The following is a 72,089-nucleotide window of genomic DNA, read 5'->3' as shown; positions in this document are numbered from 1 at the left end:
GAGGGGGAGGAGTAATATGGCTCCTGGCCAAGATTCCTCTGCAACTCGTGGTGAAGACCATGGTGGAGCAGGTTGTCCCCCTGCAGCCCATGGAGGTCCACGGAGGGGCAGAGATCCACCTGCAGCCCGTGGAGGACCCCACGCCGGAGCAGGTGGAGGCCTGAAGGCAGCTGTGGCCCATGGAGGCCCCGCTGGGACAGCTGTTCTAGAGGGACTGCACCCCGTGGAAGAGATGACCCACGCCGGAGCAGTTTCACGAAGGACTGTGGCCCGTGGGAGGGACCCCACGCTGGAGCAGAGGAGGAATGCGAGGAGTTCTTCCCCTGACGATGATACAGCGGCGTAAAACAACGCGTGATGAACTGACTGCGACCCCCATTCCCTTTTCCCCCCCTGTGCCGCTCGGGAGGGGAAGGTAGTAGAGATAATGTTAAGTTTGGGAAGAGGGAGGGGTGGGGGGAGGTTATCTTGTTCCCTGTCTCATTCTCCTGCTAATTTTAGAAATAAATGAATAGTTTTCCCCAAGTCGAGTCTGTTTTGCCCATGACGGTAACTTTAAGGATTTCTCCCCGTCCTTATCTCAAACCTTGAGCCGTTTTTCTTATATCATCTCCCCCTATTCTCTCGGAGGGTGGGGGGAGCGAGAGAGAGACTGCATAGTCTGGTCCCGATCGGGGATGAACTACGACAATGAGCAGGTTTGATTTACTGATGACAACAAATTCACATCTGATAACATATCCTACTTTCTGAAATACTTTGAAGAATTGATTTAAAATGTACCCTTTTTCCATCAACTTTCTTGTTTGTAATTCTTGAATGTAACGGGTTAGAATACCAAGAATGAGATTCGAGACACATAAATTTTGCAGAACTTATGGAAAATGCAAATATTTAAAAAATAATTTTAAAATGTTTTCTTCAAAGCGTCACATGGTGTTTCTTTTTATTTTCAGATATTTTCATTGAAAAAAAAAACACTGAAGCCATGAGGAAACTTTCAAAGTATCTTTGGGGAAATTAATATCTTGCTTTCAATTAACAAGAACCAATTTTGTAAATTTTTACAAAATATTTTGCTTTATTTTTTATTGATTTACCTATATAGAAAAATCCAGAAACATACAACATAAAATGAAAAACAAAACAAAACAAAACAAACCTAGATTTTTTTCCTTTTTATTTGTAAAGGAGAAAAGGTTTGCATATTGGAAAAAGTAAATAAAACTGATAAATAAATAAAGTTGTAAAACACCTCACCCTTTGAAACATTCCCTGAATTTTTTGTAGAATAAGAGAAAGCTGAAAAAAAAAAAAAGAAAAAGGAATAAAATCTAGCTCTCCTTGAGTTATTTCAATCACAACATAAAAGTTCACAACAGTTTCTTGTAGCACGTGCCCAGCTAAACCTGCCTATGGTCTGCAGGTACGGTGTCAATACTGTAATTCATCGTCCCCTCCAGCCTTTCATTTCTAGTTAGAATGTCTCCCAGAACATTTTAACTCCTTTCCTAGATCCTGCATCAACCCTGTGATTGGTTGCAGCTGACAAAATCTGAAGACAAGACATAGAATATCATCAGAGGAAAATGAACTTGAAGAACAAAACTTCTAACGCTGTAATGTGTTAAGATTGCCCTCAGGGTCTAGCGGGTTTTCCATGCCTTACTTGAAGGAGCAGGAGGCTGAACTCTGTAGACTAGGTACAGCCACCAATGAATAATCTTCACAAAGTCCACGGGCCTGTGATCTGGGTGACATTCAACAGCTCTTGTACAAGCTAAGTAAGCAGTGTCCACAACAGAAATAGAAATGGACAAGTCCCTTTTACCTTCCTCTCCCTCTAGGATTTTGTAAAGCCAGCTGAGCTACCTGAGACAGACAAATGCCTGTATCTGGGGTGACCTCTATTCCCATGCATAATCCCCAAACACAACAGACCCTGTCCATATTCCACCCAATTTGCTGGTGGCTTAAGAGCAGCCATTTTGAAGAATCCAAATTTATTTTGGGAAAGAGTCTGACAGTGGGTCTGTGCCTACAGTGAACTCCAGAACTGCCCCCTCCAGAATTCACACTTTAAAGCACTCAAACATGCACTGAAAGGTCTAAGGTCTTCATACTTATTCTCACACCTCCTCTTTAACCTGTCGTGTGTGTCTATACTTCTGGACTTAACAACAGAGATCTGAATAGTGTTAGAAAAACAAATCAGATATTCAATGTTACTATTTTGGACCAAGTTTTTTATTATTAATATTTTAAATCAATGTTCTCAGAGAACAAACCCTGTTTCATTCTGACATAATTCTGGAAACCTGGGTCTGTCCTCAACGGGTATTTTTGAAAGAGCTATGTGATATTTGAGTAATGGGAAGGCTCTAGCAGCAAGAAGTAAGGTGCAAATAACAAAAAAAGGAGAAGATGATCTCACATACTGTGAGCATATCACCGTCCCTGTCTCACTCCCCTGTGTGTTACACTCCTTTTGCAGGTCACCCTGCTAGCAAAATAGTTCAGGAGGTGAAGACCACTCAACCCAGCTGGGGCGGTAGCATCCCTGCCTCCGGAATTATTTGCAGAGGAACACACAGGTGAACGTATGGAAAGAGTGGACCTTCATGCGATGGGAAACAGTTGCATTGACTAAATAAAACAATTCCCATCCTGTGACAGAGTGATTAATAGGTGTTAAGGAACTTCAAGAAAGTGGAAAATTCGCTCAATAACACGTATGCATACAATGGTGAAAGAGGAAACAGGGAACTCCCTGAAAGCAGACACATCATATCGCTGCAGACTTGGACAGGGGAGATGCTGACTTAGCAAATAAGCAAGAGAGCTTGGAAAAGATGGAAAACAAACAGTGAAATATGGCTATGTCCATTCAGTAGGCAGAATGAACCTAGACCCAGAGAAAGGATGACATGCCTCTCTCAGCAGGCTGAGAGAATTAGGGCTGTTCAGCCTGGAGAAGAGGAGGCTCTGGGGAGACCTTAGAGCAGCCTTCCAGTACCTCAAGGGGGCTACAGGAAAGACGGGGAGAAACTCTTCAGCAGGACCTGTTGTAATAAAACGCAGGGTAATGGTTTTAAAATTGAAGGAGGTAGATTTAGATTAGACATAAGGAAGACATTTTTTACACTGAGGGTAACAGAGCACTGGCCCAGGTTACCCAGAGAGGTGGTGGATGCCCCATTCCTGGAAACATTCAAGGCTAGGTTGGCCGGGGCTCTAAGCAAACTGATCTGGTTGGAGACGTCTCTGCACCTTTCAGGGGGGTTGGACTGGGTGGGCTTTGAAGGTCCCTTCCAGCTCTAACTATTCTATGACTCTGTATTTCCAATAACGCCCTTAATATTGCACTCTCTAGTAAAGGAAGGAAACACTCTGTTCCTTTGTTCCTTTATTCTTAATTCATGTTCTTATTCCTTTATTCATATTCTGTTCCATCAATGAACTTGGGCACTACCATTTCCAGCCTTTGTCTGAGGCACTTTTGCTGCAATCTTCAGTTGACATTCGGTCTACCTGCCTTTCAAAATGTGGGTCTATGTGACTGTCTGACAGCATACAAGAAGCTTGTTCAAAAACAACCATGGCTAGACCATCCTCCTTTCTTTCTAAAGCTACTTGCTTTGTTTCCATCTATCTTACTATGGTGAGAATGATACAGTAGTTTGCCTGGTTTATCTTTGTGACATCATATACAGATGAAACAATCCTGGCTTTTCCGTGAAACCTGTAAACTGCCCTCAGACTGGTTAAGAAATATTGTCTGAGGCTCTTGTTGGGAGAATTTTCAAAGCTCAAATTCTGTTTCTATAGATAGCACAAACCAGAAAACAAAATAGTGTTAGCAAATCCACTTTTGGATTTACCCTTTAAAACCAGAAATGTTGTGAGTCATTAAGCTAAGTGATGTCTTGGCAAGCAATTTCTTTTATGATCTTGATAAACTAACATACAATGCAGCAAAAGTAACAAGCTAGAACAACGGAAATTAAACAAGGCAAGCTGGAAGGGTTGTCAACTCTGCTGCTTGCAGAGAAGAGGGAGATCACTGAAAGGAAGATCTGGAGTGTGGCCAAATATTTTAATGTTAGCAATGACAAACTTATGTAGAATGATGAGAAAAAGAATTTGTTTGTCCTTTCAGACTGCCATTAAAAAAAAAAAAATTACTTGTATGTCAGAATACGTGATGGAGAGATAGAGTAGTTCGATACCATTCTGGGAGAGAAAGGTTTGGAAGTGGTCAGTGTCCATCTGTCAGAGTCTGCATCAGAGAAACTGATTATGTTTTGTGGGAATGATCAAAAGGAGAGTGAAGATAGCAGATAGTGATAACGTTCCCTCCAGTGCAAAGAATTTACTACAGTTCCTCATCATGGGTCAGTGTTGTCCAACATAGCCTAAAGAATTTGAAGATAAAGAAAACCTGCAAGGAAATAAGGTGGAAGAGAAGACACGCCTTTTGTCCTTTTTTTCAGTTGTCTGCTGAGACTTCCATGGAAGCTCAAACACTGAGCTGGCAATCAAGAGCCAGGGAAAGCCTCAAGACCTGCTCTGAAGACAATTTTCCAGTACAGAGTGAAAGATGGGGCTTTGCAGTGGATCTTCAGTAGCATTAGCTCAGCAGAGAGTGATTCTAACATCTTCCCATCATCAAGTCTCCAAGAACAAGGACTGAATGGATACCTTGTGAAGTTAACGTCTTGTCTGCTTTTGTCGGGGGTAAACTCAAAGTTGTTAGTATCACGAAATTTACATTTCTCACACTAATACTGTGTTAAACCCTTTGAATGCCTCTACAAGGTCTGAAATCGTAAATCTTCCCCACATAAGTGAGCTAGGATATGAGCAACCTCTGTCTTCAGTTCATGGGAAGAAAAGTATTTTTCTTACTTCACTGTCCCTGCTAACATTAACAAACTGTTTGTATCTCTTAGTAAAAGTTTTATATAATATTTTAAAGGTCAGAGTCTGTGGGTAGAAGTCTTTTGTATAAAATATTACTTTCTGTTGGCAGTACTATCGTGAAATACGTTGTTTTTTTGTAACTTCACTAAGTAGCAGGAAGGATATTAGGGCTGGATTCTGCTTCAGATTAAAAAAATAATAAACCCCATGACACTTTATGTAAAAGCTTGTGACTCTCATTTAACTCGGGTCAGCTTAATGACAAATTCACCTTTTTAACTGCTCTACAAATGTTTTTTATTCCAGGACACAAACACTTATGATTTATTTTAGGCTCGGAAACTTGTAAGACAAGATTTTCCCACAGTAAGTAGAATTTTGCTGTTCGTACATACCTCTGAAGAATACTAGATTATTCAAGAGCTAAATAATTGTTTTTATTCTCCTTGTTCCTACCTATTGGTTCATTCAGGTCTGACGATGAGTTTAGAAGCATTGCATATGGAGTTTATAGTGAAGAGTTGTGCCTGCCTTTGAGTTTAAAAAGTGTGGATAATAAAGGATCATTGTTTATGAAAATAGGAAGTGATGAGCCAGAGTGAAATCCCAACAAGAACAATCCTCTGATGTCTTGAAACAAAGGCAGTGTCAGATGAGTACCTAAGAGAGCTAAGATTAGAAAGGTTATGCTAAAGGGATAAAGTCAAAGATGAGCTATCCTGCCTATGAAGCAGGAAATATCAGTTGCATTTAAATAATTTTTGTTAACATTTTAAAATGTCCATTTCCTAGCCTTAAAATTGATTCTTTTAACAGGAACTGGAACCTGAAAAATATAGTGCTCTTGTAAGGGTATCCAACTTTAGCAAAATGAGTACTGGACACACATAAACATGAATTAACAAACAACACAGCTCTTTTAGGAGATGGAGTACTTACCTCGATTTTCCTCTAATTTAAAAGCCTAAGTCACCATTCTTCACCAAACAATCATAGTATTACGGAATTGTTCAGGTTGGCAGGGACCTCTGGGACTCTGGGATCATTTTTGTGACCCTTCGCTGGACTTGCTCCAATATGTCCATGTCTTTCCTTTACTGGGAAGCCTAGAACTGACCCCAGTGCTCCAGCTGTGTCCTCACCAATGCTCTTATTATCAATTCTAGGGATCTAAGTTCGCGTTAATGGATAAACTATTAGACCAAAGCCCATCAGTTTTCAAAGAGAGTTGGCAGACCTAGTCACATAAGCACAGGCACGAGAATAATGGGCAGAAGAAGACAAAATAAGGTTATCAACTCCAGTCTCCTGCTGTGGGGAAGAAACCACTCTGCTTACACAATTCCTGACATAAGACTGTCTAGGAGTTTTCCAAAACTTTCCAATGAAGGAATTTCCATGGCCTTTCCGGGCAACTGATTACAGCACTCTACTGTCCCTACTGTTTCTTATGATGTTTTATTTGAATCTTCCTTCCTGGAAGCTGGGAGAACACAAGCACTGTCTGCCAGTCCTATTTCAACTTCATAAAAAGTGTTCTGTGATATTAATGAGATTTGCAGGAACAATTCAGTCCCCAAAGCAAGTAATTTGCTGTGTATTGCGTGCTACATCACACTGCAAGAACATTTCTGTGGGTGTATCAATGTATTTGGAAATATCTAAATGGAACAAGCATCTGTATGTCTCACTGTATACCTACATTCTTAATAGTCTTCCTGCACACTGTCGTAGTTCAGCCCCGATCGGACCAGACTACGCAGTCTCTCTCTCACTCCCCCCACACTCCGAGAGAATAGGGAGAGAAAAGCCGATCATTAACCGGCAAAACTGATACAGAGTTTTTAAGACCGTATTGTTAGGTAATTCGTCTTGATTTCCTGTGGACAATAAAGAAAATTGTTTCAGCCAGTAAGTCTTCCTCTAAACTTCCCAAAGCTATATTTGACTAGGTTCTCTTTGGGAAAATGTTTATGTAGACGTTAAAAGATGATTAATCCTCATTTGCTGTTGATGAGTCAATGGAGAACATGTCAATATTATATGATGGAGAACTGCAAATGCACTGACTTGTTTTGTCATGTCCCTGCTTGTTTAATGTCTTGGGGGACACTGAGTACGGAGGACCTGTAATTTCAGGGACTTGCTAGTGCTGGTGTCTTTTGGACTAAAAATCAGAATTCCAGGAGTAGATCATATAAAACAGGCAGAAAACACTTCTGAGAGTCTTTACATTGCCCAATAGCAATATCAATCTCTCCTCAACTGTCCTTCGACATGGAAAAGTTGTGTTTAATTGGATTCAGGAGGACTGGCTGGAGGAAGTTCAGATGGGATTCATCCCAACTAATTATACTCTCTCTGTCTTTTTGGTAAGCTTAAAAGGTCAGTTAAATCTCATAAGCAGATTATTCTCAGGGCTGTTCCCTCCATCATTTCCAGTTTTAATTCCTCCATTTGAACATGATTAAGCCTATCTGTAGTGAGACAGTAATAGAATTTCTCTGTCCACCAAAATTTATACACTATGTAGATAAAATCAGTGGTATTTAGAAAGAGAAGATTGTTAATCTTCTTCTTCTGTAGGTGAGAGATAGAGATAAGAGGTCGATGGTGTGATTTTTCAGAGTTACAGGACAGTCTGTATTAGAGTGAGAAGATCCATCAAGGTCTCTTGAGGCTCTGGAAGACATGGCAACTACATGTCCCTCCTTCACATGGTCAAGTTCCACTCCTTTACTGAAGGCAGTATAGGTTTCCAACACACAGCTAACTTCAAGTACCCTGAGGGTTTAAGTCTGACCGGATCATGTTGCAAAAAAAAGGCTTCACAGAGGGTAGCTGCTTCAATCATCGTTATGTCCCGTGCCTCTCTCATCTTTCTGCACCAACACTAATCTGTGCTGCTGCATCTGCAGATAAGAGTCAGCAGAACTTCTGGTTTTGAAGGATCATTTGAGAGATGAATTCTTTACTTTGAAGGTCTGGAAAGTAGTCCCTTGTGTGTGTCATTCAGCTGTAGGCAAAAGCACATGCAACAGTTAGATTATCTGTCAGTGACAGCCTAAACAAAATGCAGACAACACGACTGCTGTGCAATTGATTCTGAATGAGGAACGACTGTGGCAGAACAGAGATTCTCCTGCAAAAGTCTTGGAGTTTCGCTTCTCTGCATAGGAAATGAGCACATCAACGATATCTTCCAACCCTCCTGCAAACGAGGATGATGACAGCAGAAAGAAAAACTGTCTATATTGTGTTCATACTCTTTCCAATTAGTATCCTCACTGCTTGATTGGTACTTTACTTTATTTCTTGGAACATAGGAAGAAGTGTTGTTTCTCAGGTTTCTTCAGAAGTTCACATAAATTGATATTACTCTGAAATCTCCCATCCAGTCCCTGACCAGTTTAGACCTACTTATCCCATAAGGGATGCCCCATCCCTGGAAACGTTCAAGGCCAGGTTGGATGAGGCTTTGAGCAACCTGATCTGGTTGGAGATGTCCCTGCTCCTTGCAGGGGGATTGGACTAGATGGGCTTTAATGGTCCCTCCCAACCCAAACCATTCTATGATTCTATAATTTTTTTAAAAATTAGAGGAAGCCTAACTCCTGTCAATGTGTCTCAGTAGTCAGTCACTGGGACAAATGCTGAAGAGTAAAACCAATCAAGAAAATGAGCAAATTTACTGAAGATATTAGTCACCCACTGATTTCAACCTGAGGAAACATCCCTTCTGATTACTGACCTGGGTATATCCTTGACCTTTGCGTTGGTGCTACATGATAACCAAGGCAGCTTGTAGTTGCTGGTTCATTTCGTTGGTAATTATGTAGTATGTATGATTTCTAGGAATAGGCATTGTGGATAAGTCTTGTTTGTTTTGGCTCTGTTTCTATGGGGATAAACAGAAGTAGTGTGATTAATTTCCATTCTGTTGCCATGGTTATTAATAATAATGAGGTGATTATTACTGCACTGTAAACCTTACAGCAATTCCAATGCTGCTATAAAAATGAGAGAGGGAGAAAGAGAGAGCGGGGAAAAAAAACAACAATGAAAGAGCTGGATCAGATCCTCAGCCTGGGCAAATCAGCACTCACACGTTGCCTTTGACGAGAGGCAATGAAGTAGAAGATGTGTTCTTGGAGAGTCTGGACCTGTAGACAGAGCAATATTAACTAAACAAGTGATAGATGAGACCCCCTCACTGACTTCAGCAGAGCTGTGCTGATTTGCACCCACTGAGATTTGATCAGAACGGAGCACTAAGGTCCCATCTAGTTCACAACGCCAATGGGAAAACACCGCAATGTGCTCAGTATTTTCTGGATCAGAGGCTATCTTATCAGTTTTATCACAAAAAGTACTGGTGCTGTGTGTGGGGGGTGATGAGTACAGGCGAATAAAAATAAAATAAATTTAAAAAATGCAATAGCTCTTCCTCCTGGGTGACTAATAAGCAACTCCCACATTCTTAGTACCTGCTCAGCTGGCTCTATCTCATTGCACTAAGTGATTTGTATTCCTCCTGGAGACATTGCCATGGTGTTGGAACAATAAGTAACACTCATTTAATCAGATTGTCCCCGTGGGTGAGATTACATTTTTCAAGGATTCTGCACTCCTAGCTGGGATGTTTTGCAGACTTCCGTCTTTCTGAGTCCTGGTGTAGGTGCAGAAAGCTCACAATTGGCAAATCGCAGCCACTGGGCTGACTTGTTGTTGTTATTTTACGGCTAACTGGGATTCAACATCAGCCTTTTCACACAAGTCTTGGAATGACAGAAACAGGATGAGAAAGTGACTGTTCACATTCTTTCTCCCAAAAGCCACAACCTGTGCTTTGAGGCTGTTAGTTTTCCACGTTTCCTTTTCCAAACCAGGGGAAATTATTTTGCATATTTGTTTCTTCCTTCCCATGTGTCTCATTTCTGTTTGCAAGCGCAGAGACCACCCTTCCCATCCTATCGTTTGCTTTTTATGTGTTCCGGATGCCAGCCTTGGGCCAAACGAAAATTAGAGCCTAGCTGCTTCCCAGTTTTGCTTGTCTGCTGAGGTTCCTTCAAAGGCAAGAGAATAGCAGGTCAGATGTTAGCACTGTCTGTCAAATGCTCACATAGAGCTAAGGTAAGAAAAAAAAACAAAACAAAACATGGCAATGCAGAGGTTTAAAGGAGAGATGAGGCTGTCAAGTGTTTTCCCTTTCAAGTAGACCTCTCTATTTATCTCCAGACCACGCGATGGCCCGGTACCAACAGGGAAGAGCCTCATCACCTCCTGAGAACTTGTGGCAGCCTGGCTACAAGTCACTTTTCCTCTGTAGACGGACTTCATTGCGGGCATCCACAGCCCTTTACTATGGGACTGCTCACGCTTTAACAGAGGATCCTACAAGCCAAGTGTGCAAGAGCAACCAGGGAGACCAGAAGGTGAATTGTTGGTCTCCGCTGCCCTGAACACAAGGGTGGTTCTTTAATCACCAGACCAAAGTTAACAGCTCAGTGATGTGCTTCAGTGTGGGTGGCTGCAAGAGGGAGATGTGTGCCTCTCATCGATACGTGTGGCTTGTGTGGTGGGAAAGGCAGAGACTGAATCCAGGGATTCTTGTAGGTTCAGAAACCCATTGAAAAACTGATATTAGAATCCTCTTTACTTCCACCTCCCCACCTCTGGGCACCCTTGACTGCATTCAGGGGATGAGGATGGGGTATGGATAGCTGCAGAGTGAGGGGGTATCTGTGTCTAAGGTTAGAACGAGAGCATCACCTCTAGTGGTACAGTCCACCAGTGCTGCTGGTGATGACACAAGAGCCTGAATATCTGGGGTTTTTTTTGAGGAGTGCAATAGCCACAGCTTCCTCACACTCCAGTTAAACCTCTCACTTTCCCTCTGTTTCACTGGGAAACTGCTGTGGCTCATGCCCACGTACAACTCTGGTCTACAGCATCATATGAAGGCTTGGGATCCTCTTCAGAGGTACAGCTACAATTGTGCCATCATCTTTCTTGGTGAACAAAATACAAAGTCGGAAGCTCCCCAACAGGTGTAAGGCAGATTAAAGATTCACCTGCTTTTGTTACAGGAGTGTGGTAAAGTGTGCAATGCAAACGTGAGATCTATCCACATGCAGAGAAATGAGGGGGAGACTTGTGCCCAAGTCCTCCTCTCCATTCCTCAGACCCAAAATGTGTGTTTGATGATCCCTGTGGGGACTCAACACTTGTCAGAGTGGGTTTGTACATTAAAAAGCCTAGAAAATAAATAGAACAGGAGAATGATAGTAAGAGAGATTAATTTTTAGAACATAAAGGACCACCTTGCAGTGAAATCTTCAGGAACAGCAAATAAAACTCACAGATACTTGGAAGTGGTGGTGTAGTTCCTGGCTACTCACAAGTACACGCCACTACTTACTACACGCCCACACACAAGCACATGTGAGCAGGCAAACACGCATTGCAGGCACGCACACATACACGCTCTGCCTTTTGTAATAACAAGCCTGTTTCGTTGTGAGTGCATGGAAACGAGAGAGACTCAGCCTATTTCATTTGAAAGGGAAGGAAAAAAAAATTTTTCCAAACAAAACTTTCAGAGCAATTCTTTCTAAGCGATGCAGCGTGATCCTTCCTCTGGTTGGGATGGGGGAGGGAAGGGGATGGGGAGAAAAAAAGAAAAGGAGGGGGAAGGACAAGTTCGTGGTTAGATGGGAGCTCCCACCCATTTCCTTTCCTTGCCCTTCCCAGGCATGTCAGAGCTGGGAGCCAAGACAAATCAAACTCTCAGGAGCTTGCAGACAGACAGCACCACTTACCGAGAGCGTAATTGCAGCCCTTAGAGGAGCATGAAGGAGATGAGCGTGGAAAAAAAAAATTAAGAAGGGGGCAGTGCCCTCTGCTGCCAAAGTAAAGCTGTCAATGTGGAGGATTTTGAGGAGAGAAGCAAGCGTGATGCAGTGAGACGAGGCCTCGGGGAGTTTGCAAATAAATAGGTAGAGCATATGGCAAGGGAAGGAGAGTTGACCAAGGTTCATCTAAGGTCAGCAGGGTTCATCTGAGGCCTCTCCCCATTGCTCAGCTTACCACAAAGTGAAATGGATGAGATTATGCCTACTCCCCTCACGTAGACATCAAGCCTTGTTTTTTTGGCTTGGGCAAGCTGAGGTCCTTGGAGGAGAAGTGGAAAAAGCTGCTGTTACAAAGGAAAACTGACAGCAGAGCAGCAAAACTCCTGTGGTAGGTACTTCTGGGGCTTGCAGTTGCTGCTGTGCTGGAGCCTGGTAAGGTCCAAACAGCACAACCAGAGAAGGGCAAGTTCCCATCCTCACTTGGCAGGATGGAGACTGTGGGGCCATGAGACTAAGGTCAGGGCTCATGCTGCTTAACTTTAGCCCTTTGAGTGCTCATCATCCCTTGTTTCTTGAAAAGAGAGAGCCTGGATCTACCAGTCGCCCCAGATCAGGACGAACTGATGTCCAGAGGAGACTAGCGGTGTCCAATGTCCCACTTCTCCTATTCCAAGTGTCCCTTACAGGGCTCTCTATCCAAGAAAAGCCATGGTTTATGAAACCAGGGGAAATTCTATCATAATAAAGAAGTGTATCGGTCCTGGCACTGACTATCCCAAATGTCACAGCATTTTGGTAACATATATCCATGACATAAAATAACAAGTAAGTATAATAGTATAAATAATTTGCATATCAAATGTCTTCTATGTAACTAGACTAATATTTTTGAGACTTTTTTCTTGATACCTGGGGAGTCCAAACTTTTCTTCAGCAGATATTGGGGGCAGACATGACTTCCCTTGAGCTTTTGGAAAATCGTAAATTACCAGGCAGGTAATATAATTACCAATTGCAGGCTACTAGACCAATCTACTTGTACAGACCCTGAAAGAGATCCACTCAACCCCAATTTTCTGTTAGACTGAGTCATCACTCAGGACATCTATGAATTTTCCTCTTCTTTCTTTCTCTCCCAGTAAGTATCCCACTCTGTTGTGACATATGACTTAATTGGTGTAACTCTATGCAGTATCAATCAAAAGAGGTTGTGCACCCAATAAAGAGGCACTGAAGAGGCTGAAGGGGTATGCAAGAGGGAGGCTGGGGTTACTTGTACTGTAGGCCCAAAATAGAAGACAAGGCATGAATGGGTGCTGTTGAAATGGAAGGTTGCAGAACAAGGTAGGAACCAGGATTCCTGTTTCAAGGCCAACTCTGAAATTTCAGGTAACACTTGCTTTGTTCTGAAATGGAGTGTGAGCAAAGCCGTGAAATTTCAGAGCATTGCTTGTTCGTTATGAAAACTGAATAATCAACTTTGGGTGTTAAAGTAACTGTAGCCAAAACTTCTTTTCACACCTGCACCCTAGAACTTCATGTGCTCTCTGTGATGGGTTTCATGCAGATGGAAAGATCTGGAAGAGTATAAAGCCCTATCCAGTAGTTCACACTTCTTTCTCACTCATAATATCTTCAGAACCATACTAAGTGACAGACCAGAGATGAAGATTCTCAAATTTGAGTATCCCTTGCATGGCATTTCCATGTAAGGACTTCAAGATTAAGTTGAAGTATGGGAACATGCCTTCTCAGCGAGTTCTGTTAAGCGTAGGACCTACTAGATGCTATGAAAGGCCAAGGATAATCTGATATTCTGTGACTCCTTTAGCAGTCGTGATCGTCCTCAGTACACAGAGTCATGAATTGGGTGAAAAATCACAATGCTGCACTACCAACATATTGTTCCTTGAAGTAATAAAGGCTCTTACTGACTCTGGAGGTAACGAGCAGCTGGCTCCTACTTACTATGCATACAGCAAATGTGGTTTTCAGTTCATTAGTTGGGTGGAAGGTGGGCGTTTGGGGTGGGGAGGACGATTCAAGAAATAGCATGGGTTGATGGTTGATTTCCCACAGCCTCACTGCTTTGACCAGTCAGCTTACTTGAGAACCATGGGTTCAGGTTGTGTTATCTTCAAGTGTGAAGTAGACTGCAACCTGGCAGGATCAGGATCTGGAGAGGGGAGTGAAAGGAGGCAGAAGAATCAGCAGAAGTGTCAGGCTGAAGACAATCCAATGACTGCAGCTGAGGTAGGAAGCATCTCTTGCAGTATAGGATTTGATGGCGTGACATCCCTTATTCTTACCTCCCTTCTGTATACAAACCCACCTGGGGAATAGATAAGCGTACGAAACCATGTTAAAATTCTGTTCACTGGCTTGAGTGAACAGAATGAGCCTCTTCTCTTTTTTTCCAGGCTCTGACATTAAAGTCATAGACCACAGTCTGAATCACCTGCTAGCAAGTACTGTCACAGACATATTTTCTTTTCCACAGAGTGCAAATGTTGGCCAAACCTTGTTTAGCAGCAGTCATAGCTGGTAAACTAGGGCTTATTGCTTGGCTTTTCCCAAGCTCTCTTCTTCAAATCTGCTGTCTTCACTGCAGGATGCCCTGAGCAACTCGTACACATAGCTGGAGTGGTGCTTCTATGTCTTACTGCACAGAGCCTTCTCCAGGGCAGACAAGGGTGATGCAAAGCTGTTTGATGGCCTTTTTCTTACCACCTAAAAAGCAGCAAGTACCCTCAGTTAGGTCATACCTGAATACCCTAAAGGGGCTGTTCTACAGTGCTGCTGGATCTTTCTCTCTGGCCATTAAATCATTACCATACAAGAGCACTGGGCAGCACATTTCAGAATCCCTCTCCTAGTGATTAAAAAATCTGTATAGTATCTAATTCATCAAGTTTTACAGCACGGATGTCATACTCATTAATGTCAGATTTTGGTTTTCCCCCTATTCTTTCCTTACCATGCACAAAGGAGAAAGAGTGGACACTACTTGTTTGTGATTTTTGCTCAGAGGAAAAAAATCCTAGTGTAAGAGCAATCCTGAATGGCTCACAGAGCAACGACCATTGGATAACTTGTTTGGAAACTCCAGCAAATGGTCCTGGCAAAACAGTTTTGGAAAATAACAAGGAAGGGCACAGGACGCAACGTCATGATATATCCCTCTATAAAATGGCCTTGAAAGGCTGGAAAAGCATTGGCATGTCCCTCCTGTTGAAAAGACAATAGCAGTGAGGGCTTGGCATGATCTTTCCTGAAAAAACATGGAAACCAGACATAAGAGCAAAAGTTCTGGCAGCACCATGTTTTTCCTCAGCCGCCAAGAGCTAGCGGTATTTGGAACACACCACAGCAAAATATAAAAGATATATATATATTCGAAGAAGGAGAAAGTGGTATGATTTTTTCCCTTGTTTCAAAAAGGAGCAAAGAACAGCTTGTTACAGCTTCTGCTGGAGCTGAGTCAAGGGAAGGCAGTTAATGGTCTGTTACTATCACTGTACAAATACTCATCGATCGCCTTTGTAGGTGGCAGACTCCCGTTATGTTAGATGCTGTACAAACACCGAACTAAAAAAAGAGAGTGTCTGCACTGAAAGCGCAAAGGCCAAGCTCATTAAGCCGGAATCTTTGATGTGGGAAAGCTGCATCATGCAGGATCATACAAATACATCTGGAGCTTTGAGATGTGCGCTATACAGAAGGGCAGAGGGCTCAGCTTGGAGTAGAGGGAGCCAGGAGAGGAGAGCTTTGGGTGGGAAGGTAGCACAGCTCCCCTCTGCAGCACAGGAAAAGATTTCCTATGACGGATGCTGTCAGTGCTTAGATTTTGCATCAGAATGACTAGTTGGGGCTGATACATGGAGTTCTGTAACAGCAGCAACATCACAGCCCTGTGTACAAGATACAGAGCACAGGCCTAAAGCAGGGGACCGGGAGAAAAAGGGTCAAGGATACATCTTACACTATTTGTGGGAGACTGAGTTGGACTACTAAAGAAGACGTGGGTTTGCTATCATTTAATAATGTTTAGAGGCTGTGTTTTATTAGTATTGCAAGAGAAAAACTCAATTTAATTTATCCTTTTCCCTCTGGACTACCACTTAGGATTTGTGCTGTTCCCATAGGACGTCAACAGATAAAACAGGCGAGACGCTGGAACAGGTTAATGTCAGGAAAACATGAGTTTCTCTGCTATTACCCTTTTAGTCTCAACACTACAGGATTGCCAGCATTTCAAAGCCCTATATTGTGTCAGTCCTGGATGCCAGTTTTATGCAACACTGTTTGCTGCTGAGTTCAGTGAAAATCACCTTCAGGACTTTTTATTGTGCAGCTGAGCCTTCAAAGGTCTCATGTGGTACCTGCTCTTCAAAGGGAGTAAGGTAATTTCTTACCTTTGAGAACCTGGTAAAAAGGGGAACATTTCAAGCCCCAGATGACCCATGATAAATGCATGGACATCACCCTCACCTTTCTTCTTTGCTTGACCACTCCAGTTACAGCTGACCACAGTCCATTCCCCAGGAGACTCGGGACAGGACTGGAAACCCAAGTCGTGGTTTCTCCACCCATCTGGGATAGGAAGGAGTCACACCAGTTGTTTTTGGCTGCTTAGTGTCCAACTTGGCTGCGGCCACGTTTCCGTGGCTTGTTCTCACCCGCCTGTCTTTGTCTGACACCTTTTTTTTTTTGCCGCTTACCAGCCCACCTGACTTTGTTTTTGCCTTGTGGGATCTTTGCCTTGTTTGTACACGCAGTGTAGGCACTGTGGCTTCCCACTCTCTTGTCTTGCACTTGGGACTGAATCATTCCTTGTCTTCTCCAGTTTTTCATCTTGGCTTTTCTCAACCATACTTGGCCACTGTGTCCCGAAAATCAGGTCCAACAGCCTGAGTGCCTCACTTGACCTTAGCATTGGTCAGACAGGACAAACCCTAAAACAGAAGTTTTGTTTATTTTATCTAGATGAAGATGAGATGAATTTGATAAGGAATTTTAGATGAATTGCCCTGACATAGGTGATCACAGGATGACATGAAGTCATTGCATGGCTGTGGTCCTGTGCAGCCAAACCCCAAGAAATGCAAGCCTTATCCAAACAATGACACATAGAAGAGAAGACTGAAAGAGACAAATATTTTTGTTGCACTGACCTCAAGCTCAGGTCAGCCCCTCCTCAAAATCAGTGGAAAATTATTTTGTAAACTTAAAGATCACTGGGTTTCTTCTAAGTGCTGATGTTGAAATAGCATGGTGAAAAGGATTCTTTACCTTCTTAAGCAATAAGTCTGAGACTTATAGAGGAGTTCCCATGTCTTAATCTCTCATTATTTGGGCTACATGTGGCCCCAATGCAATTTAGACACATGGTTGCTCTCACGTTCCTTCATCTATAATCTTCCAACAAGCTGTGTCTGGTGTCTGGATTCCAGAGCAGGCTGTTCAAGTTTCTGAAGCTGGGGACACATCATGCAATGGGATCAAGGCTTAAGAGGTCATCTCTGTGCTGTACAGAGGAGATCCGTGACCTGAGTAGATAAAGGCTAGGTAAGAGTCAGGCTTCATGCCCTGCTTAAGATGTAGTCTGATAATTCCAATTCCACAACAAAAAACTGATAGCTTTATTATCCTCTCAGTTTAGTCTGTCCTGATAATAATTCCTTAGATTTATTATGACAATCAGTATTAAAACCCTTACGGAAGTCACAGGTACATAATCTACTACTTCTTTAATCTGTCACAGAGGGTAATGAGTTGGCTTGTTATCTTGTTGGGGCAATTTAGCATTCTTGATATATCCATTAACCACTCATTATAATCCTGATATATGTTTATGTATACATAACTTATGTAGATATTTATATATAGACGTATATATCAGAATCTAATGACAGAGTCTATTTAATCAGACTCATCACTAAATGTTTTTTTAAAAAAATAGATTTTAGAATCTTAAGCCTTTTCTATCTTCACTGCAATTCAAGGCTAAAACCAAGATGGAAATCTCTGTGGAATATAGTTCGAACTTTAGACTTTGATTTTCAAGAGTGACTCCTTCATATGCAGCATTGTCTTCTCCAGCATCCTGCATGCCACCAAAATGTGTTTATTTTGGTTTAATTTAGCAACGAGAAATTCCACATCCCTGTAAATAATTTAAAAGTAAATTTTTCTGCAGCAATATTAATATACAAACATAAATTCTGTGAGTCTTAAACAAGATGTTCAAGCCTAAAATGGGAGAAGCTAAGAAAAAATATTTGGTAGTGAATATAGACAGAAATACAACCTCATCTCTGTCCACACAGTGTGCAAAATAAGTCTGTTATTTTATGAAAGACCTACACATAGGGTTCAATTTTGAAATATTCAGTGCCATATTATGTCTTACCTTAATCTGGTAGCTGCTTGTCTCAAACATTAGCTAACTAAAGCCCTAGTACCTGAACTGATGATTTTCCTTTTCTTTTTGGGAAAAACATCCATTAAAAAGAACCATCTCTCCCATGTCCTCAAAATTAAGAAAAAAAAAATGTTTCCCCTCCCTCAAAAATATTAAGTGCATGATCCACAAGAAACATAAAATAAACTAAGCCCAACAACAAATTAATAAAACTTCTTGTACAGATTTGATCATCAAAAAACTAGTGAAATATAAGACATCTATCCTTATTTATGGAGAAAAAGATGATGTAATAGGTTGATAAAGTAGTTTTCCCAGTCTTCAAAATATTTGATATTTTTCTTGCAGTTCCAGCTTCAATAAGTTAGTCATTATATGGGAAAATTACTTCTTTTTAAAGCAAAACAAAACAAAAACCCAAACCCAGTTTAAACTTTAAAAAAATCTTTTAGAACATTAAAACAAAGCCTGAGGAATTCAAATCTAAATGAAAGGTAACTCTTTCCTAGTTGTAAATATTTGCAAGTTAGCTTAGTTCTATGAGTCCCTAGCACATTCAATGAGAGGAGAAAGATGTATGTGTGTGAGAAAACTGGGCCTCCTTACATTAGATGGGACAAATCACCTTCCTTATTCTTCATTTTCTCCCCTTTGACTCTAAGAGAAGAATATGTTTTCAGACAAGATATCTGAGGTGCATTTATGGAGATAAGAACCATCTCAGTAGAAGTAAAATGAAGTGGTAGTGTCTACGTTGGAGGTGATCAGCCCTGGGATAAGAGTTTGGATCATACATTTAGAAAGGACATTTCCTCCCTCCTGCCCTGCCACCACAGTGCACTATATTATTTTATCTCCGTTACATTACAAATGTTTGAGAATGGAACATTAGGAGGCAAAATGTTAGTCTCCTTCATCATCCCCGCTCTCACCACAGGAAAGTAAAAGAAAAGACAAAGCCAGTGTCATCACTTACTAGATGAATGTTCCACTTGACTGGAATCCAAAATGATGTTTATAGAAGAATAGAATAATTTAGATTGGAAAGGACCTTTAAGATCATCACATCCAACCATGAACCTAACACTGTCAAGTGCACCACTAAACCATGTCCCTAAGCACCTTCCTCCCTTCCCATAAAACAGCAAGCCAGTTAGTAGAAGAAATGACAAGGATTGTCCTCTTTCCTGTCTCATTAGATATGAATAATACTCTTCGATGTTAGCTTGAATTATCTACCTACTGGAAAGGAAACTCTGAAAGACCTCTTCTGAACAAAGAGACAGATATTTGGTGTTACCTGGTGGATCTCGCCTTGCCAAGCACCACTGGTCCTGCTTTTCTCAGCCCCTCATACTTTTAACAGTGTAGCGGTTTCAGTAATATGTACCATTTGAGCCAGCAGATTTCATCAGAACTATCATGCTGGAAATGATCTAGCAGTGAGGTAGGGTCTATTCTCTTAGGGATATTATCTAAGCTATCTATCCTAACTATTATCTATTATTTTACCACTATGTGGCTATAAGGGTATATACCAATATTTTCACACATTGTGCCTGTAAGCTAGTTCAGTACCGCTTTCCACTACATGATATAATCATGTTCAATGTTAACCAAAACTCGGTGTCTTCCTCCTGCTTTTATATCTTCCCACACTGCCCAGCTCCCTCAGAGGATTAACTGTTTTAAGTGCTATTATTTGTGCACACCTGTTTAAACACAGAGTGATTCTACCTTTATACAGTTTAACATATATTAATGAAGGTGAGAGTGAAAATAAGTTCACTTACAATGTCATAATTAAAACAGTATCTCAGGCATTTACAACAAAGATATTAAAAAAAAAATCAAGGATTAATTTTGTCTCAGTTCCTTACCTATCTGAAGCAAAAATATAGACTGTCTAGACCCTGGAATACATTATAGTCTTTGGAGAGACAGACGATGTGGAAAATGGAATTGAGGATGCCGCTCACTTTGCTCTAAGATAACTGAATGAAAGAGGTAGGATAGTTTGCTCTTACAAAAATGTACTGATGGTAAATGGGACCTGAAGTGATTGGCTTAGATGCAGTTATCAACACTGCGGACTGCTGCAGTGACATTCATACCATCAGAGGAGAGAAATTCCCACCCCTAAGCTTCAGTGAGATAGATCCCCTTTCAAATGCGCAATCTAAGGCAGTTGTGTAGGCTTCCTTCTAGATGGTGGGCTGTCTTCTTCTTGAGTGTCTACAGATATGGTTGCATCTCCTCTGGAAGTCCATCTCTCCACTCGTTGTGGTGGGAGCTGGCCACGACTAACCACCTTAGCTGATGTCTGAAGCCGGTTGAATAGAGCCTAGGGTAGAGGTTACAAAGGTTAATTAGTGGAAGAACCAAAGGTAGATTCCATCTGAAGTCTAACCTGTTATCAGGCATCTAACTTGTCTCTCACCACATACGTAGTCTTCTCACTTGTGTCAGTCTCTCACCAATGTAGTACTCCTTATGAGAAATCTCTTCCCACTTTGAGGGAGGGATACTGTGAATGTGCAGAGTGTTTGTATAATTCTTGACTCTGTATTGTCTGCAAACAGTAGGAGAATGGGACAGCTGAGGAATGCAGCCTGGAGACACAGTAGTCATAGACACCTTATGTTGGATGTAGGACAGAAATCAAGCACGCTCATTAGTACTTAAATTGGCAAAGTGCTACCAAGGTAACGGCTCTCTCCACAATATTGTTGTCTTGGCTAAACAGCTTACCCTAAGCTCAGTTGAAATAATATGTTTTTTCACCTGCAGGAGTGAAACATTCAAGACGACATTCCAAGACGGATCTGGTTAAGGCCATAAAAATTTTGTGGTAACCTATATATTATTTTTATGCATATGCTTAACACTATGTATTTTATGAATGTGCTAAAGTGCAATAAATCACCTAAAACATAGTGTAAAACACTTCAGACTCTTACCAGAGTATCAGATGCTCACACATATTCCATACATCTATAGACTCATACAGAGACACAAGCATAGAGACCTGCCACCTCCTGAGTACAGTTGACAGATGGGAGTACTGCTTGCTTGTCTTCTGTGTGGGAGGTCATGAGAGTAGTCACCGAGTCTGTGATGGATTAGCAGTCAAAACGAAGACAGATAGCGTGGAGGAACGGCATGGCTCCAGCATTTACTGTGTGTCTTAACAACTGGAGTAAAGGACAGAGTTTCACAGGAATTATATTGCAGGGGAGAGGCAGTCTGTCTCTTCCAGTGTGTAAAGACAAATACAGTGATATTCATGCTTCCGCTGAAGACCAACATGAGAAGTCTTAAGGAAAATTGAAACCTTCAGTTGACTCTGCTTAGAATCAGGATACAAAGTGGATGACCCCCTGATTAACTTTCTATCCCCAGTTACTTTAATTTTATAGTTCAAAGACTTGAGCAACATTATATACAACAGATGAGGCTGGTTTCATCTGTTCAGGTATGCTTTTCAACTATAGTAAGTGTTGCATAAGTTTAGAGGTTTAAGTCAAGCCGGAAAAGCATCCAAAAAGCCGTGCAAGCTTATGAGACTGGCAATATCTGGAGATGGAGGTGCTCCAGAAGTTTTCATAACCTGGACACTGTTCATCCTCTGCAAGCCATTGGATATGTTGGAAAAAATGGCATGAGAGAAATTCCCCTCTTTCATTCAGGATATCAAATTAAGTGGGGCCATAATGATTCTTTCTGATCTTAGCTTTCACAAAATGTTAGAAATAAGTTAGAAAGAGGGATTTGTTATAGGAGGCTGGGCAAATGTTCTGCAGATTTGATATCATGCTCTAGTGATCTTCAGTGAAAGACAGTTATGGGTGAAATAAACATTAATGTAGAACACCTGGCCAAATTATATTAAAACAGAAAATTCCTTTCTCGTTGGTATATCTTTTTAAATTCATCTAGTGCAGACTGAAATAACAGTCTTTTTTTTTATATACTACTGAAGCATATCCATGGAAGTTTCTTGTTGAATCTCAGAAATTTGGGTCAACAGCACGAAGAGTGTCTAGCCTCTTTGCATTTCTACATCTGAATTAAAGCATGACCCCCTTGTGTTCAGCATAGCCTTCTCCAAAAATCATTCATCGTTTCCTAGCACGTGAGGACAGTCTGCAAATATCGTATCTTAAAGCCCTAAATATGTAAGAACCAAGTAGATTTAAAAAAAAATAAAACCGGTGCTTTTAGGAGAGAAGGAAAAAGGAAGTGAGCATTTCTTTTAACATTTCTACAGCACTAGCTTTTGATGTACTCTGGGCTTGGCTGCAAGAACAGCATCAACATGACAGCAACTGGCATCAGGGAGCTCTTCCTGAGAGAGCTGCTGGTGATTACAGTTGTCCAGGAACTCACAGTCTCTATACCACTGAATTTAGGATATCTATGAGAGGAAGACAAGGGGAGCATGCAAGAGGAAGAAGAAGACACCACCTCTTACTACCAGAGTCCAAAATGAAACGTTACCCATACTTGGTTCTTCCAGAGTGAGAACTGCTCCCCTAGAGCTACTGAGTTGAGATCTCAGTGGTGTACCTGGATGCCATTAAAGAACGGCAAAGGTAGCAGTTCAAAGAGCTTCCCAGGTGTCTCAGCCACCTCCCCACATGCCCTGCTTCTCCTGGCAGCTTGCTCCAACGGGCTGCAGACATCGTGTGTCCCTGGAACAGCAAGCCAGCTTCAAGGGAAGCATCAGATAAGTGAGGTGGCAGGAGAGCTGGAAGATGGAAACACCCCAACAAGTTTCATATCTTTCCAATGCTCCACCAAAACCAAAATATTTCCACATAACACTTACCTCTCAATCAAGAAGTATTTTCTGATGGAAAAATGTTCCACAAGCAAACTCGTGACCAGATCTTATGAAGGGATAATTCATACGTCAGTAGAATGAATTTGGGTTCTTTGAAAGTGAGACCAGCTAATTTTTCACTTATTTTAAAAATATATTTATTTATTTATGTAGTTTTACTAAAGGAAACTCCCATAGACTTTGGCTGACCTTGGGTTTCAGCCCTCAGAGAGGACAGTGTCAGTCAGTAAGCTCTAAAACACAGAATTTTACGTGTGCTGGAGAGATCACCCCTGGAGAAAAGGAGTAGATAACTGAGGAGTGGAAGATCTTTTTCACTGGGGTTAGGAGTGAGATGAAAAGAAAGAGCAGAATGAGACAGTTAGTGGCATAAATGGGTCTGGAGAGCAAACCCTACTCCTCTGTTTTAGGTGAAATCAGTGCCTAGGCCTGTTCCCTAGGATACTGTGTTCCTACAGTGTGCTCACTCATGGACCAATTTAGCAATAGTCTCAAGTTTTCAGTTCCTGCAAAACAAAAAATCTCATAGATTCCCAAACCCACAAGGGCCAGCAGAGGGTATGGAGCCGGCAGGAGTGTGTAATATAAGAGAGTGTTTGTTGGTAACCTGGGATAAGCCCAGATCTTAGCCTTGTCTGCCAGCTCGGAAAGCCACTTGTTCGAGCACAATAAGAAGGAGTGATTCACGGCACATTGATGGTATCACCAACTCGTCGAGGGAATCACCACGCCAATTTGGAGTCTCTCTCCCGTTGCCAGCAAAACATTCATCTGCAGGCTTTCAAAACACGACAGGGAAAAAAAAAAAAAAAGAAAGAAGAAAAAAAAGAGAACTAAGAAGAGAAATACAGTACGAGGCACCAGTGCCAGGAGCTGACGCTTTGGGCTGGGCTCAGGACGCGGCTGGTAGGCGGCATGCATGTGTGCACAGACAATGACGCAAGGAGTCGGGAGCCTGTGACAGCAGCAGGATGTTGTGTTGGTGAAGAAAAGGAGGAAACTCCGTTCTCCCCCCTTCTTTTGCTTTTCTGCCCTTCTCACCAATTTCTTACCGCGTCAGTCCCAAATTCCAATGAGAAAAAAACTCCTGGCAGGCGCTCGTAGGAAATTGTTGACCTTCGTGAGTTGCTGACAGCCTTTAGCGTATTTCCAGGTTACCCATAATGGTGTGGGGCTTGGTGTGAAGGATTTGCCTTCTGCTGTGAAAGCGAGATGTGTGAATACGTATTTTTTATATAATTCATACTATAGCATTGTTTGAAAGATCCCTGACTGAGATGAGAAGCCCAAGAAGGAAGTTTTTTGTGCCTCTTTTGACTGACCATGAAGCCACATTGCCTTTAAAAAACAACATCTGGAGTTCCTTTCTGGAATGAACTAGCAAGCATCAGACTTCTCCCTTGCTGAGTCCTGCTGCAGAGGTCCATGAGTATTGCCTTTCTGTTGGGAAAACAAACAAAACAAGAAATGTTAGTAAGAAATTTTTTCCTCATTTATACAAATATTTTCCACCCTTTAGACTCCTCCTCACATCCATTTCAGTCAGAAGTCGTTCTGGAGTAAGGAGCACTGACAGAAAAAATAAAGGGTGAGATTCATCTTGCCTATGTTGAGATATCTTTTTACTGTTTCAGTGTTTACTGTTTTACCTGCAATCTAGTCATCTAAAACTCTTAGTCGTTAATAGAGAGAAAGATATCTCCAGTGAAAGATTCATTTCAAGTGCCTGAGGATGGAGCGGGACTTCTGAAGATGCCTGTTTCTCCATGTTGACTCTAGAGGGAGCTTAGGACACTGACCTGGCTTCAGACAACTGTCAGAAAATAAACTCCTGCATTTGCTCAGCTAAATCACATTTTGTGCTCTATTGTCTAGAATGATCAGGGACTCAATCCAGTTGCCTGCATGTAGGCACCTGTTGATATTTTGGATGCCCTAGAAGTGCTGTGGTACATCTAATAGACTTCCATTGCTTCACAAAATGGAAGAGTGCAGGCAAGTCCTTAGGCTCCTCATCAACCTTTGCTGTTGCCTGGCCTGACTTTCTCTTGATTGTAGATACTGCAGCAATTGTGGAGCTTAAGACACCTGTAACAGGTCTAAACCTAATAGGTGGAAGTCTCAGCTTTCCCAGGTGAGAAGTGTCAACACCGTTTCTCCAGCTCAGGAGGGAGGTGTGCGAAGAAATACAGACATTTCTGCAGAAGTTTTGAAAACTGTTTTTCTTCAGAACTGGTTGAAAACCTCATATTTTCTATGCAATTAAGAATGGCACTTCTATTCCAGGTGAACAACTTATTAGGCTGCTCTGGAGCCTGATGTGTTTGATTCTAACTGGAACATAATTTAGATTGCTAAAGTGATTTCACTTCTTCATAAGAGCATAGCCATAATATCACAAAGTCTGGTTTTGCTGGTATGAATTGGGATTTTAACTGCTTTATCTAGACCACTAAAGAGAGAGCATTATAAATTTGAAGGGTGGTGAAAGTCTCAAAGTCTCTGTATAAATGTGAGCTGTATGAGAAGTTGCCATCCGTCAGCTAAACTTAAATGGATATTTGGCTGGTCTGTTCTAAGCCACCTCTAAATGTGAGGTGAAATATGTTTTTTATGTGTCTATGGGATGCCTATCCATGCACCTGGAGCATATGACATAACCTTCTACAGAGGCACACAGGGACCATCTTACACACAAACTGCAGTTGTTTGACATCTCATGAGATTCACATGCCTTGCCCAGGAGCAGACTGTGCATGTCATTCAACGTTGTTCGACGGCCAGTGATCCAGAACCAGCCTGCAGGACTGAGCTACCCTCAGCTGAAGTTAGACTGAAGCTATAACTGCAGTTTATTCAATGGACAAGAGACTAATAAAAATCAGGAAGTAAATCTATGTGAAAGTCTATACTTAAATTCTGTAAAAGTCTGTCATAAAGGTTTTTTGACAGCTCAGTTAAAGTGTGTTTAAAGGACATGATTTATTTGAAGAGAAAAAGGAAAAAAAAACACCTATGTGGATTCCCATTTAACAGCTTCGTCATATCTTGCTTTTTGTTGTGCTGTCGATACTTCAGGAAGAAGGTGGAGTATTTTTCTTGGGTTTTTTTCCTCATAATCTCAATTATTAAAACAGGATTAAAATATTAATTTACTATAGCAGTGGGAAGGACAAGATTTCAGTGTTTTTTATGTAATTCTGACCAAGGCTCCCTGTTTTCCTTTGCTGCCAAGAGCTGGAATAGTCACTTCCCATGGCTGTCTGAGTTTGATGTGCCTGCCAAAAGCACAGAGATTTGCAAACTACTACTGTCTTCAAGTGATCCGTGAAAAAGCAGGTTCAAAATATTTCCAGTAGACATACAAAAAGTCAAAGCTCTGAGAATTAGGGATGGTTTGGGAAAATTTAGTGACCTGCTTGACCAAAACCACTCTCCAGACCTAAACTTGGAGACATGAAAACGTTGGACTAGCCTCATGTCTTAAATTTCCAGTTATTTGAAGTCCGATAGCTTTAATATTTTATGTTCAGTTTCTGCTATGTCTTTCTCTTCTCACTTAAAATGCCCTGAAGTGTTTCAAATATGAAAAATTTCTTGACCTGGTGCTGCAGAACATGTCTTTAAGCACATATTTCAGGTCACGCAGACCTCCAGACAACCTTAAAGTGGTAATAACCTTTCATCACTTCTCTTCTATTTCCCATTAGAAGTGGGGATATTGCCGGCGCACTAGAACTTGCACTGCTTACTCGATGAGCCAGCCAGATGTGAGCTGGTTCTGATCTGAAAGTCATGTAACTACGCTTAGCTTGGTGTTGAACCTGAATTATTTCGTCATGCTGAGCTGTACCTTTTGTCGAGTTATATATTACTGCTAGAAGAATCATATCTGAAGTCTTTTGAGAGAAGGGGAGAAGGAAGGAGAGGAGGAAGGGGAATGGAGAGGAGACAAAAAAAGAAAAAAAAAAGATTAAATATGTTTACCACTATTATTTTCCTGTATATATTATTCTTTTTCTTTCTTCTTTTTTTTTTTTTCTTTTCCTTCAAATGTTGAAAATAAGGGAAAAACAATTATTCTTTGAGCTGGCCCGTGAAAAACCAATGCCAACGCAGTAAACATTTTGCAGGGTGGTTAATCCGAACAATCTCACTTCTTTGTCGGCTGGTTCCATGTGTTGCCAAGTGAAGTCGGAAAGGGAACGATCCTTCCAGTAGGAATAGCACAGCAGGCCCTGTCCAAGGTTCTAGCCCAGCTTCTCACCAGCAGCATTCCCCCATAGCCTCACCCCTCACCCAAAATTTATACTAGAGCCATCTCAGAATTGTTTTCAGGCTGCACCATGGTTTCAAGTCATACAACTGAAATGCAGTCAGATAACTTCTTCTGGGATTCAGGATCAGCATTTATTCATTGTGGGTTTAACTTTGTAAGAAATGGCAGTGTCTTTCTCCAGTGAGCTGGGCAAGGATGGGCAAAGGCAGAGGAAGAACTGAAGGTAGGGCATATTTGCTCCTACAGTTTCTGCTTCATCTCCATTGTGGGTTTTTTTTTTTTTTCATATTGAGAAAAGAAAAATAAGGAAAGATCAAGATTGACGAAACAATAGAAGCCTTGGCAAAGGACTAACGAAACAAATCTGAAATCAATATGTGCAGACAAGAAGAGGCAAGTGGCATTTCCTTGCCAATGGTGACAAGCTTGCATAGAATGGGAAATGGAAGAGGATGTTCTGATAGGATTTAGTGATTAGCAAGAAAGTGTGTCATAGCTGTCTCTTGTGAGCTTACTTTTGGACCCAGGACACAAAAGTCCTTTCAGTGACTGGATTTTCAGCAGGGCAAACCTCTGTGGCAGCAGACCTCTCCTGATCTGGAGAGGGCCCTGATATTGCTTCCTCAGTTGCCTGCTGCTGTTTGTTACCAGCAATTCCTTGGTCTAGTACTGCTCCATGGTTCAACCAAAGCCACAGTGTGCTTCAGGAGAAAGTCCCATTTATAGGAGATTAAAGATTGTTGAGGTTTCTAGGGTATTTTGTTCCCTGGCTACTTTCAAAGCTCAACTTTTACGTATAATGTGCATAGCCGGGTTCCAATATTTCCCCTGCATTGTGTTGGTCTTTCTGGCCAATTTATGAGGAGAGGAAACAAAAAATTATTACTACTGGGAGTGCCAGGTGTTGCTCAGAATAACAGCTTTCGTTGGTGGCAACAACCACAACCAACTTTTCTTTCCATAGCCTGGGGAGAGATAAACTTGGCACAGCCTATAGGCAATGTAACCATGATAATTTTGCTGCTTGAAATAACATCTAACTTTGTATATTACTCACACCAGCCCAGCTAGAATTTAACTTATGTTTCCTTATAACTGCTATTGATCTGACTCTTCGTTAATGTCTTATATTTCATATAAGACTAAAGCAATCTGTGTCAGTTGTAGGCTGATACAGTGAGAGCCAAGGTTCTTACAGAAAAGAAAGCCTATATGCTTTAGTGGTTTGTAGCTAGTCCTCAAAGATACATTTTCTTGCCCAACAATGTGCTCTCTTCAGTAGGGCCTATTGTGACAGAACTAGGGGTAATGGCTTCAAAATAGAGGGAGGTACATTTAGATTAGATATTAGGAAGAAATTTTTTACAATGAAGGTGGTGGAACACTGGAAGACGTTTCCCAGAGGTAGATCACTGGTGGATGCCCCATCCCTAGAAATGTTCAAGGCCAGGTTGGAGGAGGCTCTGAGCAACCTGATCTGGTTGGAGACGTCCCTGCTCCTTGCAGGGGGGTTGGATTAGATGGCCTTTGAAGGTCCCTTCCAACCCAAACCGTTCTGTGATTCTATGATTCTATTTACACACATTCATTCTATTTTGTGGGCCAGATTTAATTTCCCTAGATGAAGGCCACTCTGTGGCAGCTGGCCTCTATAGCTCAGAACCTCACAAGGACATAGCCCATCTATCTTAGTAAAAATTACTCAGTGGGGACATAACTTTAGTTGGAGATTCTTGGAGAGGCACAGTAAAGATAATGAGCTGACTTGACTAATGTATCTCTGTGTGTACCTAGACCCATACAGGACAAGAACAGAGTGGATGATGGCATTTCTTCTCTACGTCTCACAACAATTTAGGTGAGAAAATCAGGTCCTTTCCTGGGATCAAACACTTGAAGAGAGCAGAGCAGAGTGAAAGCAGAAATAGGGAGGCATGTGAAATAATGGCAGTAGAAATCTCCTTCATGGTGCACTGCTGAGTTTGTGCTGTGAATTTGAATATACCTCTTGTGCTTACTGGAGTGGAGTCCTTCTCTTTCCTATTCACTTGAACATGTCTCCTTATAAAAGGGTTTGGGTGGGAAGGGACCTTTAAAGGCCACCCAGTCCAACCCCCCTGCAAGGGGCAGGGACATCTCCAACCGGATCAGGTTGCTCAGAGCCCCGTCCAACCTGGCCTTGAATATTTCCAGGGATGGGGCATCCACCACCTTTCTGGGCAACCTCTTCCAGTGTTCCATCACCCTCATTGTAAACATTTTTTCCTTATATCAAGTCCTTACACTTTTATTTCCTTAGGTTTCTTTCCTTTACTGCACTATGTCTGCTGCTGAGATGATGGCAGTTGCAGGCTGTCCTCAAGTCGTCCCTTCTTTCCCTGGCCAGAACACAAGTCAGCAACAAACACCTGAATTAAATACTCTGGTTGGTATTGGCTGTGTTCATTTCCTCTCCTAGGATGTGGAGCAATTGATTACCTCATCACTGAGCAGAAACAGCCTTGTTGCTGGATTTACACAAGCAAACCTTTCATAGTGCCTGGAGCTATTAATGTTCAGGGGAAAGGACCAAAGCTTTCTTAGATTTTCCCCTTTTATTCCATGTCCTTGGGGGTATTCTGATACACAGGCAATGGAAAGAGTGAGGTCTCCAGAAATGTTCAAACCTCCTTGCTGCAAAGTCATCTTCCCAGAATCATCTCCCTGTTACTGCAGTGTAGGAAGGAGAAAACATCCATTTTACAGAGTGGTGTTTAAGATGTAGGCTAATTAGAGGCTTGAGAAAATGAGCAGAAATCTGTGAAAGAGAAGAGTAATTTAAGTCTCAAAGGTTCACTGTGGCCATCTCTACTAAATGGCTGTAGGCTGTCACTATTCCTCTATTAACCATCCCTAAGCTTTCTTTTCTTCATTTTTTACTTTAATTTTCTTGTAGTATAAATTGATTAGGTCTGGATTAAAAGCTGATAGAAATTAAACCTTTTCTTTCGTGTATGTTCTCATAGCATGGTATTCTTGTCCAGAGGCATGATTCAGCACTACTTTTTTATTTGCCTGATTATTTGTGTCAGAGCAAAATCAATGTGTGATGCTGCTAAATAGTGCATAGAAGACTATGAAAAATTGCACTCATAAGATCTCTGGAAGCAATGTCTCCAGGGCATTTCTGAAAATCTCCACAATCCTGGACCTCCCGAGAGTCAGAACCAACAAGATGTTTTACTGTAATGACAACTCTAACAATTAAACATATTACCTTCAAAGAAAAGTGGTCTTACGGCTCATAGGTTGCATGGAAAGTCAAATGACGCAGGACTGAGTAAGTTCTGAATAAGTTTCCTATGAAGAACTGTAAACAAGCCAAACTGTCTTCTTCAGTTCACTGGTGAAAGTGTTCTTTGAAAACCATGCAATATTTGAAGTCTCTTATTCCAGAATCTTTTCCAGCCTCTTTCTGTACATCGTGCTTTTCCTGCTCTGCAGGAACTGAAGTGGGACCTGGAAGTCTAACTGCCTTGGGTCTGTAAAGTTCTATCAGTAACTTAAGTATCCGCTTACACTTTGCTCCCGTCTTTGGGGTAGCTTGATTGTTGAGTTATCTCCATTAGGATGCAGGACTGTTGAAGCATGCAGGTTTTGCAGATGCTTCTAACTAAAAGACACTTCATTTTAATTAGGACCACAGACAAACACACACATTGATAAAGGAGCTATAGCTTTTCCTTTCCTCATGTTACTGATCTTGAACACACCTTAAACTCTCTTTTAAGAGAGACTCTCTTAAGAAGTGCAGTTTATTTAATCTTCTACTCTCTTCACACGTTTTGTATATGAGATCTGAGTCTCACCCTTTCCAACACTATAGAGAATCTCTCTTCAATAATTGATTGCTTCCTAAGCTACCTCAAAGTCAACTTCTTCTTAAGTGCTCAGAGACCATAGCCAGGTGAGGAATCCCTTAATTATTTTTCTTCCAGTGTCCTTAAGAATTCAGGCTTGCAAAGCCTACCTGTACAGTTATGTTCCATAAAACCTAACGCTCACTAAGGCTTGATGATGCTGTTCCCTAAGTCTTAAGTATGTTGATTTTTATTTTTTTTTTTGCTATGGTACCTTGCATAAGTATGAGTGCAATATGAAGAAAAGCAGAGCTAAAGTGGCAAAAGAGATTTGTAACCTCTGTGGAGTTCCCAGTTTACCAAAAAAAAATCCCCAGTTCTTGATATGTTTATGAGTTCCACTCTATACAACCTGCTAACCCAAATCTTTATGAGACCATTTTGCGTTTTTCTTGACAACTTCACTAAGCACAAGGCAAAAATTAATTGGCTTCTCCAGTTTTATTCATTTTCTAGTTTGTACATCATGACAGGAAGTTCATTTGCTGAGCTGTGGAGATCTGGTAAATGAAAGACCTGCTTCTTTGCTGCCTTGGTGAAATGCTAGAGCTTTTCCAGCTTGGGATAGTGTAAACAGCTTGACAGCCACCATTTCTGCTGACACTTTGGGAACTGAACAAGTGGCCTCTAGAACTAAACCCAGAAATTGCTACAAGATGAGCTCATGCTCCCCAGGTAGAGTTCTAATGAACACACATTCTCTGAGCATCGGACCTCAGTAAAGAGATATGTGACACACTTACCGACAAGATATCAGAAGGAAAAATAGTGAAAGAGAATGACGACTAGCAACATTTTCTTTTGCCTTTCTGCATTTAGGGGACTAAACTAGTGCAGTGCTGGAGGTGCATGTTTTTCTCCATGTAGAGGAGATGAAGAACAGGTCTAGTGTCATAAAAGAACAAGTAATTAATCGGCTCAGAGTGTTTTATGTAAGCATTAAAGTTTTAAGTGCTTCGTATTTGTAGGGCTTGTTATTCCTGGATATTGCTTCCAAACCTGTTGAGAGACATGAAGCAAATTTCTGGAAAGCTTCCCTAGATTTTCTTAATGTAGAGCAAACCTTGTTGTGTGTCTGCTTGGCTTCAGTATCCCAAACTGAAGCAACATGAAAGGTGACTGGATTCCAACAACCTCTCATGTTTGTTTAAGGTTTGGGACTAACACACCCATCTGACTTGACTTAGTTTTCATTCGTCACTCCCTACATGTTACACCCACCTCTTGCATTACATTCTCTGTATAGACCAATATTGCTTTTAAAATTAATATTTTTAATATATATAGAATGTGTTTTCATTTTCCCTTTTCTCCAGTGACACTAATCAGACATAGACTGACGTGCCTGAATCTCTTGGGGCTAGAGAGTTATGCAAGAAAATGTCTCAAAACAGAGTTATGAGTAAGCCTAAGCCCACCCAAAAAGTGAGGACTGATATTTGTCTCCTGCTGGCTTGAGGTGAAGTGAAAGAGAGGCCACCAAAATGAATTACAACTTCATTTGGTGGGATAAGATTATTAAAAAGCAAAGACAGAACTGAGGTTGTAGCTCCAAAACGAAGGCTACAGATATGGCTACCAACTGCAGAAGCAAGAACAAGGGCTGTGTTTTCTGGATGAAATGAAACAGTTAGTGCCTGAAAAGGTGAGATCCTTGATTCAACTGCCTGAATAGAGGTATCTGTAATGTTTTACTGTACTTGACTTGGCCTTCAGCACCCGGTTTCTGTCCCTTCATCTCCCTGTGTACTATGACCACATCCCCACTCCCTGCCGGGATGAAACGTAGCCGTACACTGTTCTACCTTCCCTCATTTCTATGAAAGGGAAATGAGGACACATAGGTCATAAAGCGTGATGTGTGGACCAGGACTTTAGGTCACACATTGGAGAGTGCCAGTCTTGTATTTTAGATGTGATCTTGATGACCAGCTTGGTAAGTTTCAGGAGAAAAGTTTGTTATTTAACTTTCAAAGATTAATAAATGTCTTTATTGGAGTTGCTTTTTTTTTTTCATGTTTACACATTTTTACTAAGTCTTTCATTATGTGATCATGGGTTTTCGCTCCTTGCTCATAGGATTTCTGACTCATTCAGGCAGCAAGATTGATTTAGGTATAGGATTGGTTAGCGAAGATTACTGTTAGCAAAACTCTAACATTTTTTGGGTCTTTTTTATAGAAACTAAAATGTGTACAGAGTTTGAAACACAGAAAGAAAAAAGAAAATAATTTAATACTGCAGCAACTGAGAAGCTAGGTTTTGCTCACATCTGTGCACATAATTCTGATACGTTGATGTGTGAATTTAAACCTTTTTTTTTTTCCAAAGCTAGATTCTTGAAGTCCTAGGGTTTACTTTGCAGAAGCACCGACAACTCTTAACAGTTGTTGAAGTTGGGGATAGATGTTCTTGAAACGGTGCTGAACAATGACAAAGCTTCTGAAAAATCAAGCTGCAAGAATCAGATCAGTCTCACCTAAATATAAATACCTCAACTAGAGAGTCTAGTTGTATCAGAATCTCTCTTCAATCAAAGCAGAGAGACACAGACCTCCAAATCAATCCAGCTCAGGATGTAGAGGGTTATGCATCCCTCAACTCACCTTTGGAAAGTCTACTAGACTCCTAATTTAGGTAAATGGGTTCAAAGCGGGTTAGTTCAGGTCATAGTGCCTCAATCCAGCCTCCATACTCCGTTGAAACTTGAGTCTCCTATTTCTTCTTGCCTTAGTTCTCCACTACGTAATGCTGTATCCTCATTTGCCACAGAAACTGTAAAGATACTATCTTTAAGGCTTCTTAAACTGCGCACGTGATACTGCACGTGTTAAGTGAACACTTCCTACTTCAGAGCAGATTTTGAGTGGTGCACTGTGAAAGAAGCATGGGAAAATGTGTTGCACATGAAGAAAATAGTGGATTGGGTGATTAGTTCTTGTCAGTCTCACATTTATGACGTTGATAATTACCCTGAATAATACTCTTTTGACGTAGCTCATGTGCATGTCACTCTGACAGCTGTGTCACAGCTCCCTAATGACAAGCTGTGAGGAATTCCTTATTTTGTGATCCATATATTTCCTTTCTAGCTGAGCCAGAAAGGCTCAACAGATTAGTACCGATGATCACACTTTCCTAAAGTGTTGTCTCCCACCTATCAGCATATGCACCCCTTTCCCTGGGAGGGTGTTTGACTGTCTACTTCTGTTTAAACAATATCTCTGAAGGAAAGATTTGGCTTTTTTTTTTTTCCTTGATGATGGCATTATCTCTTGACTGTTGTGCAGAAAAGATCTCTGTTAAAGTCATATTGTTTCTGTTGAGCTGAAAGAGGACGATGGTTCTCACCCTGGAAAAAGTCCCACAAAGCAAATTATTATATTCTTAAAATAGCCTTCAGGAGCTCACTGTCTAATGGATTACTCAGCATTTTAGGCAGAATCTTTTCCACAAGAAAGCAAGCTCCAATAAATTCAGCTGCTGCCTCTTCTTTGTAAGCTTATCCTCAACCAAACTCTCTGCTGCACACATCAGAATTCCTGGGGACTGCCTCACGCAGGGGTTCAGACAGTGCTTTGGGAGACAAAATTAATGAAGCCACAGTCTCTGATACAATAAAGCCTTTTTACATTACATAGCGATACAGAAGAGCTGAGCCTTGGCTGTGCTAATACATCCAAGAATAGCTTGCAGAGGATGGGAGGAGTGTAAAGCTGGCAAAAACGCCTTTGATACCAGTCATCCTCTATTGCTGTGTCAGCAAGGGACGTTTTAGCAGAAATGCCAAGCACCAGAGACTTGCTTGCGGCTGTATCTCAGTCAGTCTCTAGTATTCCACAGCAAATGAGAGATGTTATAGCAGGCCTGGTATTCATCGACGTGCTGGCACAATTTCAGGAATAAGTAGTTAGATTTGCCTTTTTTTTTTTCTTCACATCATCTTACTTACATCTGGTGGCATATGTAGAATATATAGCTATTTGAGAAAATTAAGATCCTGAATTTTAATATTAGGGATTCAACATGTCAACTGGACAATCTTCATCAAGTAATTTCAATTCCTCAGTGCCTCAGTCTTCCTCCCTGGGGTAACCACTCCTGCTTTTCCTTCTTTCTGCTGGGAGGATGTGGACAGTGTTGTCCAGACTAGAAACAAGAAGTGGAAGTGCTCTAATTTCCATGTCAGCGGACATGGGGTTTCCCTGTCTGCCAGGCAGAATAATTGCATTTCTCAAGCGCTTCTTGAGAACTTGGAAACTCATTGCTGTCATCCTTGTAAGACTCAGTCTCTTTCTTAACACATCCAGCACTCCATGAAATATCACCCCTGGCTGCTTAGGTGGTCCTGTTTTGCCACCTCTGTGGTGATGTGAAGGTGTTTTCCCTCATTTAATTATCTCAGTCTGGCAATTACTGTTGGTGCAGGTAATCAAGGCCTGATGAAGTCACACTTGTTGTGAGGACCAGAGTTAATAAAATAGTCCCAATGAATATTTCTGTGCACTGGAACACAACTGTCTGTGCTCTTAGAAAAGGCACTGGTGTGATTTTTAATCCAGGTCAATTACCACTCTCCAAAACAATACCTGGCCATCGTTCAGAAGGTGACAAAACCCAGGGAGCAGCCAGCCAGCAGTTTGTATGTAGCAACAAGGCTTTAGAACTAAAGATACTGCCAGGGTGTCATGGCCATGATTTGCATGGCTAGTACCTAAAGGGAGCTTATAGGAAAGATGGGGAGAAACTCTTCAGCAGGGCCTGTTCTGATAGGATGAGGGGTAATGATTCTAAAATAGAAGGAGGTAGATTCAGACCAGACATCAGGAAAAAATTATTTATGCTGAAGGTGGTGGAACACTGGCCCAAGTTGCCCAGAGAGGTGGTGGGTGCCCCATCCCTGGAAACATTCAAGGCCAGGTTGGAAGGAGCTCTGAGCAACCTGATCGTACTGGAGATGTCCCTGCTCCTTCCAGAGGGGTTGGACTGGGTGGCCTTTAAAGATCCCTTCCAACCCAAACCATTCTGTGATTCTATGATTCTACAACGCAGGTATTAAGGGGAAAAATAGAAAAAAAAAAAAAAAGCAAAACCAAAATGAAGACAAAAATCCCTCGTACTTTGTTATTATGAGCCTCTAGATTAGCTAAACTTGCTTCTGACTTAGTGAAAATGAACTTTGCAGATTTTGTTTGAGTTACATCTAAAATCAGGAGCCCATGTTACAATCATTGTGGTTTTATCTTTTGAGTTTCTGCTCCTTTTGAGGACTCCTTTTTATAGAACCAGTGAGAAACTATTCCTGCTAAAACATTTTCCTGACAGGAAAGGTGGGTTTTATCTAAACTGACAGCCTTTCCATAGAAAATATTGTTAATGATGAAACGTTTCAATTTTCCAATGGGACTTTTTTGACTGCTCAACTATTTCAGTTCAGCTAGGGATTTAAATACTCTTCTGGGGAGTGAGCTTTCCTAAGACAGATTATCCTTCTGTCATGTATTTTTACGACACTCAACAAGTCTCTGATGAGAAATTCTCACCCACAACACAAAGTGGGCAACAAGAAAACAGTTGACTGTATTTCTCTGCAATGAATCCCAAGGAGGCAGAAACTTTAAAGGTAGATTACCCAAAGAATAAGATTTAGAGTCATGCTAAAATTACAAGTTTAGGACTCTTTTGCCTGTACCTCTTAAAGCAGAATACTCCTCATCCTCAACTAGGCATGTCTTAACTAACTCAGCTGAGGTACTTACTCTCTCTAATGACAATAAAGACAATCTGTGCCCAATTTAGACTTAGAGGTGTGCATTTTAAGTGCTTGAATTTAGTAGCAATGAATCCTTGTCTTCAGCTCCTTTGGAAAATCTCAAACTAAGTTAATGTTTTAAATGAATCAGTCCTAATGACTAAAGCATGGGGGTTGATCAGATACAAATAGTATCAGCAGATCCCCAGACATAGATTTCCGTGTACACCTTGTATTGGTGCATTTCTTTACATGTAGCTGTGATCTACATGGTATTTCTTACTACCTCAACCAGAAAGTGAATATATTGTATGTTCCCCTGTGTTCTGCAAAGATTAGGGGATGAGGGTGGTCTTGGTATTCAATCCAAGTGTTGCTCTATGTATTTCTAGCTTGCATCTTCTCCAGGTTGATCCTTGATGCAGCATTGAGGTGGTCACAGTCACAGTAGATTATTTAAAGTCTTTGTCAGATTAATGGCTTGTTTAATTCACTCTGCTTTAAAGCACCTAGATGTAGACAAGGTTTTACAGTATCCCACCCATGTCGGCATATTCTTCCCATAGCAGTTAAATAGCTGTATACGAAGCCAGATTTTCTTTAAATATCATCTATAATTATTTTGTATGAGTTCTCTGTTGCCTGAAAGATCCTCTCTCATTCTTCCATTATTTTTTTACACTTTCTCCTCTTTTCCTGACGTATTGTGTGTAATGGATGCAGCCCAGACCAGAACAGGAAGCTTCTTTTGCATGTCTCCAGCCAGGCTCAGCATACCCCCACATCGGAGTGCGAGAGGTTGGATCCCCCACATGGGCATATTAATAATGTTATGAACGGAAAGCTCTATATTGCTCTGACATACAATACAAAGGAACCTTGGCACATCAGGAAGTGGAAAGGCAGTTTTGGCACCGGCCTTGGTAAAAGCATGTCACATTGCTGTCTGTAGCTCAGCCTCATACCCAGACAGTGAAGACCTGAAATCATATCTGTGTTTGTCTGGCTAGAGCTTCAGGCACGCCATGTATTTAACGCAGATGAATTTAGAGGCATGGATAACAAGCTACTGCTCAAGACGTGCTAGGCTTAATTTTTCTGCCATTTGCAAAGGCTTACTGCATCAATTCTGCTGATTTCAAAGAAGAGATCTCCAGTTTACTGCAACCCAGTAGAAATTAGGTTAAAACTTTTGAACTACATGCTCAGAATTTTAGAAATGCAAAGCTGTCCGTAGTAGATACTTGTTATTCCATGAGTCCTCAAGCATTTTCTGTTCCTTGTCTTGTGAAGCAGGCTGACAGCATTGTTTTCTGAGGAAAAGCACATTTTTTTTTCCTCAAAGTCACAGTAAAACTGAGTTTTGTTTAAATAACACTCATTGGCAGAATTGTTTAATTTAAATTATGTATTTATCTATGTTTATTTGTCCATATGTATGGTTCTATCTGCATGCCAAATGTTATACCACCCTCCACTCAACAAATCTCAAACTTTTCATACTGCTTTCAGTGTTCAGAATTCCTATTTGACTGACAAGCATCTTTATTACCCACATTTACTTGAGAAAAATAGTAGTGAGGTAGTAAAAATGAGTGACAAGTTGCTAACCACTCACCACGGCCTGGAAGACTGTTTGTGGTTTATAGATGACAAGTTAGTTTTTCTTAATCTAAGCTATAATTATCCATACAATAACTAGCTTTCAAAGCTAAAGAATGGACTTTCTTTCACTTTGACTTATAAAAAAGTTCGATCGGAAATAATGCTTCATAGAAAAATTTCTGTTTGAAGAAACTTTTTTTTTTATTTTTAAGTGTGGGATTTTATTTTACTTTTTAATAAGCAACCTTTATAAGAGACAAATGTTTATAATTAGACTAAAAAGTTCTATTTCATTTCAGGATGTTGATTAGAAAGGGAAATTTTCAAATTTCCCACCATAAATATTTGGGGAGAAGCCATTGTTTTTTTCAGCTGAGAAGTCAAAGACTAGACCCTTACTCTGATGAAGCTGTTTCATTTTTAGTGGGATGATCTTATATTAAGTCACTACACTGTCAGGATCCAGCAATCACATGAATTAGCAAGTGGACAGAACCATACAGCTGCAGTACTTCTAGTTGACCTGCACCACATGCTATCAAACAGTGGTCCATAGAGAAGTAGGTAACTACAGCCCTCTTAGTTGCTTCCTTATGTCTCTACCTGTTCAAGGAAATTGATGTCTCAGCTCATATCTTACTTGAGTGTTTGGATAAGTCATTAAATCTTTGTAAGGCAGAGCTGAGTGTAGTGTTCTCTGCTTTGAAGAGCAGAGCAAGCATAGGCATAGTGACGAAGTATTCAGAATTTCTGGGGATAGGATTTATATGAGTGTCTGGCATTTGATACTTTTGAATATATTACCTGAATATATCACCTCTGAACCCATGTTTTGAGAAGCCCTTCTACCAAAGCTGCTGTGAAGCACAGGTGGAAGACAGCAGGGGGATAACACTGTTTATTTTTCTTTCTCTCTCAACACAATGAACTGTGCATTAGAAACTAAAAAGTTCCCCTCACCCAATCAGCTTTCCTTCTTGTCAGACCCACTCCATCCACAGGAGTAGCACAGAGATGAGAACTCCCTCTGCCTAAAGGGTAGAAACAAGAAGAATTTATAACCCACCATAAATAAAGCCCTGTTCATTTTACTGGGTTACATGTGTTTTTCATCGCAGAAGATTCATCGAATGGCACATTTCATGATGTAGTTTCTCAGTCCAAGGGAAACCACTTTTAATGTAGTGTGTTAAATAAAGTGTTTCTCTGACTCAGATTTCTCTTTCTTTCCAATTCATGCCAATTGGCATGGGCTGGGTACTAGAAGTCAGATGGGTAAAGCTTATTCACGTTGTAATAGCAACTTTTCTTAAGAGCTACTCCAAAGTTGTCAAGTCCCAGAAAGAACATTCTTCAAGATGTAGACTGTCGGGTTAATTTTCTCTTTCTTTAAATAAGAGCAATCAAGCTTTTTCTTTGCTTTTTTTTTCCTTTTTTTTTTCTTTCTTTTTTTTCCTCACTTTGCCCCACTTTTTCTTCATTTATTTAACTGCCTTTTGACCTTAATTAGAATCTTAGAATGGCTTGGGTTGGAAGATACCTTTAAAGATCATCTAGTCCAATCCCCCTGCCATGGGCAGGGATATCTTTTGTTAGATCAAGTTGCCCAAAGCCCCATCCAACCTAACCTTGAACACTTCCAATACTAGGGCATTCACGTATTCTTTGGGCCAACAGTTCCAGTCTTCTAACTCTGAAGGACTACTAGATTACCAATACATTCCAAGCTGTCTTACCTTTAAACTGAGCAGAAACATTATGCCTAAAGCAAGAAAGTCTTGAGTCCAGAAGTTGTGCTTTTATTTCTGGGCACAGATCACAGTTACAACTGGAGAGAAAAAAAGACAGACGAAGCGTCCACGGAACTCAGCATGATATTTCTCTGAATATATTAACTTAAACATTTTCAAATTGTAAACAACCAAAATTCATTAATGTTATTTTTTTAAAGACCAAATATGAATATTTTCAAAGTTGTTTTCTTGCCCTAATAAAAACAAGACTCAGTGATCAAACTCATTCACTGAGATACTCACAGAAGCCGTCATTGTAAATGGGCAAGACAGATGGAAAAGTACCATTATCTCCATTTGATAAATGTATCTTAGAAAAATTAGCATCTTGCCCACTGTCACAGGTACTGTGAGCCTGAACCACAAACTCAGGACTAACCTAATCTGTCTGGACTGTTATCTATCCCTAAAAAAAAAATATTTCCATATTAAAAAACTTGTTTCTGTAATTTAAAGCATCACCTGCAGCATTTCTCCCAGAATTATGTCCAGATTTGTCATGCCAGTTCTATGAAATAAAAGAAAATGCAAAGCACATATCTACGTGCTTTTGCATATATCTACATAGCCACTGTATATTTTATTTCTTCATGGCTCACACACACACACACACGTGTGTACACATACATATAATCCTCTATGAGAGGGGAAGATAAGGCAGAGAACATGTTGGGTTTGGCACCATGAACCACCAGTTTGGAGCTAGCAGCTAAGAAATAAGCGGAGCAGTTTCTAAACTTTACTCAGCTCTGCAATTTTAAGTAGTTGTGATTATAAAAGTTTAAACAGTTTTGCAATTTTAAATATCCATTCTCAGCATTTATTATTACATTGTAAATTATTCACAGTAGGACTCTTTCTTCCATCATGTTTGTACAACACCTATCTAAAGGGGACCATGCTCCAGCTTAAGGCCTTTAGATCAAATTGCAACACAAATAATGAGTTATTTGAACAATGCCGTTTGTTTCTTTCCTGGGAAGATGCCATGAGGAATAGCCACGTGTGATAAATCCCTTTGCAGTGTCAATCCTGGGCTCTTCAGAGTGAGAAATGAGAGCAAACAGTGTCCCATAAAGCAAGGCGGTGGTTGGTTTCCAGAGCCAGCATAACCCCGTGATAACAAATAAAATAAGCACGGAGTTGTTATTGTAGGAGTGCTCAAGGCCCGTGTGTGGCCATGGCCACCTCGGTAAGACTTTCCACTGAGTCTGACACTGGAGGTGTGTGTGGTTTGCTTGAATAATGGAGTGTTGGTGGAGTGAGGTGGAGATTAACTAATCTTGGGTGTGTCTTCAAAGGGAATGACTGCTCAAAGGAGAGACATGCTCAAAGGAGGGGAACTGGAGCTGAGAGAAGAAGAGCAGAAAGGAAGGAGTTTCTGAAAGAGACAAGACTAAATTATCAGAATGTTCCCTTCTGGCCTCAAAACTGCATCTCTCTGGGACAGGCAGAAGCACAATGAAAGGTTATTTAAAGACATTTAGCTGATAAAGTCCAACCTCTTGTGATTTGTTAGGTGCTTCTCCCTTTATATCTTTGTTTAGTAGATAAACTGTTGCTCTACATTACAGTGATCTGGAAACCCTTGACATTTGTTGTCGTTAAGACAGCATAGAGTATCCAGACAAGAGCTACTGGAAAAAAAAAAAAAAAGGAGAACAGATTTCTTAGGGAAAAGCATAAAAATAAAGGACTCATCAGTGTTTCTTTCCCAGAAATGTACACTTCTGAAAACATTTTCTGATGAAAAATTGAAACTCAAGCCTATATTTACTTTTCTGTCTTCTTAGTTCAGTCAGTTAGCACCATCCTGTTTCAGTGAAAACTTCTGGGGATTTCTGTGTGTTTATACTTTTTTTTTATTTTTTGTTTGTTTGTTTTACTGAAGAGATATCAATATTTCATCTCATCAAAACTCTAGCTTTCCTGGCAGCATTCAGGTATTTTATTTTTGTTTAAAATAGAGAAAAAATAATTTTTCATTATTTTTTTTCCTTCTAAACTGAAAAGTAATTTTTTCATCAAAGAACTCTTTAACAACTAGTTGTTTCTGAATCTAGGCCATCCATGCTTTTTCAACAAAATATTGCATAATCAGCTGACTTTAGGTCTTTTACTGCATGATTTCACAGATCTTTTAATGTTATTCATAGAGTTTAGCTCAAGTAGTGCATTATTTAAGATGCACGCATTTAAGTATTAGCAAGTAGGAGTCAATGCTTAATGAGTGTCCAGGTTTTTCTTCATAAATAGTGGAGATCAAGAATAGGATTCAGTTACCTAAATATAGGTATCCAGTGCTGGATTTGACGCACTAGTCTCGTAGAGATTCAATGTACCTTATCCATTACATTTCATCTGAGTGGCCAGGTGTGACATGAAACGTAGGAAAGACTCAGTCCTATGAAGAGACAAGTGATGGCCAAATAATTTATCCTACAGTGCTTAAAATGGCAGAGTTTAGGAACATTAATCCCCCTTTTTCTTCCTTTCTCCCTTTCTCCTTCGCACCAACATACACAGTGGAGCCTAAAGAATAGCTTAGCCACCCAAATATTGGTGTCTCCATAGGTTGAATTACATCCCAGTCTTTCAAAACTGAGAGAAACAAGTTCTTTGTCCCAGGCTAAAGAAAAAAATGATCGTTTATTTTGGCGTAAATGTTGGGTCTCAGATCCTGTGTCTTAATTAGCAGCTGTGAGATAGCAATGATCTTGAGTAACAGTCTGAATGTCTCAAGCATCTAGAATGTTCCTCACTGTGGTATTCAAAGGAAGAGAAAAATTTCATCATAAGCAAAAAATATCTATAATTGGCTGAACAGCAAGGCAGCTGTTCTTTGTCCATTAAAAAAAAAAAAGTCATAGTGATGGTAGTAGGTACCTGATGACTTGAAAAAACCTAATATTTTGCCCATCTTTAAGAAAGGAAGGAGAGGTGCAATGTGGTTGCCTTTTAAGGATTTTGATACAAGCTTTCTCGTTTGGATAATGAAGAATTAGGAACAGGAGAAGCAGACCATTTGATAGATTGAAAATTGGCCGTCAGGCAACATTCTGATGAAAAATTCATCCAGGCTGCTGACAAATACATAAGCAATCTGGAGGAGGACGTTGCAAATATGCAGATGACACTAATTCGGGATGAGTGGTTGATACGTAAAATGGCTGAGTTTCAGTTCATAGATACCTTGAGAAACTTGAGGACTACACCTGCAGAAACCTCATGAACTTTAATAAAGTATCAAAGTGTTGTTCTGAGATAGAATAACCCCATGCACCAACAAAAGCTGGGAAGTGACTGATCAAGTAGAGGTCCTGTTGAAAAGGATCTGGAGGTCTCAGTGAATGCCAAGTTGACAACAAACCAACAGTGTGCTTTCATTGTGAATAAGACAAACAGTGTAATGAGCCAGATTAGGAATCTGACCAGCAAAATGAGGAAATTGTTATCTCTTTATTTGGTGCTGATGAGGCTACATCTGAGCTATAAGGAGAGGATAAAAAAAAAAAAAAAAGGTTTTTTTATTCCTATAAATAGGTGTCTACGGGGGATCTAATTACAATTATCATTTTGAAGGGGTGTTACAAAGAAAACAGATCAAAACTTTTCTTGGTGGTGTTAGATGGAAAACCAAGGAACAACCACTAGAACAAGTAACCTGAGGCATTCAGTTTGGACTTAAGGGGAAACATTTTCTTGAGGAGAGTAGTTCAGCAGTAGAAAAGGTCACTTGGAGACTCTGTGGAATCTCCATCCTCAGAGATTTTCAAGATTTGCTAGACAAAATTAAAGCCTGACCTGATTTAGCACTGGTTATCACTTGGTTGCTCCAAGGAATTGAAGAATTTTGGACTAGAGGTCTCCAGTTGTACCTTTCAATCAACATTTCTAAAATTCCCTAATCCAGGAGACACAAGGAAGGTCAGTCCAATTTGCAAAGAGTAATGAAGAAGTGGTTCCGGGATTTTTGAAAGAGATGAGAGAACTAGGATCTTAGCTCCTTTCTTTATCTAACTTCCATAGGTTCTCGTGAAAATCCCACCTGCTGAGCCTGCAGAATAGTGATATTTTCCAGCTAATCTTAGCAAAGCATGTGTCTAAATTCCACCTATATCCAATGTCAATTAGATACAATATTTCCTTTGAAAATCGTTGTAGACATCCATGGCTACATGTATATATAATCTACCGTCAATCAACTGCTTACAAAATATTAGCATGAAAAAAAAGCAGGCTTTACAGGATGACGTGTTTTTTTTCATTCAGAAAAGATTCAGAACTGTGAGTTCTTGGAGAAATAGAATTTGAGAAGAAATCAAGGAGAATAGACTCGATAGGAAAACTGTATTTGTAGTCTCTGGAGAAGAAGAGAAGAAAAAAAGTGTCAGAGCTGTTAGAGCTGTAAATCAGCAGTCTGCTTGACTTGACGGAATACCTCAGTTACTAGAAAGCAATGTTGGTGCTGCAAGAACCAGTTAATCTTTCTTCCTTTTTCTCTTTTTCTTTAAAAAGAGAAAAAAAAAAAGGTTGGCTTTTTCTCTTTTCTTCTTTCTTTGTCTTTTTCTCATTTCCTCGCTTTCTCTCTTGCTCTCTTTCACAGGTCTTACATCATGAAGGCTGATGACCTGCCTGCAGCTGTTTTTCCCAAGAGTGAACAACCAGATCTGTTTCAGGACCACTGTTATTTACACGACCATCAGTCATGCAAGAAGCGTGAGGAGGAGCACACAAGACCCTATTCACAAGTTGATGAGTCTAATATTTGAAATAGCTAACTACTGAGAGAGGGCAGGTGTCCCTTCAGCTCTTACACTTGGTCTGACCACACCAGTAATTAATCACTGGAAGGTGAAATTGAAGGCAATTAATGCCCTCCCAGCTCGTCATTATTGCAACTGGAAATTTGTGATACTGTGTTAGATCCTGAAGAAGACAGCAAGCCAGCTGTTTAGAAAGTAAACACCAAAAACCGTGTGACATTTCTATAAACACATGTAAAAGCAGCAAAGGAGTAAATATCACACTGAGACATGAGCCCCAGCGATGTTTATTATAGAACAGCCATTTTCCCTACAGGGCTGAGCATAAGGTCAGTCTTCCCGTAATAAACACTTATTATCTGCAGGACTTGAAAATTCAGTTGCTAAAATATGCATGATATGCTTGTAACATTAAAAAAAAAAAAGATAAATTATTCTAGTATAAGAAAACGCAAACAGTCAGTTGATTTGACATTGAGACCGTTTGTCAAGACGGGAACGGACTTGTCAGAATTAACCGAAAAAAAAAGAAGTCGAAATTAATAAACAAAATGTATGTCTTGGTAATGCTATATGTTCTTTCATTATAAGATTTTCTATATGAGAATAATTAATATTTGAGATCAAATATAGAGTCTAGGAATTCAACAATGCATAGGAAAGACATTGGCCCAGAATGAGTTTTCAATGCCAGTAGACAAGATAGAAGAACAGTGTAAGAAAAAAACCTTCTGTCACCCTTAAACAGATCTGTAGTTAAAATCCAGAGGGCTTAAAGATACTCTCACTTCTTATTTTGTTTGTTTGCTTGTTTTGTTAGTTTCTTGAAAAATGTTTTTCTAAAAATAATTTTAAAAAGCCCTGACAGAGCAGCATAAATTAAAATTTCATGTGGATGTTGTTTTGGGGGGAACTAGGGCAAGTAATTTTTTTAAAAGGCCATGTAGATAGGAAAATTGTTTTGTTTGAAGTATTTTGTAACTGATAACATACTTACCTATGGGAGATACATCCTCAAATTCTTCTTCAGCTACGTCAGGGAGAGCAAAGACCTGGATTCAAGCCATGCCCCCACTCCAGTCATTAGAGAATGTACTGGTCACCAAAGCACGTTCTTATGCTCTATGGTTCCATGAGTGTCTGCAATTACTCAAACAAAGTGGAAAAGCTCCAACAGGAGAAACTGGAATTATGGGAAAAAAAAGAAAAAAAGAAAAACATACTTTTCTTCAGTTCAGCAGTTGGAGAAATAACCTGGAAGACTGGAGCATCTTGAGGAGGCTGAGGGGAGACCTCATTGCTCTCTACAACTACCTGAAAGGAGCTTGTAAGGAGGCAGGCGTTGGTCTCTTCTGCCAAATATCTTGTGATAGGACAAGAGAGAATGGCCTCAAGTTGCAGCAGGGGAGGTTTAGGTTGGATACTAGCAAACATTTCTTTACTGAAAGAGTGGTCAGGCACTGGAACAGGTTGCCCAAGGAAGTGGTGGAGTCACCATCCCTGGAGGTGTTCAAAGAACATGTAGACATGGCATTTCAGGACAGGGTTTAGTAGGCATGGTGGTGTTAGGTTGGACTTGATGATCTTGGAGGCCTTTTCCAACCTTAAAGATTCTATGATTCTATGATTTTTCTCCACATTCGTTCAGGCAGATCAAGGATTTGAACCTAAGCTCCCATTCTTGGGGGTGTCCTATTCACTTGGTTATTCTAGGATCCATTATTTTCTCTTTTCTTTATGTCCCTCTCTCTGTTTAGCATTTTTTGTTATATTTCCTTTTCTTGAAGTAGCTCATTTTTCTTCCAAGCTGGCATGAAAATTTGTTCTCATCTTGTCAATTCCTTTCCCCACTACCAAGAACAATGGATTATTAATGAATGGCCAGGCTTTCAAAAGATCAGATGACAATAGCATTCCTGGATCTAAAGTTTACTCTCAATTATTTAAGTTTTCATCTCAAAGTTATTTGAGAGTAGTGTAACATGGACAGTGATTTTTTATAAAAGTACCTGTGAAGACAGTCAGAAAATTTGCTGATAAAATCTTCTTGGACATGGTCTATGGACAAAAAGAATAAAGGGATATAAGAGTAAAAGAAAACTTACCATTCCATAAATAAACAGACAAAACTACAAATTATGCTCTTGAAGAAGAAAGTTAAGATGTGCAAAGAGGGAGAAAGCTGCCTGAATCATGGGATCTTTATTTCAGACACAAACACTGCATAGCAAGGGGAATTCAGACCAAGTTTCTGTGGATGTGCAAAGAGTCCAGATGCACAGCAAGATAATGTCATAAAGACCAAGAGAAAAAAAAGAAGTCAAAAAAACCCCCAAAAAGTTGGCATGTCAGACCAATCTAATGTCTTAATGTAGAGAGTAAGGACTTTGTAGCTACAGGAGGAGCAGTAGCTGCCAATGCATACATCGATTTTATTAGCGTTTTTAACACTGTCTCATATGACATTCTCAGAAATAAACTAGGCAAACATAGTATAGATTAAACTACCATGGGTTAGAGGTAAAAATTGCTGGAAAACCTACTGACAAAAGAGGTACAGATGGAAATATATATTAAATGAGTTCTGCAAGGGAAAATTCTAATAATGAATAATGATTAATGATAAATCAACATTATCATCATTAATGATTCAGAGTGGATGTCCTGATTCTGGCTAGAATAGAGTAAATATTCACCTGAGCTGGGAGGAGAACCAGAGCTGGTGGCCCCTATGGCTGGGGCACCCAGCTGTGATAGGCTGCTAATTAGCTAACAGCTGGGGCAAGTTTACCCAAATTAGCCAAAGGGCTATTCCATCCCATGGGACATCATGCTCAGTATGTAAGTGAGGAGGGTACTAAGAAGGGCCTCCTGCTATATGGGAAGAAGCTGGGTGTTGAGATTTGTTGTAAACCATTGTACTGTGTTAGTTTTCTGTTGCTATTTTGGTTTTGTTTTTTTTTTTCCCCTGTTATCTCTCTTAAATTTATTTTTTGTTTCATCTCAACCCGTGTGTTTTTGCTGCCTTTTGTTTATCACTTCTCACTTCTGTCCTACTGGAGGGTAGGGAGAGTGAGAGAGAGAGACTGGGTAGTCTGGTCCCCATTGGGACCAGTGGAAGAGAAAGTACATTGGTTAAGATTTTATATAATGCTAAGTAAGAATGGATCAACACAAAATTGTTGTAATTTGTTAATTTATTCAGAAATAGACAGGACCTTATTCAGGAAGGACTAATACAGGGTAGCATGGATAGGTAGGGGTAAGCATCTGTACAAAAGATGAGAGGCTCAGAAAGCATTACATAGCATTTCTGTGGAGTTGTTTCTGGACATTATGGTGGATCCTAATTAAGTGAGAACTAACTTCATTTCCCTGAGGCAAAAATGATAAAGACCTGTAAGAACAGGCTGGTAAATGTGGAGAAGCACTAGATTGCTTGAGAAGTGTTCTGACAGCTGAGGACCACCATGGGTGATGCCTGGGAGTGAGTCAGACAAGTATTAGGAATGACTTAGGAAGAGTGTCTCCTGTCCTGTTTTCCCTTTTTCATAGGTCTTCTGTGATAACAGTTCGAAGATATCCTCATCATTTTGACACAGGACACAAAGGATGAATTTTCATGACCCCAGCTCACGCACTTCTAGGGCCGAGCACCGGTGCTTTACCCAGGGGGACGGGAGATTCAGAGTAAAACATTGTGCTTTATTTTCATGTGGGATCCTATGTCTCTGTAAGGGACCAAGTAAAACACACAGCCCAAAGCTCATATGAATTTGTAGATGTGCATAGTCTGGATCTGAATTTCATGGCTCAGGCCCTCTCTAACTGGGATTTCTAATGCTGTTATGAAAAATCCAACATTCCATCTGCTATATGCAAATCCTCCCTTATATTTTCCTTTTGAGACCTCCAAGTGCACTTAAACCAGCTGAACTTCTTCCTGAAGAATGTTGTTTACGCTTTGCTCAATACAGTTTCAACCTGATACTTTGCTCAACGTGAGACACTCAAGTGTGAAAGCAAACAAGCTGGCAGGTTTTATTAGATTACCTTTTACTAGGAGAAGAAACCCCCACACACCAACAACAATGATTCTTTTTACGACAGCACCGTTCAAACAGGCTGTGTTTCCTTGAAGCCAAAGCTTGTTTCTGCTTATGTATTTTCCTCTCTGTCACTCAGCCTCCCAATGTGCCACCAGTTGACCTGCTGAAGTTTATCCATCGTAGTTTATGTCGCCACCGGAAGGTTATCGTACATGTTGGCTGCCTACAGCATTGTGAGTTGCAACTCCTTTACACGTAAAAATCTCACTAGCTGATTTCTCAAGCATCCAAAATCTTCTCCTTCTGGATTATGATAGAAGATTCTGCAAAAGAAAGAAGGGGAAACATTTGGAGAGAGGATAACCAGCTTTTCGTGTCTCCTCTTCTACATTCTCCCCTTTCCCCCAGCACAAGAGTGGTCCAGGCAGAAATCAAGTTACTCACTTCTAACTGGGCATGGCTGCAGTGTACATGATGCAAGCGTAAAACACATGCCAGGCGATGCTTAATTCTAACACATCTAAATGCAACATATATCTTATTTCAGTTTGCATGCAGTATTCGACTCTGAAAGAAATGTGATAGCGAAAAATGGGGGGGAAAAAAAAGTACAAATCGCATGTACAAAGTTTTAATTAAAGCTGTCTCAACTCCCTCAAGATAAAAACACTGGAAGGTCTAGCGCAGAAGTTTTGGAAGGGAATAGTGGGTTTAGAGTACTTAGCTGAAAAGAAAATGGGACTGATTTAATACCAGTTTTGTAAAAAAGGGTCCACTATTTTCAGGAATGACTATGTCTTACATGACCTGGATAGTACAAGATGTATAAAACCCCCTTCCCTGGCAAACGCAAATGAGGCAGCTGTTGACTACAACTTATGGATTTACAAATGTACTCTTTGGAAAACTTTGCACAGGATGTTACTGAGAAGTGTGAAATGAAAACCCGTGTCAAACCGATGTCCACTTTGTTCACGTCTTTCTTCATCTCTGCACTCAAGCACTTGGGCTTCTCTGGACTCAGTGCAAGAACAAATCTGTGCCATTATCTGGAGCCAAACAAGGAACCTGTTCACCTTTTGATCATGCAGATACTCCTCTTCCAAAAAAGTCAAGGTCATTACCCACCAAAGGAGAGAATAAGACCCTTAAGAAAGAAACTTTCCCCTTCAATGACTTAAAAGTATTAGATGAAGTGGTTTTAAAATAAACTCGTAAGAGGAAAAGAAAACTGTGAGTGGGTTTACGAAGGAAAACAGCTACAGAGAGTTATAGCATATTGTCTGTGGACCTTAGACGTATTTCCTCCAACATCCTCTCTCTGTGGAACTGGTTGAAACAAGCCAGAAGATCCATCAGCAACTAAGAGGCTTGTTTTGGTGAGAAAGTTGGCAAGACTGGAATCCAGGCTTCAGTCATTGGAAGATGAATCTCCATGCTTCGGTTTCCAGGCTTACTTACGTCAAAAGTCCTCAAGTGAGACAGAATCAGAATTTTTTTTTTTTTTCTTTAATCCAAGGCAAGTAGCAGAGTGACTGAAAGCAGATCATGGAGTAGCAGGAGAGAATAATGCAGTTGTAAGAACTTCTTTACGTGCAAATGCTGCCATCTCCCAAGACTACTTTGTAGAAGAAATTTACAGGAATAGTTGATTCCAGAAAGCTTTTCTGAACTCCAGTTTAGACAAAATATCTTTGACGTCCAAAGAGGTCTGTTTACTTCTCCCCATGGCTATCCATCATCATTACTGGAGAGTAAAAAAGGGCACAAACTCAGTCAAGTATTTTTGACCATTAATTTTCTTTTTTATTTGCTTTGATTTCAGCTGTCCAGTGACAGGTAAGTAGAAGAAGCCCGAATTTCTGATTACACAGAGCCCTGCTGATAATCAAGTTGTATATTTCTCTTTGCCCCTGCCAAAAAAAAAAATCACCTGTAGTCATCTGCGAGTGTCAGAACCAATGTGTCATAGATTACTGGAATCATGTGTTGAAGGAAGTAGTAATTCCTACTAAAAAGCAACTTTCATTTAGTATCCTTCCAATTACTGAATCTCTTTGTGAGACTGAGACCACCATCGCTGCTAGAGAACATAAAACAGGGAAGGAGAGGGAAGTAAGAAAGAAGAGAGGAAAGTACTCCCTTAGCAGGGTAAGAGTTTACTATGGATATTGTCCTGGGAGCACCACTCCAATAGAGGTCTTTTTAATAGTAAATGCTGCCCCAATTTCTTCTTGTTAATTCTCCCTGCTTACAACAATAATTATTTAAAAAAAAAAAAAAAAGAGGCAAGGGGGAAGATAATTGAAGAAAGAAAGGCATAAAAAAAATAAGAAAAGGAATAATAGTAATAAAAAAATCCTTGTGGTGAAAAGGGGAAAAAAAAAAGAAAAAAAAAGAAAAAAAAAATCTGGCGCTAACTCTAAGCAATTTGCACCTTGTGCCCAGATCATAACTCTCTGCCTCCACTGCTTCCACACCCCGTGATTTATGTTTGTCAGTCCCAAAGTGGTTTGGAAATGGCACAGCACCGAGACCTTGTGGTGAGGCAAACTGATGTTTGAAAAAACAAAAATGAGTTAATTTATGGGAGCGTTCCTTTGGACTGGAATTCCAGACCAACACAGCTCTCCTCTAGTGGAAAAGTTTTGCACACACACACACATACACACACAAAATCTCTTCTTTTTCTAGTTTGGTCTCTCTCTGTCTCTTTCCTTCTTGATTCTCCCTATTTTCACTTCTCTTTTTTTTTTCTTCAGAACCTCTACCCAGCTGAAAGAAAATATCAATTTTTTTTTACTTTGTATTTAATTTCTGAATTTATTTTCAGCTAAGAACAATATAATGTTCTTGCTTTTTTAAGTTCTGTTCACTCTGTGTCTTATCCTGCTTACTCCTATGCATTTTCAAGATTTTCTTGAACAACAAGAAACACAGTGACTTAAAAGCTTAAAAATAGTAATTCCAATCAGCCAGCTTCAGATATTTTAAGGCTGTTGAATTTTCAGAAAATCAGGAAGCTGTTTGTTCTTCTAATCTCCAAAGTTGGGTCTAGTGAAAGAAAAAAATATAGAGGTTCTTCAAGTTATTAGCCACACTGGAAAATCTTACATATTGTCTGATGCTAGACAATTTAATGCAGCACTTTAAATCAGGAAAATAGGAGTTAACATTTTAGTAGTTGCTAACTGTCTATACTACACATGAAGGAAATAAACCAGCTGTAGAGCTTTGATTTGAGGGACTGGATTAAAAGCGATGAATATTGACATAGCTCTGTTGACTACAGTAGAAGCAAAGAGGTTTGCACCCGTTCTGGATTTGGCCCTTGGCTACACAAGTGCCTGTGTCAGCTTTTCTCGGATACCACCCTGTCTGGGTCATGGTGATAAATAAAAGAATTGAAAGATGAAGAAATAAGGATCCTATTAACTGTACCATGTGCGGTGGTGCATTGTATGTTACTGCACACCAGAAGACATTGAGAGGAGGAGGAAGATTTACTAGAATAATAAATATAAATCTCTTATGCATTTTCCACCTCTTACTTACGTGATGGATGTTGTTTTGGCCATAATCATGGTTTCCATTGGATACCATGAGCTTCCTAGAACTTGTGATAGGCAGCAAGAAATCTTCGTGCCTCTGTCGTAGGTTCACTGCTCCTGTGGGCTTAACACAGGAAAGGGGAGGTGGAGGGAGGCAGAGAGAGAGCTGGTGGATTATGCTTCTGTCTGCATACTAAATATTTGTGACCCAGCCAGGAAGAATTATCTAGGTTCTCACATTTACACTGGGAGGACTGAGGAGATGTAGTGTTATTTGACCACACCGCAGGAGATAGTGCTCTCCAGACTTCACCTGGAGATCCTGGCACAAGGGCAAGTTAAACAAGCCACACAAACAGACTGACCAACAGCCCATTCTTGGTGTTACAGGTGCAAGCCAGATGTGAAGAATGCAAGTGGGCCACGAAAGTTGTCAACTTTACCAATACCAGGTAGTCCATGCTTCATCCTTCCCTTAACAGTATCCTCTGCCCCAGGTGCCTGGTTTCCACGCCTGCTTCTTGCCTCTTTCCAGCAGAAGATTCACAGTCCATATAGCCACCTAAATTACCAAAAGATATATACGCACTGATTACGTACATGACACCTGTGCAGATTGATTGGGCAAATGACAGTAAAAAGTGTGCTGACTCTGCGCAGAAGACCAAATGAAGCCTGGAATGCTATCTGCAACCCAAGAACCATAGGTTTTGTGGGCTTGGCAGAAATACTGGGCATTGTCTAAACACTGAAGAAGTATGAATACTGCTTTTGCAGGCAGTTTGCTCATTTCACCACCCTGGTCTACATGTACCTACCCACCAGGCAAAGATCTTCATATCCAGTGTAGAAGTTACTTCTTTTTTCTCCTTTTCTGAGGAAAAATGAGTGATAGCAGCTAAAGGACTTGGCACGGCATCTTTATCCAAGAAAGATGGTAAATACTTGTGTATTCCTGACTTGTTCAATTTTGCTGTGTCTCTCTCTATTCCTTATCAGCTGTGTTAGTGACTTTTTCTTTTCAGGCACCTCACAGGGAGACCTATCTTTGCTCCTGACCATTCCCCATCCGTGTTGCTATATCTAAGGGCATTTAACGGATACATGCAGCCACCTGCTCATCAGTGCCAGTGGGCTCATCTGCCCTGGCCACTACTGTGGCACCTCACTTCAAGATTCTCCACCAACCCTCCATCATGCCAGGGGAACAAGCAGCGTGCTGGCTATGGATGTCTTCATCTGAGAGCGAAATATATCATAGATATAACAAGTAATCTTTCCTGTGAGAACCACCCAGATGATCTTGCTTCCCCTTCATCCAGACCTCCCTCGCTGACTATATCTGGCACCAGAGCTCCACCATGGCCCTTCCTCATCCTCTCCTATCAAAGAGAGGATGTTAACTGAGGCCAGAGCTGGGTGTAAAGCCTCAGAGATAGCACCACTATCATCTCTCTCTCTGGGTGAGAAGAGGCAGTATCAACCCGTTCAGAGATAACTAGCTCTGCAGTGAGTGACAGTGCAGAGATAAATGTCCCCGCGCTGACTTGCTGATAACACCCCGCCTTGTCTCCAAGGGAGCACCCTGATCCATGAGCTGAAATACAGACAGTGTCGTGATCCAGAAGGGTGATTGTAGTGGACTACAGCAGTTATTTTTGAGCACATCTGAAATAGCTTCAAAACCAAAAGGGTTAATCCACTTCCGTCCACTGGCAAGACTTAAGCCCTCACTTTTGCATCACCTAACGCGGGATGCAGAAATCAGTTTAGGCTGCCAGCCCTTTAGAGTCTTAGTAATTAAGATGGATTATGTCAACCTGATCTTGGGAGAAAGAGAATCCCACCGTATGAATGTGAACTCTGCCGTGACACTTGCTCCTAGGGCCCCCGACCTTGTCCAGTTCACCAGTAAGCATGCAGCTTTAGCATCCAGTCTAGCTTTCAGGATCCCAGACGATACACGACTCTTTCTAAAAACTTCTCCTAACTCTCTCATATATTTAGAGATCCTAAAGTCTTCCATCCAAATTTTTCATTTCTCACCCCATTAATTCAAATCATCCTCCTACAAATAATGCTGAGAAACTGCTCACCCTCTTTCATGTTCCACATTCGGCCTGAATTTTCATGCTATTTTTTCTCTAAATTTATTGCTATCTCTCTGTGTTGCATCTTTACGATTTTCGGAGCTTCTTAATAGTCTGACTGCCACTGCTCATCCCAGAGTTCCCTCTACTTAGCACATGGATTAGTCTATAAACTGCATACAGTCTCCATGTAGAGAACAGAACAGAACTAGGTATGTTTGGTGAGCACAAGTGATTCAAAGACTTTAAGGTCAAAATCAAAGTCCATTGTCAATTCTTGGTCACCAGATGATCTGGTTTTAAACTACCTAATTCTGAAGTAACTGTGGACATTTGCAGCTCAGAACAGGCTGAAAAAAACCCCTTTGGTGGTCTCAGAAAGTTCCCAAAGAGCTGTCCCATGAAGAAGTTTGCTCTGAGGCAGCTACACAAATATTGCTACTCTTTCAGCAAGTACAGATTTCTCAATACTGCACACAGCCATGCCACAAAGCAGTAGTTAATTTAATTTTTCCATTTGATGAAGGCTTGAACAACAGAGAAAACTTCTGTTGGACCATTTTTCACATAACCATTAGGATCCCCTACGGCTTTACTTCCAAAAATGTTTATTTTGTGGACCACCACAATGGTCTGTATGAATTACTGGTGGTCTGTGCTCTTTAATGTGGGGAGTTACTACTTTATAGTATACTACTAATAACTTTTAATATTATTTTAATTTAATATTTCCATTTTTACCAAAAATAATATTATTAACTCAAAAAATGCCAAATTCAGTGAAAGGACATAATCACTATGAACCTTTATTTTATTATACGAACATAAAAATATTACAGGTTTTAGGTACAAAGCCCCCATAAAGTACTTTCTGTTCAAAATAATTTTTGAAGCTATCAAATCTTTCAGTTTACTTAAAATCCAACTTCTAGGCAGTTAGAAAAATGGTTGTCAGTAGCAAAGAAAAAAAATAAATTTATATCAGTTTTGTAAAACAAACAAAATTTAAAACAGGTATGAGAATTTTAGTAGAAAAGATATCAGGAAAAAGTTCATTACGAAAAGGGAATTAGCTTTCAACACTCTAAAGTGGTAATAAGGTGTTAAGATCGAAATTGTTCACAACATTAGTTTTGCCATTTTTTACTAGATCTGGTTGCTCATTTGGTATGATCTTCCACACTTTGGATACTCAGCAATCATATTTTAATTGACTAGTCTTCTTCTACAATTAATGGATAGGAGGAGAAAGAGGGCACGTAAGAGGAAAGCCAATTCACTGCACCTACCCAGGCTCCTGCTCTGAATCAAGTCAGTCTAAGCTCCACACATTTTTTGACAACAGGAAATCTCGGCAATCGAATCAGCTAAGACAGGAACTGAAGTTTTGCTGACGTGAGTATCCACTTCTTTCAAATTTTGGTCCACATTTTAGCCAGTGTGAAACATTCATTTTTTTACTGCAAATATAAAGTGACAGATTTCATCTATTCGTTAAGATAAATGTCTGAATTTGTCCCATATATCAGTACATTGACACCAATGAAGTTACCACTAGGGATGAACTTTGGTGTAAGAGTGTGTGCGTGTATGTCTCCATTTAAATGAGGCGTATATACGTGTGTGTACGTGTGTGTCTCTCTCTCGTTGCATAAATAGACACATGCACACATATACAGTGTTTTAAAGCTCAGGCAGAGCAGAAAGGTTGGCTTCCTAAGGCATTTTCTGTGTTTTCTGGCAGCCAGCTATACCCAGGTTAACCTGATCTTTACCACATAATTTCAGCCCAGGGAATGTGATTATAAAACTTTCCCATCCATGCAGCTCTTTAACCCAAACTCATGATACTGAAGGATGGATGGATTCCATTCTCAGTGTGTATGTGTGTGATGAATTCAATGGATGGGAGGACGTTAGAACCACTGTACGACGTTTTTACTACTTCTGGGTTTTTTCTTTTCTTTTTTTTTTTTTTTTTCCACAAGCGAATTAGCAGAAGGATAACCATTGGCCAAAATAGCTGGATCCATCAGAGATGACTGGGATTGATCTCTTAGAGCCAAATACGAACCTCAGAGACCCACCGCAGTCTTACATTTAAAAAAAATGAAAAGAAAAAGAAGATGAAAAAGAAAAAAACTCGTTAAAGCCCTTCTTTTTAATGGTATTTTGCGCCATCTGAAACATAGCAATGTAAGCGCATAATTCTGAAAAAAAAAAATCAGCATTCATGGAAGAAAATATACAAGTGGATTATTTAAATAGAGCTATGCATTTGTCCCTCCAGGCTTAAAGGTCTGAGTGAAAACCACAAAAAAACAAAGACAGTCAAAGACCAATTTTCCTCTAGAACAGGGTTTCCTAATCTCTTTCTAAGCAGACCTCACATGAGAAAATTGACAAAGTATTGCAACTCCCTTTGGCCTTTGGATCCAATAAAATGCCAGCAGAAACTCTCATACGAGGGTGTACGCCATGTCCTACATACAAAGCGCCTCTCCAACCAGCACAGTCTGTCTGCACACAAATGTTCTGGAACTCAAGCAGAGCATCATTTGATGTCTTCTGAAATTATTACACGAAATTCAGGTGACTCCAGCTACTGTGAGACATGCCCTTGCATCAAATAATTAAATAAATACACAACTCCTTTGCTTTTTATTTTTACTTGCATAAATGCAAGACAGAGCCTGAAAGAGCTGTGTGCCAACTTTTCTTCCTTTATCGAGAGGTGGGCCCGTGCCAACCTCATGACGTTCAACCAGGCCAAGTGCAAGGTCCTGCACCTGAGTCATGGCAATCCCAGGCACAAATCCAGGCTGGGCGGGGAATGGATTGAGAGCAGCCCTGAGGAGAAGGACTTGGGAGTGCTGGTGGATGAGAAGCTCAACATGAGCCGGCAATGCGCCCTTGCGGCCCAGAAGGCCAACCGCATCCTGGGCTGCATCAAGAGGAGCGTGGCCAGCAGGTCGAGGGAGGTGATTCTGCCCCTCTACTCTGCCCTGGTGAGACCCCACCTGGAGTACTGTGTCCAGTTCTGGAGCCCCCAACACAAGAAGGACATGGACCAGTTAGAGAAGGTCCAGAGGAGGGCCACGAAGATGATAAAAGGGCTGGAGCACCTCTCTTATGAGGACAGGCTGAGAGAGTTGGGGCTGTTCAGCTTGGAGAAGAGGAGGCTCTGGGGAGACCTGATAGCGGTCTTCCAGTACCTCAAGGGGGCCTACAAGAAAGATGGGGATAGGCTGTTTAGTAGGGCCTGTTGCAATAAGACAAGGAGTAATGGTTTTAAAATAGTGGGGGGTAGATTTAGATTGAAAATTAGGAAAAATTTTTTTACGATGCGAGTTATAGAACACTGGAACAGGTTGCCCAGAGAGGTGGTGGAGGCCCCATCTCTGGAAACGTTCAAGGCCAGGCTGGATGAGGCTCTGAGCAACCTGATCTAGTCAGGGATGTCCCTGCTCCTTGCAGGGGGGTTGGACTAGATGACCTTTGAAGGGCCCTTCCAACCGTAACCATTCTATGATTCTATGATTTTATAATTTTATAATATTAGCAATGAACTCCATCCCCTCTCCTTTCTTCGGAGTATGAGGTTTCTTTAAAATATAGACGAAGCAGTAGTTTCACCTAAAATAATCAGCAGTTGCATTGCCATGGTTTCCAGCTTTACCACAGCATTCATAGAACGTCCCAGTAGAAGAAACATTGTAATGAAGCCTGATCTCCACCATGCTTGTTGCTAGGTTGTCCATCAGACAAGAAGTCAATGCAAATTCTGATCTTAATTTCCAAATGCACGTAATGAGACTTTTAGCTGAGACTTAAGTATACAGGAATAATCTCAAAATTTTGTTTCTCTGAAGTTGTTCAGCCATATTACATGCACCACGTATCTTTCAGAGTTTTTCCTGGTGTTATCTACTCTTTGATTAAAAAAATAACACCAAAATTGGAGGTGACCAATACTGGCAAATAATATGTCAAACCAGATTAATACATGGGCTGTATGTAGCCACTCCATGTATTACTTCAGTTTTTTAAAACAGTGGAAATTCTTCTCTGATCAATTTAGAAACTTGAAAAGTTATGCTGTGTATTTAAAAAGATTTTTTTTTTTCCCGAGTAATTCTTAGAACTGACTGGAAAATTGCATCCAAATAATTTTTCTCCTAAAAGGCAAAAATCCCTAAAAAGTAACTCTCCACTGTTAAGTTTTGACAGATTTTGAGAATGGAAAAGTGAGTTCTTAAAACATTAAAAAAAATTCTGGACAAATATTTTGACATTTAAAATTAAAGATGTCCAAAGTCAGCAGCCCTGGTTCTCGTGAAATTCCCTTAGCCATTCCCACAGAAGATCAAAGGGAATATGTGGGGGAAATTGCCCTTTTATTATATTTATTTTTAGGCATCTCCTATGGGTCTCTTCCTAAAGAGCTTTTTGGTCTGAGCTGGTATGTCTACACACACTTTCCTGTTGAAATAAGTTGCTTCAAGATTACTTTGGCCAGATTTGGGGACATTTAAAAAATCTCAGAAATAACCACAGGATGGCTGAACAATCTGTCTCACCTGTCTAGTGATCACTTTTTGAAAGTGTGATTAAGTTTTTTAGGTGAAGCGTATTTTTTTTTTTCCTAACTAACCTTCAGGAGTGTAAATGTCCCCAGAGGCGCTAACCACTCCATATTATTCATCATAAAAGCAGAAAAATTGGCTTGAGAAAACAATTAATGAGCTCTGGGCTTCACTAATTGATCTCAAGACCTCAAGGGACCACAGCGGATGAGTGGAGTGATTATTTCAGATGTACGAAATGCCACCTTGTTTCGCTATCTTCATTCAGATGCCTCCTGACCTAACTGTGTCTGATATCGTACTCCAAGCTGAGATGAATTACATATGCAGATCTTCCAGAATAACCAAACAAAAGCGTACCAAACCAAAGGAAACCAAGAAACATACCACAAGAATAACATCTTGAGTCACTGTCTTGAATCACTATAACATCCTAACATTGCTCTTCAAGCTTAGACTCAGTTTCCACTTCACATTGAATTTTGCGTTGGAGTTTGATTTTTCTCTCTGTTTTATTTTGCCTCTTTTTATTTGTTTTGAGTGTGAATACACATATCGACAGAGAATTACTGTAAACAATACCAAGAAATATTCCCAAAAGGTGGGTAGAGAGATGCACAGGGAAGGCAATGATCTGTAGACCGCTTCAAGGATCTCACCAACATCTGGCCCATCTATCTTTGGCTTCCCAGCCCAGATCATCATTTTGAAGCATCTTGATACAGATCCAGCATTGTAAATCTGAGCTTTGCTCAGTACACTTGCACTGTTGATTCAGCTGCAGCGGGTATCCGGTCATTTGGGACGAGGAGTTATAGGCAGATGGCCATAATGCTAGCCAAATCACTCCCTTCTGTGCTGTTGGCTACAGAAACTGGCATGCTTCAACCATAGTAGCCCAGTAGGCCATCTGGATTCAGGCAGACCTTCAACTCTTTTTCTGGCATGTCTAAGCATTGTAAAACTTAGCTTGTTGGCAGTCATGGGAGTTTCTGTTTTTTTTTTTTTACACAGATATCCCAATGAACTGATGTTTCATTTGCCGCCTAGGGTTTCTTCTCGTCTGTTTCAAGACCTTGCAATGTAGACAGTGCTGTGAAGCTGGTTCTCCTGTGGAAAACAAAGCCTGGGAGGGAAAATCAAAAGTTTCACGTCACAGCCAATTTTTCAAAGCATTCACAGCATTCTGGCCCTAGAGGTAGGGCTGTCCTTCCTTAGTGATGCTTTGGGCTCTATTTCAGCTGATAGAGACCTCACAGACTTCCGCACCTGAAAATAGTGACTGGGAGCCCTTCAAGGTAGGTTCCACAGGTACATGTACTCAGAAGTACATGCAATGGAGATGATGTGAGTTGAGGAATACAAAATAGGGAGGAAAGGCTGTGTATCACAAACCTGCATATTAAACTTACAATCTTAACGTTGCAGATCCTGAAGATCCTGAATAATTTTGTGGATCTAGTCCATTGTGTTTAGTGAAAAAGAAGCAAAGATTGGGCAGGGAATTATCTGGTGAAATGCTAAGTGCTAAAATCAATGCATGAAGTTAACTAAAAATAAGCAAAAGAAAGGAAGAAGAAGGAAAATTCAGGTAGTAATCTTCATGGAAGGCAGGGAGAAAAAGATATCTTCCCTGATAGCTGGCCCATGGCAAAATTCGCTTTTAAGAAAAGCAACTTATATTCAGTTCTATAAAGTATAACACACTACTTACATTACCAAGGTCATTGGACTAGAAAACCACATAGATCTTTCTGTATTTTTCTTTTTTTTTCTTTCCTTTTTTTCTTTTTTTTCTTTTTTTTTTTTTTTTAACAAGACTACACTGATATCCTTGCCCCAGACTTGGATAAGAGAATGTTTTATTCAGTTATGAAATTAAATACTCTAAAGCTCCTGAGACGTCAGCCATTATAGCACAGCATGACTAAATACTATTCACCTAACATAACATTATCCATCAAGAATCCAACACACACACGCACAAATGGCCCACACCCAGTGCACCCAGCCAATACCTAATCTGTTGAAAATTAAGCTGGTAATGTATGTTAAAACATTGGTGGGAAGTTTGGATCCTGAGATATTTTGCTACAGTCTATGAGCCTTTCAATTAATTCATTACTCATTTTCCCCACTTGCTTATTCATAACCAGAGGCTATTGTCTTGTGTTTCTGACATCACAGTGTGTTGCCATAGGAACAGTGATGATGTCACAAGGGTAGAATTAGCACCTATTAATATGAATAGGCACACAGAAGAGATGAATAATGAGTTCAGGGCCTGATTTAGACACAAATTACTAAGAAATTTTTGGACAGGAAAAATACTTGAAAGGTAAATGGGGCTTATATTTAAATATTATGTTTTCATTGCATTTGGACAGTGAACAAAAGTTGATATTTGAGTAATAAAATTACAAACATTAGGGTAAGAACAGCTGTAGGATCATTAAAGCTTTTTTCCATGCAAATGAGCCAAAAAGTATGACTTTATTTTGAATGATAATGGTTAAGAATGTGTGCCCTAGAATCCAACAAGGCACAGGGCTCATTAACATCTGAGTGCTTGAAGTTCTCAAAGTCTGACAGACCATGGTTGGACAGGGTATTGCATTGTATCAAACTGCACTTTACTGTGTTTCCTACGAAGATGTCTTTCCGCTCTCTTTTTGTTTCCTGGTCAACATTTTTATTTTCTGCCTTGTTCAATCTCAAACCCTTTTCCTCTGGATTAGACTAAATTACCAGCATAACTATGCACCCACCTGCTAACCAGTATGAACAGAATCAAAGAATCATAGAATGGTTTGGGTTGGAAGAGAACTTTGAAGGCCATCCAGTCCAAGCCCCCTGCAAGGAGCAGGGACATCTCCAACCAGATCAGGTTGCTCAGAGCCCCGTCCAACCTGGCCTTGAATGTTTCCAGGGATGGGGCATCCACCGCCTCTCTGGGCAACCTGGGCCAGTGTTCACCATCATTGTAAAAAAAAAAATCTTCCTTATGTTTGGTCTAAATCTACCCAATTCCTCATCCGCTAAACATCCACCAAATAAAACAGTTGCTGAAATATTGACTTTTATGAAAAGAGGAGAGCATATGTATTCTGGTCTAGAGTAAACCATAAGTGCAAATACTGTCTTTTTCTTATTCCTGTTTTCTTTTCCTTCCTGAGGAAAATAAGTAAATAAATAAATAGGTAGTACCATGGGGTTCATTATGTCAAATTAGCTTTTAACTGTGTAGCTTGTGTGCATATCATCAGCTTTGGACATCTTGCTTTTTTGTAGCCCAGTTGGGGACTAGGAGAACTCTTCCACAGGTTACACTGGTACATGGGAAGGAGACAAGGAAGAGTGGGGAAAGGGTGTTTCTTTCCTCTGACATCTAGTTGGTGGTGCCCTTGCAAAGGACTCCTGGACGTTCTTTGCTTACCCAAACCCCTCTTACAAACAGGTGTTATTCCTACCTCACTTGTCTTGGTTTCCCATTCCTTGGATATGTTCATCATTTTCTGAGGCCAGATTCATCTCATCTAACTTGGACACCAAGCTGAAGTGTTTGAATGAGGATTACAGTCACCTGCAGCTCTCCTAGAAGTTATGAGGGGTAAGCAGACACCTCCAGAGGCTGATTCTGCTGATGCAAGGTTGTTTGTGCGTGGACAATTAAGGCTCATGGATCTCAGCCCTGATAGCTGAAATGGTTTGGGTTTAGTACTGGGTATTTGATGAAATGTGACAGCCCGTCTTATCCAAGGAGAGGCACTTGAGCATCAAACTACCACCTCTGACCTGCAGTTCCATGAAGCGCTGAAACAACTTCTTCACTGTGCAATCACTTTTCTACTTGTGGCAGCCTTCTTGCTGGCACCCTCCCTCCTCGATTTATGGTAATTTTTGTTCTGTTTGTGATATTTTCCTACTGATAACAAGATTTTTATTTTACTTTTTTTTTCCTTTAACAAAATCATGATAATCCACAGTTTTTCATTTTTAAAGCTTTCAAAGATTTTCTTTTCCCCTTTTCTTTATTTATTTAAAATGAAACTCTAGTATTGTTTTACATCAAAAAGAAAAAAAAAAAAACCAAAGGAAGACATCCTGTCCCAAGCACCTTCACTTGTTGAGTGTTTTTCCAGAGGCAGCAAGGCCTTCCACTCCATCTCTTGGCAGGTGATACGTAACACCAAACCTTACAGCCAGAAGGGTGAAAGCCAAGTCCTGAGGATGCTGTCAGCATAGAGGGATGTGCAGCAACCGTCGGCTCTGTGCCCGGCCCTGTGAATCCCAGGCAGGTGGTGAACATTGTGTATTCGCTCCCCGCTCTTGACATGAGGATCAAGCTGCCCATCCGCTTCCGCCATGGACTCTGATATTGGCTCCCGTGGACTCAGTGTGGAGCCACGTTGGCTTCACCAGAGGAGATAGTGGTGACCCGATGTGTCCTCAGCTTGTCACTCTCTAGCCTAACAGTCCTGAGGAGAAGCAGCTGTCTCTGTGACAGGAATCACAGCTCCCCAAATTACCTTCCCCGCTTGCCTCTAGATGCTTATGGATATATATATATGTTCAATGCACCTCTTTTCCCATATAGAGAAATATCTCAAAAACATATATTGCATATATTGATCTTCCCAGGGTGCTGGAAGGCTGACCATATGTCTCAGTGGTTCATGCATAAGGCAGAAAGATTTTTTAAAATATCTTGTCAGCTTATAAAAATATGTAGGTAGTGTCATAAACACTCACACATGCACACACATGACTCCGTGCAGATAAACTAGCACAGACATTTAAAAGACAGCCACTGCTTTGATCACCTTGTGCTTTAAATGGGGAAAGGCAGCATCAGTTTTATCCTGTTTTACAGATGAGATGAACTGAGGATCAGAGAGATTAAGGGTCAGATTTGCAAAAGGGTCTCAGCAGCCATGGGTGAATTAAGCTGAAGTACCTGGTTTTGGTAATCCTTCCCAGCATCTCTTTGAACTGCTGAATTCCTAAACCAGCCCGCCTCACTCGAGGTCACTGGAGTAGATACTCGTTGTCTGTCAGAGATGCTTTCATGACTAGAGTGACCTTCAACAAATGTTAGTTAAGTTCTGTGACCACTTACAGGTAGGACACATGAAAAATTATGTTAGAATGATGTGAAACACTGGACTACGAAAGGTTCAGTTTGCTACAGGAGGACATGCAACGCATCTGGCACACATTCGTAGCCATCCAGCAGTGACACAGCAAGCATACATATGAGAAGCACCAAAGAAAACAGGAGCAGCCTAAGGTCCTGGGCTGATCCCAGCCAGGCTCTACTGCTTCTCATGTTTTTATGGAAGGCTTCCCACCTCTACCCTGGGAGCACTATCGCTCTTCCACGCTGGGTGACTCACTCCAAGTGTGAGGAGCCAAAGCTCCCCACCTCTCAATTCCTCATTTGTCACATCCCTCCCCTCCTTTCTGTCTGCAACTGCTCAGGCATCGTCACTACAGATCAATCTGGGGAGCCAGCGTTTCTCCACAGAAGACAGAAATGGTGAAACGAACAATATTTTTGCTTATGTTTCCATGTATCTACATCTGATCTTGTATTTAACACCAGACTATATGGTCATAACAAATCCCTCTGGCTCTAAAATCTGCTCATTTCACTGAATGCACTATATGGAAAGTATTCATTCTCCTTTGCCTATATAAACACACAGGTATAGATAAATATGCACACACACATACATATGAAAGAATGCACACCCACAGTCTGCACACACACATATGCATTTCACAACCCTTCACCTAGATATCTATAAATCTCGAACCTCTTCTGTTTAAATTTTCCCTAGAGTTAAGCTACAGATTACTAATGATAAGGCATGAACTAATGCTCATAACATCCCTGTGTATTCAAGGCGGGATTTCATTTCAGCTGATGTTAGCCTATGAAAAGTAAAATTTTAAGCCTAGCCTAGTTTTCTGGGCTTCTTCATAGACAATAAAAAAAAGACATGCACATCCAGAGGGCAATTTGGCTGATCTGTTTCCGTATTTATTGGCTAGATATAGATGTCAAGTGCGAAGTGGGGCTGTTAGAGGCGGGAGTCAAGTGATTTGAGAGAGGCTAGGCTGGAATTTAAACACTGGTTTGGAGACCTAACGCCAGCTGTTTTTAGTGCTAGTGTGCTCACGTGAGTGTGCACATTCCCATTGTAGTCATTGGAGACATCTCCAGTGCAGCCAGGTGGATCCTGAAGACATCTACCATCTTATAATCCAAATTTTGTCCTCAGACTGTAGCAACTAAACTGACTACAGGCAAAATGTTTTTCTCCAAATATACATATGAAATGGAGACTATGGAGTATCCAAGACATCTGCACAGGGCTCACAAACATGACACAGGACTTCTGGGAGATCTTCATCTTTCTGAAGTGGAGATGGAGGACGTATGGAGTACATTAAAGTATCTCTACATTAAATGCCTAGTACTGAGCCAGCTTCAGATCTTCAAGGACTGTGATTGAAGGAGATGGTTAGATAACGAGGTCATACAGACATGTGGAGCTCAGCTTGGATCACTAAGTCTAGCATCACATGGGGTCCCATTGGGACAGCACCTTTCTTCTAGCTGCCTCTCTGGTAAAGCACAGATCTACTGTAGGCTTTGTGTCAGATCTAAATGCTCCATGTACACGTGACAGGTATTTTAGAGGCAGCTTAGATGGCACAGAACCACAATACCCTTAGCAGGGCATGTCTGAGCATGACAACTTTTATGCTGAAATTATTCAAGTCAGTAATCCTTAAAGCCTAAAATGGACCTAACTTTAAAACGTTCTTCTATCTGGGTGGATGATGCCAAGAACAAATCAAAAGGAAGATTCTCAAGAAGAGCTCGATTGAAGGAGCATTCTCAGTATGCCTTTCTTAATATTACCTCCTGAGAACTGTTAGAGGTTTGCCCTTCAGTAAGGAAATAACTGTCTCTTCCACTTTAGCAGCAGAGAAGTTGAGTATGGATGGCTGAAGGAATGAGTTGCAAACATACAGAAAGCCTATAGCTACTCACAGCATGAGGCTGGAAGAGACCTACAAAGGATACCTGGTCCACCTTCCACTCAAAGCAGGACCAATAAATCTTTACCTCTTATTGTGAGGAATGCCGATTGTAGTGAGAAACAGCTAATATTAGAAGAAAAAGAGAAGTAAAAGAGCTAAACAGTTGCAAGATTTAGTATCTGTGTCTCCCTTAGGCATTCACTGTCCATTGGGCAGATAACTCTTGCTTTCTAACAAACAGTTGTTATTTATAGTTTTGACTGAGTTGTGGGATTGCTAAATAGTTATTGTTTAGCAAAAGTTATTATCATATATGGAAACAAGTTGGAGCATATATAAAAGTATAAGTCTTTAATTTCCTTAACTAATTAATATTTTCATAGATCTTTAAGATCAGAGAATTGAAAGCTCCTTCTACCTTCAGAATAGCGCGATTGGTATTTGTGAGAAGAGCAACTGTCTCACTGTTTCCTTTGCTGGGACTGTTCATGAGGTGGAATGACAGATCTAGCTCTCCCCAGTCACAAGGTACAAATACAACTCCAGCATTTCCTTCCATGGACAGAGGAATTCCACAGTCATTACGTCTTCGGTGCAGGAGCTGAGGTCATGGGTGTGATTCAACGACTATGAATTTTGCAGTGCAGGGCAGGGCTCTCAAAAGGTTGAACCGATGACTGGGCAGCAGCCTATAGCAGTTGGAAAACTGCACATTTCTCTGCCTGGCCTGCTGGCAGGAAGAATCCGATACAGGAGAACCAAGGCTGAGCAAAGACGTGATGCAATGGGCAGGCAGTCATGGCAAGTGTGGATGTTTCAACCAGAGCATGAAGTTCGCCTGGGGTTCATTGCAGCTGTCAGCTGCTGCTGAGGCTTGATCTAAAACCCACTGACCTCAATACAAAGCTTTCCATTGCTTTCCATTTGGCAGGCTTTGAATCAGTCCCATGGTGCTAAAGTTTTTAAATGATGAAAAAAATTAGCATTTCTCACCTGCGGTTTGCCCTGTTTTTGTAACCTGCAAGCACTGAGATTAGCTGTGTGTTTCTGCTTTGCACAGTGGCTTCAAATCTCAGTTCAGACATCTTTGTGCCCTGTAACCAAAATGACTTTCAACAGTAAAATAGACAAGTATTGAGTAAATTTGTATCTTCTCAGAGCTCATTCTCTTGGGGAAAAAAAAATCACATGAAACTATCCATGTCACAGTGACACCGATGAGCCTGAGTGACAGCTCAAGACATCCATGACCATTCAGCTTTTCAATTTGGGATTTTTAGACTTAATCCTAATTTGAACGTGATAACTGTGCTGCAGAAAGTTGTCTTAGTGTAAGTCAGAATCAGGCTTTATATTCACAACTGAATGAAACAGCAAGTGATTCAAATATATATGCATCCATTTTTATTGGAATTATGATCAAAGAATTTGCTTTTGTCATTGGAGGCTAAAACAAGGACGAGATTTAAGTTCAGTTTCAATAAGGGTGAAAACTTCTGAATAGTTCTTATCATTTGGCTCCTAACAGTAAAAAGCTCCATGTGATTAGCTGTTCAAGAGTTCAGGATGAAACCACCTAAGAAATTTTAAAAATTTTAGACAATCTGGCCTAGAGTTCACAAAAGATCTGTTAATATGAAATATATCCCTCCTAAAAGTGCTCTGGTCCAAAAGTGTCCTTTGCAAAAAATATTGTTTGGCTTGAGGGAGTCTGTACTCATAAAAGTTTATGACAAGGGCTATAGAAAGAGAAGCGTTCTCTGGCACACACAGGTTTTCCTACCAGCCTTGGCTCAGATTCTACATAAACTATGCTGATTCAAATTTGCCGTCATCTTCATCATAAATTAGACTGGATTATGCTATAGGAATGGTGGGATAATGAGTCCGTACCTAGGTGTATATGGACCCCTCCCTAAAGATAACGTCTAGCTAGAGGAACTCATTGCAGTAGAAATGAAACAATCGTCTAACTTATTACAGACTGAAGAAGAATACACACCTCTGTTGATTAGGCATAGACGGATGTCCTTTACTACCTTGAGCAGTCAAAATCTTTCATGTAAGACTTAAAAATCCCTGTTCTTCTAATTTAGTCTTCCATCAGCAATTATTCTGTTTTCTACAGTGCAGTCTGACTGTAAGTCAAACTTCTACATTCTCAGGTTAGAAACATTTTTTTTTCCTATTGCCAGAGAAACTTCTGAGAATATAAAAAATGCTATTTTTTTTTAATAGGAGGACAAAATTTGAGGTCTATTGAAAGTTTTTTTTGTTTTCTTCTCAGGGAACTTGAGAAGGAGTGGTCAAAATGGTTGATTGTTCTCCTGAACTATGAGAGAGATCCAACTTTAAAACATTCTTTAGCCACCATTGAGTTCTCCAAGGTTGTTACTTATTCCAGCGCCTTCTCATTTTCATGAAAACATTATATCTGCTGAAAAAATGCACTGAAAAATAAGTAAAATACCATTAAGAGGTTTTTTCCTTTTTTTTTGATTCATTAGTTGTTTCCTTTTTTTTTTTTTTCGTAATGCATTATTTGCCAGTAAAGTATCATTTAAATGGAGAAGTGGGAAGCCTAGCCACTTCTAGATGCAATTGGATAACAACAAGGGCAGCAGAGTCAATAGCACGTATCTTCTCTCTGTCAGTTACCAGACATACCACAATCAGATTTATACACAGAAAGGCCAAAAGGCCTGTGCTATGGTTCATCTTTAGAATCACTCAGATCCCTGACTTTGCACAACAGCTTCATTAACCTGATCCATCCCATGACCTGGCCTCCAAAATATTTCATGGTGACATGCCTGACAGTTACCTGGAGTGTCCACCACCACACACACACACTCAGAAAAACATATTCCTGCATAAAGGCAATGAGTTTGCAAATTATAAAAACAAACTTTAAGTCTGACTTAAAGCCTTACACTCGCTGAGGCTCTGTGCTATGTAGTAATAATATTTACAAGGCACACGGACTCCGTCGGCCAAGCTGCCTCGCTCCGTTACCCACCACACCGACTTACGTTCTGCACGGTTGGACGTGTGATGTTACCGTGTAGCCCAAGTCCTTGATTTATAGTGTCTGGTAACGTCTCCCTCGTGCTGAAATTGAAATGTCTGTGATTTTTGGACATTGAAGGAACATTGGGTTTGCTTTGACCTGTAAATGAAGAGATAGCAATAAATCTTTAAACTTTTATTAAAAATGAAAATCCCTTCTCATCTCCTCCCTCTTTTTATGCTGGTATCTACCACCTTCAGAGTTTTTCAGCTTTAATTGAGCCAAAACCTCGATTTTTCAGATGATGAAAAAGAATTTAAGTGCTCACTAAGGTGGCTAGGTAAGAATCAACACAAGGTTATCCACAGGTGAAAAGCACCAAAGTAAAAACAAAATAGAGGATTGGATTCACTTAATCTGGCTTTTATTGACTAAGGCTAGACTTAGGCACTTGTATAGGCTAGAGTCAGTGAAGAGGATCAAGACCTTTAGAGAAGATATCATCTTATCCTGAGCTAGGTAGTTAAGAAGGAGGAGGTGAACCCCATGCTTTCAAGGTGCTTATCTTTTTCCATTTACCATGGAGCAATGTGAATGAATCATTGGCTTAGACTAGACATCAAATTTGGAGATATGTAAATGGAGACTTTCCCACCCAAGGCCTTGCATACCACTTAAAATTTCTAATAGTGTCCTTAAGGGTGCATAGAAGTCCTTTGATATGACACGTGCATACACCTCCACTCTTCTTCCTGAAATGAACCTTATTTAGCAAGGAAGAGCATAGCTTCATAAAAGTATGAAATTACTCCACCTTTAAAGACCTTCATGAAAAAGCAATAATAAATTTCCCAGGAACTGCCTCCTGCTGAGTTTAGCCTCTGATGAACTGTCGCACTTTCCTATTTGCAAATTTTGTGAACATAGAATATAGACACTAAATCTTGATTACTGCAATCTTGATTACCCCCATTCTCATTCAAAAGACTTCAGAAGACCTCAGCTTGTACAAAAGATCTGAGCTCCAGTCTCAGATACTTGTCAGCTGAAGTTATAATTGTCCTATTTTATGCTTTCTCACCTAGCTTCAGAAATCTTTTCTCCCTTACATCATTTTCTGTCTCTGCAACTTCCGTAAACTTGAAAAGCCATTTATACAAACATGGAAAAATCTCCCTCCGTTCACTTTCTTTGGAAGTTTTCTCATTTACCTCCAATGTCAAGTATTATTCAAGGAAAGTACGTATAAGAGGGAAAAAAAAGGTAATAGACAGAAATTTAGTGATAGAATGGTGAAGTAAAACTTCGTAAGAGGCTCTCTCAATAGAACTCGTCTAGTATAGCGCGGTTTTAAACTTGCTTGCCTCTCATTTCAAACTTATTTTGTTTTTCAATGATAGAATTCTTTTAAGCCTCCTGTATTTTTTTATGTCCTAGGTTTTTTTTGGGGAGTATTTTTGTTATTTTATATTTCCATAGTACTACATATATTATTTATTGCAATATGGCTTTATGGACCCCAAGTGCACTGTAATGATGATGGGGAAAATAACTTTCAAGGGCAATAGTCCCAGTTATAACTGCTAAGAAATATTCAAGAAGGGCTTTTAGGAGCTCCGTCCAGCCTCGGACACAGTGGTATAGCTTATCTGAAAGGCTGCTGTGATATGTCTTTTTTATTGGTGATATTCTGAAACACTTCAAAAATGCATGTTAATTCCCAGTCTAGTGCTTCATGACAAAGTTCTGTCCAGGAAAGGATTACGGTCCAACCCAAAGACTCACACAAAGACTCCCACAGGCTTCAGCAGGCTTTTAAGCTGTCTCCAGTGCCTCCCCTCAATTTAATGTATAAGGAGGCAGCAGTTCTTAAAATGATGTGAGGAGGAAGGCTCAGCGTGGATTTTGTCAGGAAGCTTTTTCCAAATTATCTAGGGCTCAATTAACCCTTTGGGCTCAGCTTGAGGTAAGGCACGCTGAATAATCATGGTATACAAACGTGGTCTTTCCAAGATTTGTTTTCTTGCTCTGAGATTGAGGGAACAGTAAAAATCTGCAACTCATGAAAGTTAGTGGCTCATTTCCTCCCTTAGGCTTCATCAAGAAAACTTTTCAGGTGAGTGAAGAGGAGACAACAAACATCTACCACACCTGTTTGTCACTTGCTTGTATTCAAGCAACTTATAGTCTGTTCTCCAAATCTGATGAAGATTTGGATACGTTTGGTACATCTTTGCTTCCAGGTATGTTTCAAGAAAGCAAGGGCACAGGCTGCCCATGGGAAGAATTTGAAACCTTCTCCATCTGCTTCAGAAGGATCCTGGAAGACTTTTCGCATTCCTGCCTGCAGTGGGGAATTCACTCTCATGAATGAACCACTTTTACCAAATTGCTTATAATTCAAGTAGATAAGAGACAAATGGAGCAGCAGGGACAGAGGCCTGCCCCAGGTCACAACTTCATGTACACTACCTTCAGCTGATTGTGGATTTCAGCATCTGTATACCTCCAAAGTTTTCTACTAAGCACCCTGTCAAAAAGTCGTTCATACTGAATTTCAAGCGCATCTCCAAGGGATGACAGATCTTCTAGATCTTCTCAACAAA

Source organism: Chlamydotis macqueenii, chromosome 2 (genome assembly GCF_036417535.1).
Source record: "Chlamydotis macqueenii isolate bChlMac1 chromosome 2, bChlMac1.mat, whole genome shotgun sequence".
NCBI classification, from domain to species: Eukaryota; Metazoa; Chordata; class Aves; order Otidiformes; family Otididae; genus Chlamydotis; species Chlamydotis macqueenii.
This window is presented reverse-complemented; position numbering follows the sequence as displayed.